Consider the following 60,948-nt stretch of genomic DNA (forward strand, 5'->3'; position numbering starts at 1 on the left):
AATATCGATAATCTAGCTTTTATTTGAAAACGATTCATAAATCAAGCGACAAATGGCACGATTTCTAAGGAAATACATTTAAGCTCGATTTGCTGGAGTTTATTGAGATGAGACAGAACGCTCTAGAAATATATTGATATTCATCACGGTATAAAATGGAAATGTATGTATGAAAAAATGATCTGTTTCATGCATGTTGACTGGAAGCAACTCATTGACGATCACTGTGTTATTTAGATCTATTGCTACTATATTTGATATGTTTTAAGTACTCGCAAATAAGTCCTGTTCTCCATTGGATATAGCGTTGGCACGGAAGGGCCATCAGCAAGTCAAGTCAAGTCAAGAGTTTTATTTGTCACGGCATACAAGTATACAATGAAATGCGGGTGGTCTTGCCCGCAACGATGTGCAATACAGTAGTACAACATATAATAGAATCCAATAGACAACATTGTGCAATAAACAGGTAACATAGTGGGACATCACAGTATTTGTACATAGTTATTTACAGAGCATGAAGGACATGCTAGGTCCCTTGGTAGTGCAATACACTGTTACTATACTATTTTTAAAGTGACCTTTCTTTGTGGCCATAAGTGTGGGCGTGTGCAGCATGAGTGAGTGCTTTCTCCTGTTAAAGTGGCTGCTAGTGTGCGAGCGTGCACAGCGTGTGTGTCGTGTGTGTGCTAATGTGTGCTTGTGTGTGTAGGGTTCAGTGTTCTGTGACCCTCGGTGTTCATTGTTCAAGGCTCTGATGGCCTGGGGGAAGAAGCTGAGCCGAAGCCTCTCTGTCCTAGTAGCTGGTGTTCGCAGGCGTCTGCCTGACCTCAGCAGCTGGAACAGGCTGTTATTGGGGTGGTGAGGGTCTTTCATTATTCTGCAGGCTCTGGATTTGCACCTCTTGTTGTATAGAACCTGCAGGGGAGGTAGTGCAATACCCGTGGTACGCTCGGCAGAGCGCACCACTCTCTGTAGGGCCTTCTTGTCCTGTGCCGTGCTGTTGCCATACCAGGCAGTGATGTTTCCAGTCAAGATGCTCTCTACAGCTCCGGAGTAGAAGGACTGGAGTATCTTCCCCGATACTCTGAACTTCCTTAACTGTCTCAGGTGGTAGAGGCGCTGCTTCGCCTTTTTTACAACTGTGTCTATGTGTGTTGACCATGTCAGATCCTCTGAGATGTGGACCCCCAGGTACTTAAAGCTGCTCACCCTGTCCACGGTGGCCCGTTTATCCTCAGTGGTGTGTGTGTCTCCTGCTGTCCTCTCCTATAATCCACGATCAGCTCCTTGGTTTTACCAATGTTCAGGAGCAGGCTGTTGTCCTGGCACCAGCGTTCCAGTACCTCAACCTCCTCCCGGTAGGCCTTCTCGTCGTTGTCCGAGATCAGCCCCACCACCACCGTGTTGTCTGCGAACTTCACTATGGAGTTGGAGAGCAGAGGGCGCTGTTGGCCCGGAATGAGTTAAAGCAAAACGATAAGCGATGAAGCTTAGTTTTTTTATATGAGCACCTGAGGAACTTCATGAAGGGTTATGTGCGATAATGTGTAATTCCGTCGACAATTGTGGCCTGTGTGGCGAACGGAAGACAAGGGAAGGAACGGTGAAATCACAGATTTCAGCTAGAGTGGAGAGTCCATTAGTGTGTATGTGGAGCATTGCTGTCAAAGAAATGGCCATAAGTTGAGATAGAAATGTCCAATTCCATTTTTATCCATCCATTTATCAACCAGGGCACAGTCATGTCATCGTTTTGGTGTGTTTTTATATCTACTTCCAAAATTGAGATCAGTGTCGCAATTTACAAAAGGTGATGGTAAAACAAAAAATATTCAGCTTTTACACTCCACTTTTGAACATTCCGCCATTCATTCCTATGGACCAAAATTGCCTGTTTAGAGTCGATTTGTAGCCAAACTAGACAATTAATTTCATTCAAGATTCAAGATAAGATATTCCTTTATTGATCCCCTTGGGGAAATTTAGGCATCATAGCAGCATGGGGGAAGGGGGGGGGGGGGGGGTACAGGTAGTAAAAACAACACAAGATTCAAGATTGTTTATTGTCATGTGCACAGTTAAACAGACAGTTTGCCATACAATGAAAATCTTACTCCGCTAGTCCGCCCTTCACACAAAATCACACAATACTTAACTTAAACATATTTAAATACAAGCGAGTGCTAGAAAATAAGGTAAAAATAGATAAATATAATATACAAGGCACAGTGAGTAACATTGCATCATATTAACGTTACTGTACCTCTGCCCTTTTCACGTTGTTCCTCATCTTCTTTCCTTCTTTTACTTCCCTGAGCACCGGACTGCTTTGGTCTTTTCGACATGTTGATTGATAGCATAATGCGAGGGTCACGTCAGATAGCCACACTTTACCATTGCCCAGAGAGGGGGAGCGCAGGTAAAGTCTATTTGCCTGGCTGGAGGGGAATGGGGTGACATGAACCAAGAAATTATTATTATTTAATAGTCTATGCTATAGAGTTACGCTGGTTGTTGTGGAGTCATTTAATATTTCGAAAGAACAGTGTTAACTAGTAGTAGGCCTATTAGTAAAAAGAAATTGAAGAATTATACAAGTTTTTTGTGTGAATTATTATTATTATTGGGTTGGTTGTGCCTTTAGCATTTGCCTATACTGCCTATGCCAAAAACCGGGTCTGCATGTAAGTATGTATATGTGAGTGTGTGTGTATTTGACTCTCTGTGTGTAGGCTATGTGTGTGTGTGTGTGTGTGTGTGTGTGTGTGTGTGTGTGTGTGTGTGTGTGTGTGTGTGTGTGTGTGTGTGTGTGTGTGTGTGTGTGTGTGTGTGTGTGTGCGTGTGTGTGTGTGTGTGTGTGTGTGTGTGTGTGTGTGTACATGTGTGTGTGTGTGTGTGTGTACGTGTGTACGTGTGTGTGTGTGTGTGTGTGTGTGTGTATGTGTGTGTGTGTGTGTGTGTGTGTGTGTGTGTGTGTGTGTGTGTGTGTACGTGTGTGTGTGTGTGTGTGTGTGTGTGTGTGTGTGTGTGTACGTGTGTGTGTGTGTGTGTACGTGTGCCTGTGCAGGTACGTATGTTTGTGTAATCACACATAAGAGAGAGAGAGAGAGAGGGAGAGAGGGAGAGAGATATAGACAGAGAGGGAGAGACGTCCGGGCTACTACAGCATATGGAAAGATTTACTGGGTCCAGAATCCAAACACATATCCTCGTCCTGCACGCCCTGCTTATGTTCAAGCCTCCGTCTGCAGTGCGTTTATGAAAGCCATCAGGACTTCAAACCAATAAGCAAACTAAATAATCTGCTCCGTCCAGAGCAGCAGAACCCATTACCCATGCTGCCTCATTATACACTAGTGAAACTCTTAACCCCTGGAACAGACTGGAAGGGGGAGCAGAATGTCTGGACACCAGAGGTGTGTGTGTTGGTGCTGGAGCAAACACACTAGGCACCAAGGTATTTTAATGTACTCTGGAGTCGCTGTGAGTGAATCTCCCAGTGTGTTTCTACTGAATATTAAACTGTGTGGGTATCGAGCAGGAAGAAAGACTGTCGGGTTTTAAACTGTGTGGGTATCAAGCAGGAAGAAAGACTGTCAGGTTTTAAACTGTGTGGGTATCGAGCAGGAAGAAAGACTGTCAGGTTTTAAACTGTGTGGGTATCGAGCAGGAAGAAAGACTGTCAGGTTTTAAACTGTGTGACTATCAAAACGGGGAAGAAAGACTCAATATTTGTATTCTTATTTCCTGCATTGCTTTTACCCTTTTTCTTATTCTCATTTCTCTGCATTGCTTTTTCTATTTTATGCTCGTTTTATGTCTATTTTACTGATGTAAAGCACATTGGGCTGCAATTCTTGTATGAAAGGTGCTATATACAAATAAAGATTATTAGAGCTGCGTGCCGGGTCCGTCCGGTGAGGACAGCAGTGCCTAACATGACAGCTGAAGCATGGCAGGTGCCTTTCGGCGTCCATTTCGCTTCCAGTCTGTTTCGGTGGTTATCTACGACAGTCAATTATGAAGGCACCAAATAGGTGTGCCGCTGAAATGCCCAATTAATTTGGATCATTGATTAATGTTTAATTGAATTGCCTTTATTGTTAACTGGTACTTACCCCTGTTTACCATTTGCACATGTTTCCCACGTTGAATTGTTTTCCTAATAGATAGGAGCAGATGGAAATTCAGGGATTGGAATCAGCTTTTTCCTGTGGTGGTCTGCAGACTACAGTCTCAGTGGAATAGCTCTGTAGATGGGAACTGAATAATGGATATTACTGACATCTGTGGTTATTACAGACATCGCTGCTGTGTTTTAGCATATGTAGAAGGGTGGATTATCCCTACTTTATGAGAGTAGATGTACACTGTCACCAGGTAGTGGGAACGCAGCAGATCTGGGTCCGGCTGAGTCCCCGACTGGAGTATTAGAGTTGGGATCTAGCAGAGGGAGTGGATGGGGCCTAGGGTTTACTAACCTAGGGGTGATGCGCTGGTCCTTCTTGCCCTCCAGGGCGACTCGCAGTAATTCCCCACACACCCACACTTCCCCTAATACTTCCCACACCCTCCCACACCCGGTGGCAGTAGTGATAGATGATATACTTTCTCCCCAAAGCAGTACCTTTCCTTGTTGACGAGCAGAGACCTGTCCCAATGACGCATAAACAGGGGGTGGGAAAGGGTTAAACAATAATGAGCATTACCCGGAATGGAAGGGGTTAAACAAGACAACACATTAACGGACACGCACACAGTGATCCCATTTGTACGCCTCCCTTTTATATATCTTAGGCATATATTTACACAAGGCACAATGAATAAAGCTCTTCCCACTTATACAAGGCACAATGAATAAAGCTCTTCCCACTTACACAAGGCACAATGAATAAAGCTCTTCCCACTTACACAAGGCACAATGAATAAAGCTCTTCCCACTTACACAACACATTTAACCTGTGAGGTTTGGTCCGTTCCTCGCCACACGCTCCGTTCCTTTAAGGTACTATGTTGATTGATGCATTCCCCGCCACGCGCTCCGTTCCTTTAAGGTGCCGTGTTGATTGGTGCATTCCCCGCCACACGCTTTTGGAGCAAGTATCGGTCTCATCACGCAGCTGTCACAGTTTGTAATTAGCGCCCCTGAAGGCTTTATATACACAGACCTTCTTGCTATCGTTGTCGGGTCGTTCTGGAATACAACTGCTTTGCCTGCTTTTTTCCCGTTGCTGTTTCCTTAACTATATTCTCTCCAGGACCTTTCTGTGGAGAACTGTTTGGAGCTGCACCTTGTTACCCGTTACGCGTTGCACTTGGGTGAGTGGAATCAAACCCCTCTGGATAATTTGGATTGTGTGTTATTGAAGAAACACAGAAGATATCCTTTTGTTTGCTCTGGATAAGTTCTGATTGTGTGTTATTGAAGAAACACTGAAGAGATCATTTTGTTTGCTCTGGATAATTCTGATTGTGTGTTATTGAAGAAGCACTGAAGATATAATTTTGTTTGCACTGGACTCAGCCGGATTGTGTGTTATAGAAGAAGCACTGAAGACATCTTTTGTTTGCACTGACTCTGCTAATTGTGTGTTGGGGAAAACACTGATACCTATCTCTTTCTCCGTTTCCCACCTCGAGGAAGAGCTGGGAGTATCTGCAGAGCCGCTACAACATCATATGCCAAATTCCCACCACTGTCGCCAGGAGGATTCTGCAGAGCGGCTGATGACTCTGCCGGAGGCAGTCTCCCCGTTTGTTTGATTACTGTACCTATTCCATCTTTTGACTCTGTAAATAAATACGCCCTAGCATTTGGCTAACTCTGAACTTCCTGTCTGTGCCGTTGCGTTTGAGGTCGGTTACAAACCATAACATTACGACCCGACCATGACGACCTCAGCCGACACAGACAGGGTCAGAACAGCGTTGGCGGTCCAGATTGAGTTAACCAACGACCACAGCCTACAGCTAGGTGCGGCTGCGGCTGCTGTACAGGAGCTCCGAGACCAGGTCCTGCCTATTCAGGAGTCCCTTGGCTCTCTGGCTAGCCAGCAGACAGCCCAGGGTAATCAGCAGACTAATATTCTCCTCCAATTACAAGCGCTGAGTGAAGCCGTTAACACCTTGCTTGTAACCCCACCTACTTCAGGAGCCTCGGCCGGAGCATCACCCGCAGCCCTGGCAGGCCCCGCGCCTCCCGATCCCGCACCTCGGGAGCCCCGTCTCTCCGAACCACGGTTGTTCGATGGTAACTTCGAGGATTGTGCCACATTCATCATGCAATGTGAGTTGGTTTTTCGTCATCAACCCAGCCGATTCACTTCAAGGGGAGCCCGAGTGGCTTACATGAATAACTTGCTCTCAGGCCGGGCAGCCGAGTGGGTCACTGCCTCCTGGGCAATGGGGGCTGATTTCTGTTTTTCCTACCCAGACTTCGTGGCTGAGCTCCGCAGGGTTTTCCACCACCCAGCCCGTGGCCAGGACCCTGGAGCCCGGTTGGGCACCTTCCGGCCGGGCAGTGGCGGGGTCACCGACTACGTGCTGGAGTTCAGACTGGCAGCAACGGAGAGCGGTTGGAACGATCAAGCGCTTCGTCTCACCTTCATGAGGGGGCTCAACGACGCTGTCAGGGACCAGCTCGCGACCCGTGAGGAACCTGAGTCCCTCGAGGACCTATTCAGCCTCGCCATTCGCATCGACGGACGCCTCCAGGAGAGAAGACGTGAGAGAACCCGACAGGGACCTCCAGAGGTTCCCCAGACCCCCCGTACTCGTGACGGTACTGTGGTCCGCCCTGCTCCCAACACGACTGGTGGTTCCTTCCCCTCCCGTTCGGTGCCCGGGGAGGAACCCATGCAGCTGGGACGTTCACATCTTAGCCAAGCTGAACGGGAGGCGAGGTTCAGGTCCGGCCTTTGCCTCTACTGCGGTCGGGATGGACACCGTATCGCCAACTGCCCCACCCGGCCAAAAGACCAGGCTCGCCGGGACCCCGGGAGATCCTGGTGAGCCGTTTTTCTCGTTCCCAGAGCCGTGCACCACCTAGCCGTCTGATGAGCGTCACCCTGGCCTGGGCGGACCAACGGGCCACGGTGGAGGCACTCATTGACTCGGGTGCTGACGAGAGTTTCCTAGACTTCGAGTTTGCTACCCGGGCCAACATTCCACTAGAGGACCTCGTGAGGCCATTGGAGGTGTTCGCATTGGACCAACACCGCCTGGCTGACATCACTCAACGCACCTGTCCTGTCCTGCTCACCATTGCTGGTAACCACGTTGAGAGACTCCAGTTTTTTATCACCAGATCCCCTCTTGTCCCAGTAGTCCTGGCCCGGCCCTGGCTCGCGCTGCACGAGCCCCACATCGCCTGGTCCTCCGGTACCATCAGGGGGTGGAGCTCCTCCTGTCATGCCCAGTGTCTTCAGGCAGCGTCCTGTCCCTCGCCCCGGAGATCCGTTTGTGAGCCGCCTCCGGACCTCTCGACCATACCCCCCGAGTACCACGACCTCGAGGAGGTTTTCAGTAAGTCCAGGGCTCAGGCCCTTCCGCCTCACCGGCCTTACGACTGTGCCATCGACCTCCGCTCAGGGGCTCCCCTTCCCGGCAGCCGCCTCTACAGTCTGACCGTCCCTGAGAAGGCAGCGATGGATCAATATATCTCTGAGTCCTTGGAAGCAGGACTCATTCGGCCTTCCTCCTCTCCTGTGGCGGCCGGTTTCTTCTTTGTTGGGAAGAAGGACAGAGACCTTCGACCCTGCATCGACTATCGCCAGCTCAACGAGATCACCATTAAGAACAAGTACCCTCTTCCTCTCATGAACTCCACCTTCGAGCCTCTCACCCAGGCTACCGTCTTTACCAAGCTGGACCTCCGGAGTGCCTACCATCTAGTCCGTATCCGAGAGGGCGATGAGTGGAAGACCGCCTTCAAGACTCCCAGGGGCCACTACGAGTACCTGGTAATGCCGTTCGGCCTCACCAACGCCCCGGCGGTATTCCAGGCGCTCATGAACGACGTCCTTCGTGACATGCTGGAGGAGTTTGTGGTAGTATACCTAGACGACATCCTCATTTTCTCCAAGACCCTCGAGGAACACATCCAGCATGTCCACCGTGTGCTGGAGCGCCTCCTCCACAATCGGCTCTTCGTCAACGCAGAGAAGTGCCGATTCCACTCCGACTCCGTCGATTACCTGGGCTTCATCGTGGAGAGAGGCTTGACCCGAGCTGACCCTCGCAAGATCCGGGCCGTGGAGGAGTGGCCGGAACCCACCTCTCGGAAGGAGTTACAGAGCTTCCTCGGGTTCGCCAACTTCTACCGAAGGTTCATCCGGAACTACAGTCAAGTGGCGGAACCGCTTACCAGGCTGACCTCTCCCGCCCTGCCGTTTGACTGGTCCCCAGCGGCATGTGCTGCGTTCCGCTCCCTCAAGAAGAGGTTCACTTCTGCCCCGATCTTGCTCCATCCAGACCCCAAGAGACAGTTCATCGTAGAGGTGGACGCCTCGGATACTGGACTAGGAGCTATCTTATCCCAGCGGTCAGCAACGGACCAGAAGGTACATCCGTGCGCCTTCTACTCGCGTCGTTTCCTCCCTGCTGAGAGGAACTATGACATCGGCAATCGGGAGCTGCTGGCGGTTGTGGCTGCCTTGGAGGAGTGGCGTCATTGGCTAGAGGGGGCCGAGGAGCCATTTACCATTTGGACGGACCACAAGAACCTGATGTACATCCGTGCTTCCAAGCGCCTCAATGGTCCGCAGGCAAGATGGGCCAGCTTCCTCAGTCGGTTCGACTTCTCGCTGACGTTTCGCCCTGGTTCCCGCAACATGAAGGCCGACTCCCTGTCCCGGTTACACTCCAAGGGGGCTCCAACCACTGAGGACCCAACTCCCATCCTCCCAGAGGCCAGGGTGGTAGGAGTAGTCACCTTGGGCATCGAGGGGGTGGTAAGGCGTGCCCTACGCTTCCATCGCGCTCCAGGCAATGTACCGGTTCATCGTCTCTTCGTCCCCGACTCGGTCCGGTCCCGGGTCCTCCAGTGGGGCCATACCAGCCGGTTCGCCTGCCACCCGGGCGTTCATCGCACGTTCTCCTTCCTGGCTCGTCGATTCTGGTGGCCCACCATGAGGAACGACGTCAAGGAGTTCGTACTGGCCTGCGCAGTCTGCGCCCGCAGCAAGGCCTCCCACCAGGCACCCTCCGGGCTATTGCAGCCGCTTCCCATTCCGAGCCGTCCTTGGTCCCATGTGGCGTTGGACTTCGTCACGGGTCTTCCTTCTTCCCAGGGGAACACGTGCCTACTGACCGTGGTGGATCGGTTCAGCAAGGGGGTTCACCTCGTGGCCCTTCCCAAGCTTCCCTCGGCGGCCGAGATGGCGGACCTCCTGACACGCCACGTGTTTCGCCTCCATGGTTTTCCCCAGGACGTCGTCTCGGACCGGGGGCCCCAGTTCACTTCCCAGGTATGGCGGGCTTTTTGCAAGGGATTGGGGGCAACGGTCAGTCTTTCCTCTGGTTATCATCCCCAGACTAACGGACAAACGGAGAGGATGAACCAGAGTGTGGAGTCTGCTCTTCGGTGTGTGGCTGCCGAGAGACCCGCTTCTTGGAGCCGTTTCCTTCCCTGGGTAGAGTACTCCATCAACTCCATGGTCAGTTCCGCCACCGGCCTCTCACCCTTTGAGGTATCCCTGGGCTACCAACCCCCTCTTTTCCCTGCACAGGAGTCGGAGGTGGCAATTCCCTCCGTACAGGACCACCTCAACCGGTGCCGTCGGGTCTGGGAGATCACCAGGACTGCGCTGCTCCGGTCATCGGAGCGCGCCAGTCGTGGGGCTGACCGGCGCCGGGTCCCTGCGCCGACGTACCACCCTGGGCAGAGGGTGTGGCTTTCCGCAAGGGACCTTCCACTTCGGTCCTCGGCCAAGAAGCTTAACCCCCGGTTCGTCGGTCCTTTTGAGGTTCTGAAGGTACTCAGTCCGGCGGCGGTGAGTCTTAAGCTTCCTGCGTCCATGCACATTCACCCCGTTTTCCATGTGTCCCGCGTTAAGCCTGTCTCTCTCAGACCCCTGATGCCTCCTGCTCCGCAACCACCTCCTCCCGAGATGGTGGACGGTCACCCCCAGTGGCAGGTCCGCCGGTTGATGGGCGTTCGACGGCGGGGTCGGGGGTTCCAGTACCTGGTGGACTGGGAGGGGTACGGCCCGGAGGAACGGAGCTGGGTCTCCCGCCAGCTCATCGTGGATCCAGGCCTGATCACCGACTTCCATCATGCCCATCCGGGCGAGCCGGGTCGGGCTGGTCGCCGGGTGGCTCCCGTGGAGGGGGGGGTACTGTGAGGTTTGGTCCATTCCTCGCCACACGCTCCGTTCCTTTAAGGTACTATGTTGATTGATGCATTCCCCGCCACGCGCTCCGTTCCTTTAAGGTGGCGTGTTGATTGGTGCATTCCCCGCCACACGCTTTTGGAGCAAGTATCGATCTCATCACGCAGCTGTCACAGTTTGTAATTAGCGCCCCTGAAGGCTTTATATACACAGACCTTCTTGCTATCGTTGTCGGGTCGTTCTGGAATACAACTGCTTTGCCTGCTTTTTTCCCGTTGCTGTTTCCTGGTCTATATTCTCTCCAGGACCTTTCTGTGGAGAACTGTTTGGAGCTGCGCCTTGTTACCCGTTACGCGTTGCACTTGGGTGAGTGGAATCAAACCCCTCTGGATAATTTGGATTGTGTGTTATTGAAGAAACACAGAAGATATCCTTTTGTTTGCTCTGGATAAGTTCTGATTGTGTGTTATTGAAGAAACACTGAAGAGATCATTTTGTTTGCTCTGGATAATTCTGATTGTGTGTTATTGAAGAAGCACTGAAGATATAATTTTGTTTGCACTGGACTCAGCCGGATTGTGTGTTATAGAAGAAGCACTGAAGACATCTTTTGTTTGCACTGACTCTGCTAATTGTGTGTTGGGGAAAACACTGATACCTATCTCTTTCTCCGTTTCCCACCTCGAGGAAGAGCTGGGAGTATCTGCAGAGCCGCTACAACATCATATGCCAAATTCCCACCACTGTCGCCAGGAGGATTCTGCAGAGCGGCTGATGACTCTGCCGGAGGCAGTCTCCCCGTTTGTTTGATTACTGTACCTATTCCATCTTTTGACTCTGTAAATAAATACGCCCTAGCATTTGGCTAACTCTGAACTTCCTGTCTGTGCCGTTGCGTTTGAGGTCGGTTACAAACCATAACATAACCAATAGACAGTGGGCCCACACTCGAAACAAAAGTCCTATCTAAGCCGGCATTCCCCAAGTCACTGGTACCTATTCTCTTCGCCCTTAACACTTTCCGTGCCACACACGAGAATACTCTGGTTTATTTATAGGTGGTTGAAAGCCACTCACGAGATTTCTCTGAATTATTATATATTTTTTTTTTAGCGATCTGAAATCATATTGCATCACCCGAGCCTACCCGAGTATAGCCGAGCGGCGCCGGCGATCATTGTGGAAAAAAGCGCCCCCTGTCGTCTCCCAGATGACATAAGGGATTTTGGAATGGACTCAATGAAAATGAATGGGGGAAAAAATCCGGTACTCCACATTTTCCAGTCCACTGATGCAGCCGGGGTTACCACAGTTCATTCTGGATCCTCTGAGCCCTGCGGATCATGGAGTTCTACTGTATCGCGTTGGATCCACACTTATCGATTTTTTCGAATGGTGATCAGGAATTGGAATATACCAGTTGGATACCATCTGATGTCAGGTAAGGACTCTATGTTATCAGTGTTAGGATAATCAGACTAATTTTGATGAAGTTATAAGCTGTTTTGTGAAATGTCCTCTTTCGGTTTCACTGTAAAAGTCAGAGAGGAAATCAACGGGGCGATTATCCGTGCGCGGCTCGAATGTGCTTGCGTGCACGTATAATATTGATCATCTAGCGTTTATTTGAAAACGATTCATAAAAAGGCAGACGAATATCAACGTTGTGGAATATTCCAGTAAAAGACGATTTTCATAGAATGCTCCAGAATGGGCTGTTTTTTTATCTGAAAACGGGTGCTTTTCTAAATGCTCTGAAACGGAAACGACGCAATAAAAAAACAATCTGCCTTGACAGCACTGACTGGAAAATAGTCTTTGATAATGCGATGGGCAGATTAGACACATAGCCATAATTTAAAACATAGATTAGGCGATATTAACGTTAACATTGGCACCGATGGTGGCATTCAGCGGGTAAAAAGGAAAACCCGGCGTGGCGCTCAAAGTGTTAAAGGGCACGCTCTCGACAAAGAGAATGTTCGCCGATAAAGTTCCAGCGCTCGGAGCGCTAACTGTACCTGGCTTGAGTGTACCAACCAAGTGCCGGCCTGCTCTCACACAGAACGTCCGTGTGGTGAGATGGCCGTCAAACGGTCCCGTGTTTGTCACCTGTGACAGCAAGAGGCGGGCTGGGTTGACGTTAGGCAGGTGACGGCTGGAGGTGGGTGTAGTCCGGCGACGTCTGTTGCTGTGTCCTCTGCGGGGCTGGAAGACGGTGGAGCGACGTGCGAGCTAACTGTGCTCCTAGGCCTATACTGAAGCTAAGCTGTGGGTCTGCTCGACCCCCTAGCCTTCCGCCTATACTTTAGCTAAAACGCAGCGCGTGCAATATCCACAGCATTCTCCGGCAGTAGAACGTCTTCTTCTTGGTTCACACGTACCCTAAGCACTAACTGGAAGCTAAACTATCGCATACTACATTATTAACCCGCCTCTCGTGACTGGGTTTATATTCCGCATACTTAATGTCTAGAGCTCCAGCTCTATGCAACGCTTGCTTCTGTGGAAAAACGATGAAGAGGTAGTTCCGCTACAGGAGCCCCACCTTCAGCCAGTCCTTCACCTGTTGTCCCCCCTGCCCAACGTCGCACCAGCTCCCCCTGGCAGCAGTCCAGTGCATGCTCCACTATTAAATGTCAATATTAGGAGGTGAGTTTACACAACGTTATCCTGAACACAGTAGAGTACAAGGAATTAGGTTAGACACATTGAATTATTGTTAGACATATTCAGGTGTCTACACATAGCATTACTGTACACACGCTGTATACACGATATCTATATACATCCCATACCTACTCTAATTAGTTTACCACTGGCTTACTACCACAGTGTAATACCTGTATCACTGTATATGAATTGTTACATAATACCACTGTACACATCAGATTAGCATATTTAGTCAGTAGCTTCATTGTAGATATTCAATTTAGTCACTTGTTAAACTGTGTATTGTTATGGGGATCATCCCTATGTTCCCCGGGTCCTATGTTCCCAGATTGATTGATTAATTGATTGACATTTTTATAAATTTTTATTATTTTATTAATTATTAATGTCCGCCTTGTCTCTAACTGGTTAAGCTTAGGCCCTCTTTCGAAGTTGGTTAAGGTTAGAGTATGGAATCAGGGCTTTGGTATGCACTTTACTGTTACCTTGCACTGGTTAGATGTCAACTTATTTTCATTACACTGTACTTTTGCTGTATGATGACCATACATTTTAACCTAATCTAATATTTTTTCATGTCTATTTTAGGTCAGGGTGAGGCATGAGGTCACCTGTGATGTGGTTTATAATAAACAACATTATGACAAGGTCCATTCTCTACAGTGGACTCTCCCAGAATACCCAACACAGCATGGGATATGTAGACTGGCTAGTTAACAGCTGAGCGTAATGATTGATTGATTGATTGATTGATTGATTGATTGATTGATTGATTGATTGATTGATTGAAAATTGTATTAACAGATTGCAGAATGGGTACAATACAGTACAGCTGGGTTCCATCCTAGAGGCTAATCTTTCCTGTGACAAAATGGCATCCAATGTAATAAAAAAAAGTCAACCAACGAACGCGATTCTTGTACCGGATCTCCTCTCTGGTAAACAAGAATACCCTGAAGACTCTAGCAGGAGCACTCATTCAAGGGTACTACGACTATGCTTGCACCTCATGGTACCAAAGCACCTCAAAGGCACTAAAAAACAAATTACAAACATCTCAAAACAAGCTAGTCAGACTACTGCTTGACCTGACTCCTAGAACCCACCTCACCCCTGCCCACTTTGACAACCTAGGATGGCTTAGAGTAGACGACAGAGTACAGCAACTTGCAATGGGCCTGGTCTACAAGATACACTACGCGACCAAGGTACCCATGTACATGTCAAAATACTTCCCAAAGGTCAGTGAATACCACGATCACAACACCAGAGGGAGCTCCACAAATCATGTAAAACCCAGATTCGGCTCAAACAAGGGACTAAACACGTTTCGCAATTATGCCACATCAATGTGGAACGCCCTACCTAAAGCTGTAAAGGAATGTGAATCACTACCCACTTTCAAAAACACTCTCAAAAAACACCTACGTGAGACTGCAATTCAAAACTGGCCCCTACAAATGTCCTAACCTAGTTGTACAGTAAATGACCAAGTAAGGCTTTGTCAGTATTCCAATGTACAGTGTAAAATGTGTGTGTGTCCCCTACCCAACCCCCCCCCCACCTCCAATGTACAGACCTCACCCACCCACCCAACCCCACCCACCCAACCTCCTCCAATGTACAGTTTCTACGCCAAATGTATATACACTCTTTTTCTGGACACTTTTGTATCACAAACAGTACTGTATTTGCAAATCTGATATGTCATAAATGTATAGATGTAGCAGTACTGTCTATCTGTATGTCATGTATGTCATATATGTTATGATGAATTGAAAATGGGGGACCCTGATATAAACAAGACGAAAGTCTTTCTCCGGTCTGCATCCCCTTAACAATTGTATGTATTGAGCTGTACTGTACTGTACCCATTCTGCAATCTGTTAATAAACTTTTCAATCAATCAATCAAAGCTCAATACACACAATTGTTAAGGGGATGCAGACCAGAGAAAGACTTTCATCTTGTTTACATCAGGGTCCCCCATTTTCAATTCATCATCATACATGATGCCTAGTCACTGGGGGAAATCACCCTCCTGTCACTATAACTTCAAGTACAGATGTACAAACGCGACGTTCATAGTAACATTGGACACGAAAAGGTAACATAAGCCTATCTGTACTAAAATTGGCAGGCTACATACATACTCCTCTCTGAGATGGCCTTGTGTTTTAGCGCCATCTAGTGGTGGAAGTGGTACAGAGAGGAAGTGACGTGAGGCTACGGCGTTACCACCAATCAACGCTCGCAGCACACATTTCGAATATCAACTCGCAACGACAAACAAGTCGTGTTAAAATCTGTTATTTTCTTACCCAGCCACGTCATGGCCGCCTTATACTGAAGTCACATTTTGCGAACCAATTCGTTTTTATTATCTGAATAACGTTTTCTAGCCAGGTGGGTTTAAATTCAACAAGCTGTTTTGAAACGACTGAATGTGTTAACTAGTTAACTGTTAGCGTGATCAGCTAATGCCAGATGCCTTGTTGCACTGTTTGGCTAACGTTCGTTTTCAGAACAACACATACTAGCGAGTTGTACGCTGCTAATGCTTCCGTTTATTTTGTTTCCAACGGCTAATGCGTTCTTGTGTTGTAAAGTGACTTTCAGCCATGGCGAGGGAACGGGGGCGTAAGTCCTTCGAGCAGAGCTTGGAGGACATCAAGCAGAAGATGAAGGAGAAGAGGAACAAGCGGCTGGCCAGTGCCGCAGCGCCCAGCAGGGGGCGCTTCAAAACAATAAACAACACCAGTGGTACGAGCTTTAAAACCTATATATCTGCACTGTCAAAAAGCCTTTTGCCTTTGTAGGGTAGTAGTACTAGTACTGATATAGTGGTGGTACATACACATGTAGAGAGATACATCATGTATGTCCCTATGCCATAAATGGCATGATGTTGTGTATGTCATAAATGTCACTATGAATTGAAAATGGGGGACCCTGATGTAAACAAGACAACCGTCTTTCTCTGGTCTGCATCCCCTTAACAATTGTGTGTATTGAGCCGTACTGTATTGTACCCATTCTGCAATCTGTTAAAAAGTTTTCATTCATTCATACAGATGTAGTCGTATATGTGTAGAGGGGTTTGGTTGAATTGATTGAAAATGTTATTAACAGATTGCAGAATGGGTACAATACAGTACGGCTCAATACACACAATTGTTAAGGGGATGCAGACCAGAGAAAGACTTTCGTCTTGTTTACATCAGGGTCCCCCATTTTCAATTCATCACAGTACTGTTACATCCAGACATTTATACCGTCTGGCAAACAGTACATGGAGCATCCGCACAAGAACCAGCAGCCCGATTTTAAAAACTCTTGAACCTTAATATGCACATACACTTATACACAAGACACTTATTTTATCTTACCTCCTTTTATTTTATCTTACTGCTACTACTTATTGTTACCATTCTTGTATTCATTGTTGTTTCTTATTTGTGCACGGTTGAGTCTGAGCTGGAAACACAAACATGTCATTACCTACAACCCCTGTATTGTTGTGTATTTGACGAATAAAGAACTTGAACTCTGTGATGCAGAGTTTTCCTCAGAAAAAAATGTCAGCCGCACGTTGATGGCGTCTGCCCAAGGGAACATTTAGCAATTCCACTGGGTTCTACGTTAGATTAGAAGTAACTGAGCCAGAAGGACTTGTGATACATATAGCCTACTGTAATCGTTTTTGTTACCTAATCAAAGCCGCGTGGTTCTGTCTTGTCAGCGGGCAATGCGAAGCCCGTCATCTTGCAGGAGGTGCAGGTGAACAACAAGGCCCTGGCGGTGGCGCTGCAGGAGGAGAAGGAGAAGCTGAGGCAGGCCTATAACATCATCCTGCAGCTGAAGAGGGAGCAGCAAGCCCTCTTCCTCCACCTGCTGCTGCTCAAGAGGAAGCTCAAGGAACAGGAGGCCCGCTCTCCAAAGGTGAGGGTCTGTTTTTTTTTTTATATATATATATATATAAACATAGAACAAAAAGTTCCAGGTATGGTTCTTCCACACGCTACTGAGGCTTCTGACTGTTTGTTAAATTAATTAATTGTAAAATTGCCAATATGTCTAACCCTAACCCTTCCTTGTTACTGATGGACTTCAGTCATCCAATCCACCAAACAACACTAAACAAGAGTCCGTAGCAACTGCAGAATAAGCTGTATGAATAAGATTTGGCAAGTTTTTCATGGGCGCAACCCACATACTCTGCGCTGCTCATCCCACAAATGCATGTTCCTTACAAATGGGGCACCATTTAAAAGGTAAATAAACAAGCGAGCACAGAAAGACTCAGAAGAAGCTTCTATCCCCAGGCCATCAGGCTGCTAAACGAACAATGAATGAACACTACACAACAACAACCACCAAACGCACATAGCACACACATCCACACGCACACACTCACTTTAAACAAACACACTGTAGCACCCACTCCACACACTTATAGCACACACCCACTTTAAACAAACACACTGTAGCACCCACTCCCCACACTTCATATTTATGGATGAAGGATTGCACTACAACTCGTACACCTTACTGTAAATTGTACCTAAAATTGTACCTCATCCCATTTCTGCTTTGCACTAGACAGTACTGTACATTAGTACACTGCATAGTATTGTGTATTGTATATTATATGGTAACTCAGAACATTGTACATATGTCTATACCGAACACTGTGACCTCATTTTCTTCTTCTAAATTCATGCTATATTATGTTATTATGTTATTTGATACTATCTTGTCTAGCACAGTCTCTGGAGCGTAACAGTAAGAAGCATTTTGTATGAAAGTATTCTGTACTTCTGTATGACAACTATTAAAGAACTTGAACTTGAAGCTTTCCAACGGTGTAAAATGTATTGCCAAGAAGCATTGTTACAACAGAGAAATAATCTACCAAACACACATTTCCGAACTTTTTGTTAAATGCGAAGCACGTCTACGACCAATGATTTCCCGAATGGGGCTTTTCCACGGACCATCAGGTACGCTACAGGATGGATAGTCTTGCCGTCTTGTATCTTGCCCTGTTGCCTGTATTGTTTTTCCAGTACACAACACACCCTTGTAGGTAGGAGTTGAGACGAAGGGGAGCCCTCTTTGGGAGGAGTTACTCCGCTTGCTGCTGTACATTTCACATTTTGTGAGAGACGCAACTACACAACACAATGGAGAACATTGAGGCTATGCTGTACTTTTCCTGTGGGTGTTTCGTTTTGGATTAATCATAGCTTTTTTTGTAAAATGCTAAAAGAGAGTGGAAGCGATTGCCACTGTGTTGCCTGCCTCTCCTGTTCATCCGGTTACATAAAGAAATTAAATAAGTAACAAACAATATAGACTGGTTTCTTCTTGTTTATAAACATACCGCGTTCAAGCCAATCAGCAATACCCACTGAATCACAAGGCTCAGTTGCTCTCTACTTTTTAGCTGATGTGCTAAACATTTACAACATGGCTCAATGGAGAAACCATGACACTCCCCTGACTAAAAGTAGAATGGGGCTCAATGGAGAAACCATGACACTCCCCTGACTAAAAGTAGAATGGGGCTCAATGGAGAAACCATGACACTCTCCTGACTAAAAGTATAATGGGGCTCAATGGAGAAACCATGGCACTCCCATGACTAAACAACTAAAAGTTGCTTCAAACGAGAACAGCCGGATGTCATTTAGCCAAATCAGCATGAGTGTGAGTCTTTCACCTTTTACGTATATCTAGCTTTGGCATGGATTGATAATTTCGATCGCTAGCATGGCTACACATCACCTTCACTGACTCCATCAAATCCTGCATCACCTACAAAACCCTCATCACTTACAAGTCCCTCCATGCTCTGGCACCTCAGTACCTCACTGACCTCCTCCACCCCCACACTCAGTCACGGTCCCTGCGATCCTCGGACACTGGTCAGCTCTCCATTCCCCGAACCAGACTGCAGACCTTTTGGGGACAGAGCTTTCAGTGTGGCAGCCAGGGTTTCCGTTAGAAAAAATTGTTGTCGGTCTCAGGGTCCAATGAGAGAAATTCCGGTCAGAGTTTATTGAGCTTAAAACAATTGATAGGCTAGGCAGGCTATATAAAGAATGACATCCTCAAGGCATGTAGATTTATAATATTTTAACTTAAAACTAGGCTACTTTTGCGTATACAGTCATTATATTCCAAATAAAATAAGTCCAGAGACTCCGTGCTGCTGCTGACTTTAAATCAAATAGGTGTCTGTGGGCAGTCGGCTCGACATTAATAAACAGCAGTCTGTTTAAGCAGTCTGTTATAATCACATTTTTATGAGCTAACGAATTCCGTTTTATTGGACATTTGTATTAATTATATCAAGTGAAGAACTGAGAAATTTGGCAGAGAGAGACGGCAACATTATCGTGGGTTTGCGTGATGACTCTCCACCTCCCAACGACTTATATGCGAGAGTATGCCGCTGCAGAGCCGCAGATTCAGCTGTTTTCAGGTCCTATCTGGGGACCGCTCAGCAGCGCCCCCCACCCAACAGCTGAATTGCCAATGGCTGAATTGGAGTATTGCACTGTGCCGGCACAGCTGGTGGGTTCTGTGGCTCTGCAGCTGCATGCACTCGCAAACCCAGCACTAAGCTCCCGCTGACAACATTATTATACCTGCTTGGTGAAGCAACGATGAAACAAATGTAATGATTGTTTCGTTCATCGCATAGACTATTTAATTTTAGCCTATTTTAATACAATTCAAATAATCAAATTGTGCTTAGAGTGAATTATTTTCACCGGACATTAAGACCGGAGAGATTAAATATGACGGACTTCAGCAGATTTTGCCGGTCAAATACCGGTAATTACCGGCTAACGGAAACCCTGGTGGCAGCTCCCACCCTCTGGAACTCCCTCCCTGCAGAACTCTGCAACGCCCCAACTCTGGACTCCTTAAAAAAAAGAAAAATCCTTAAAACTCGCCTCTTCAACATGCCATTTGACCCCTAACTTCCCACATTTAATGTGTGTCTGTCTACAGTGTTTGTTATTGTTGTTATCACCCTATGTAAAGCGACCTTGGGTTTTATGAAAGGCGCAAACTAAGTTATTATTATTAGGGGTGCACGATATAGATTTTTTTGACCCACCGATATCGATACCGACTTTCTGCTCCTCAAGGTCGATACCGATAACCGATATATATTAGTGCTGTCAAACGATTAAAATATTTAACTCGATTAATTGCATGATTGTCCATAGTTAACTCGCGATTAATCGCAAATTAATCGCATTTTTTTTTTTTTTTTTTTTTTTACCTTAAACAGATCTTTTTCAAGTTCCAAGTTTTAATACTCTTATCAACATGCGAGTCAACAAATGCTTGCTTTGTGCAGCCATTTAACACAAAAGGATGACCCTCATGCATTGCAAATTTGCATCAAATTCAAAACAGAGTGATGCACAAAATAACTTAAAAGAAAATAATAATTTAAAACAATGAATAAAATGTGCATGAAATAATAGGGGAAAGAAAACGTTAGGAACTTGTTACATGCACACACACAAGGGCTGATTAATTACACACCCCCCTCTCTCCCTCACACACACACTCTCCCAGCTCTTTTTCTCTTTTGCCCCTTCCTCATCTCTCTCACCCCCCTCTCTCTCTATATCTCACTCACACACACACACACACACACACACACACACACACACACACACACACACACACACACACACACACACACACACACTTCAGAAACAAACATAGTATCAATGAGAGCATCAATAATACACCTGAGTGAAGTCTAGTAAAAAAAAAAAAATCTTTTTTTTTAGTTAATCTTGAGTTAAAAAAATTAGTGGCATTAATAGAATCGGGAGTTAACGCGATATTAACGCGATATATTTGACAGCCTTAATATATATATATATATATATATATATATATATATATATTTTTATGTATATTCCTGTAGTTTTGACCTAACCAGATTTATCATGGCATGAGCGTTACTACTATGAACAAAACAAAACCAAGAGAACAGTTTTGACTCTTCAAATAAAGTGACTATTTATTTTTCCAAATAAATATAATTTGAGTCAATCACAAAATTCACAATCCGTCAATGTCATTAACAATGTGTTTCCCTGAACAATGAGTGAACTAAAAACCAACAGGTATTGTGCTTTGTCAGTAGGGATGGGTACCGGTACCTGTGAATTGATACCGGTACCCAACGGTACCTTTTTTCGGTACTTTAGTCTCTAAAAAATCGACCTACCTCAGTTGTAAAAAAATAAAAATAATCCAAACTTCAAATAACCACATTTTTGACCGTTTTCGGCTTGCCATTGCCCCGACTGAAAGTGTAAAAAAAACGGGATGCTGTCATAATAGCTGTTATCGGCCCGATAATTATCGACCCAACCCCTAATTATCGTGCATCCCTAATTATTATGGCTAACAAATGTAAATATATTTTAGTCTTCTCCCCAGGCGCACATGGGTACCTTAGTCGTATTTATAGTCAGGGCCGCCTCAGGGGGTGTGCGAGCAGTGCGGTCGCACAGGGCCTCGCGGGAAGGGGGGCCTCTCAAAAAAAAAAAAAAAAAAAAAATATATATATTTTTTTTGCGAGGCCCCCCTTCCCGCGAGGCCCTTTTTCATCAAAGACCCAAAATCTAGTTTTGCTTATATGCTTATATATTTCACATCAGACACGTTTGTAGAATGTGTCTGACTTGTTCCTGGGTCTGCAGACATACTCACTATTGGAGCTCAGCCTCTGGGGCTCTGCAGCAGACATACTATTGGTTTCAACGAAGGGAGTGGTTACTTACATCATGTGTAGTACGCCGGCGTGAGTCAGCTGCGTTTGACTATTTCGCGCGTGCAGCTTTTGACTATTATGCTTAGTTATGCCAGCCAAGACGAAGAAAGAGGTCGGTCATTATCAGTCGGTCGGTCACCAAGGAACGTTGACGAAAGGCCTCTCGCTGGCGGGACAAATGGCCGGAGCCTTGTCATGGTATAGCCATGATGATGTCGGCTAGTAGCTAGCTTAGCTAAAGGCTAACTAGCGTTAGCTAACCTAGAGACAGCGCATACAGCCAAGATGAAGAGGATGGTCGTTTGGCAGATGAACTTCGTCAACTCCACGCGGTTGTCTCCATCCTCTTGGACGTTTGGTGAGTTTTTAACCTATTCTATAACTCTATTCTATTCCCGCCGTGGACATCTTTCTCTCTCTCTCTCTGGAGCTAAACTGGCCGACTAGCTGTTGTAGTACTACTAGTAGCTAACGGTGTGTGGCCTGGTGTCAGCACCTGTATGCGTGGAGACCTGTGTTGCGGCCTTTCGCCCTGCGTTCCTTGGTGCAGGTAAGATTAATGAAAATCATGACATTACCCCACTCTTCCTTCCTTCCCCTCCCGAATGTTTTGTTAATAACGATGTTTTTTTCCAGGCAAAACATATGTTACTTCACAACATTTGGAGATACGACATGTGCTGTGTGTGAATTCATTGTCTTGGTCGTTTGTGTAGCTTGGGTAGCGTTGGGCCGTTGGCCAAAGCTGTGTGTGGCCTGGTGTCAGTAGCCTACCTGGCTAGCCTTTAGCTGTCGGCCATTGGCTCCTTGCTGCTTTGTTTTCTCTGGTATAGACCCTCTTCTCTTTGGATTTAAGTGTTGATCTTTGTCCTTTTGGATCTATGTATATTCATGTTGCCTTTGTGAAGTTATCTTTTCCTTCTGTTTTGTTCTTTCATTAAAAGTTGAATATCCTTTAGGGCAGGGGTGGCCAACCAGTCAGAGACTAAGAGCCACAAAAAAATGACTGTGGTACCACAAAGAGCCACACCATATACCAGCGTTTCTCAACTTTTTTTTCAGTCACGGCACCCTTCATGTGTTTATAGGTCTCACCCTCTGGCCTCTGAAGTTGCTAATGTCTTTTTTATTTGGGCCTCACAGGGTTAAAAGTACCCTGTGAGACCCACGGTTTCAAAATTACAAAATCACTTTTAGCCATTTAAAAAAATAATGTTTATTTAAAAAATGTTAAAGGGGAACTATTTTACTATTTCTTTCACTATTTGGGCACTTTTACACAATTCCTGTGAGTCTATGGAACACCTAGGTTTTTTTCAAAAAAAAATGCATTGTTTTGTATTTCTAATCAAGTACTAAAAACCGCATTTTTCTACCTTAAGATCTTAAGCCGTTTTGAGGCTGGGCTCCAACCACTGTGTGGCCTGGTGCCAACTGCCACATCAACTGCCACATTATTATGCAGCTGAGAAATCTCTGACATCACAGATATGCACATTTTCAGATGACTCAGTTCAGTGAGGGTGAATATTGTGAGAGGAGAATTGGAAGAATTCGCCAATATGAGAATTAGAGACATATATCCTATTAATATAAGTCCACATAGCTAAGAAACAATGGTAAACACTGAAAAAAGCCATTTATAAGATAGTTCCCCTTTAAGCACATGTATAGTCAATTGGTCCTGTTGTTCAGCCTCACAATGCTATTTGATAGTAAATGTGTTTATATGTCCCACCCTCTGGCCTCTGAAGTTGCTAATTTCTTTTTAATTTGGGCCTCACAGGGTTAACCTCTTAAGCCCGAGATATACAGTAAAAGTGTATATTTTCAGCATTATGTTTGTTTACCAATTATTTGAACTGTTATTAGTGAAATATAAGATTATAGAAATCTCAGGGCATTGAGTCTGAAACCGGCGCATATTGACAGGAGGAAGTGGCACAGCCAAAAGTGAGTGTAGTCTTTTGAAGGAAGAGACTCAGGGCTTTCAAATTTCGAAAAACTACCCTACCCAGCTCACACCAGCCCCTGTCAATCATCTGACTTCTGGATTTACTTTTTAATTTCTCTTATTTTTTGGGATTATCTCCCACAAACCTGAACGTTATTGCCATAAAACAGAACGCAGTTAGTTTCTCTACCTTTCTGTGAACGTCTTGCAAAAAACGGTGTTGCAATATGATGAAAAATGGTGGAGAAATTTACATTATAAAAAAGATGGCAGAATTCAGTACTGTATCTACAAAACCTTCTGTTTAATCATCTTCCCTTTATTCATTTGCTTAGATTTTTCAGGTCTGGTCAATTTTAGCATGGTGTTATTTACAGTCAAAGATAATATTTTTTTTAAATAGAATTGATATTCTCCTTTGGTTCATTACAATTTACTCAAGCCTAGTAACAGACACACTATTTCTGACACTGATCCATATATGTCCCTAGATTCAGATACCAAGAACATGCAAATGGACCATTTAAAAAAAAGTTGTAAATGTTTATTCTACGTCCTTATGGAATGAGTGACATAAAAAAATGAAAAAGTAAATTTTTTTTTTTTTTTTTTTTTTTTTTTTTTTTTTTTTTAAATTTTTTTAAATTTTTTTTATGGATGGAAGAGCCGCACATTGACGGGCAAAGAGCCGCATGCGGCTCGCGAGCCGCGGGTTGGCCACCCCTGCTTTAGGGGGTCATCTTTGCTTATCTCTCTCATACATGCTCTCTCTCTAACACACATGCTCTCTCTCTCTCTCTCTCTTTCTAACACACACAGTCTGCCTATGGCGGCCTTTCTCGATGGCTAGGCTGTGCTCGCTGAGTCTGTACCTAGTCAAGGATCTTCAGTCACAGTGCTCAGGTATTCTGCCACTGTGTACTCTCTGTTTAGGGCCAAATAGCATTTCAATTTCTTTCCAATGTGTCTCTCTCTCTGTACACTGTATATTGACTGTAGAACGGGAGCTCTCTCTCGCTCTCTCTCTTGCTATATGTTGACTGTATCATGCCCAGCCTCGGGCAGCGCTATTATTTACGAATATGTTGACTGTATAAATTTTTTTTCTTTTTCTTTTTTTTTACCTTTTGGGGGGGGGGGGGGGGGGGGGCCTCGCGTTTAAATCTCGCACAGGGCCTCGCATTTCTCCCAGGCGGCCCTGCGTATAGTGTATCTTGTAGACCAGGCCGCGTGTAGTCTTTTACCAACAAACTTGCAGTTCGGGTTCTGCGATCTGATTGGCCACTGACGTACGCTCTCTCTACGCCCAAACAGTGCGTTACGCTAGTTCTACCTCTAACAGCCTGCAGCCTGCTAGCATTATCCAATTCATATCAATCGAAATAACGTATTGTTTTCATCTCTCTATATTAACGTGATTCCATCAACACAACATAAATGTTCACACAACCTCATTATTGTGCGATCTTGCAGTGTTGGACGGATATCGCACCATTCAAAAACGTCCTGTCGTTCTCGCCTCGGCCTCGCAACTCAACACAGTTTGCATCACTTCCCACGGTTCTCGGCACTTATTCTACCGGTAGTGCGGTAGTTGTTGCCACGGTATTGGGTCTTTGGGTGAATACTTCATTGGCGGGGAAGAAGAACACTGATAGCGGTGTGTGGACCGTCCTGCGAGCCCCAGACCACCGCCCCGCGAGGCCCACGGAACGCGACCAGGTTGAATTTTAGGCACACAGGTAACAAGTCTCGCGGGACGTGGCCTGGGGCTCGCGGGACGGTGGCCTGGGGCTCGCAGGGCGGTGGTCTGGTGTAGGGCTGGGCGATATGGCCAAAAACGTTATCGTGATAAAATTATAAAATTATTTTCATATAACTATATCGATAATTATCGTCGATATAATGTCTGTCAAGTTTAATTAACTTCTTATGCCCTGCGCCGATGGACGGGCTATTAATAGACTTGTTTTGCTGCTGCGAATGTCTCGAGTTGATGTCGTCATCAGTCCGCGCACGTTAGCAGTTAATCAGAGCAAGCGGTGTATCCCATGACAATGTACTAAATATGACCCTAAAATACTCCGTTCCGCCCCAATACATTGCAACGACGTCCACCGTATACCCCACACTACTATAACCGTGGCCTCAGAATTCACGCCACACACCTACTCGGCACGTAAACTATAAAATAGCGCCGTGCAAGCTAATTATCCTAGCCAGCCTTGTTTACTACTTGAGTCCTACCTCTCTACCCAGAGGTGCAGCGTGGGTCTCCTTCCGCTGTCTGCCATCTCCTTCACTGATTGGTTGTTAGTGCGTGTGCTCATATCCAAGCTTGGAAAATCGATATCGAAACTGTTGTTTATTTCGAGGAAATTTATCGCGATAGTTATTGTTATCGTTTTATCGCCCAGCCCTAGTCTGGTGCTCACGGGGCGGTGGCCTGGGGCTCGCGGGGCGGTGGCCTGGGGACGGTGGCCTGGGGCTCGCGGGGTGGTGGCCTGGGGCTCGCAGGACGGTCCACACACCGCTATCAGTGTTCTTCTTCCCCGCCAATGAAGTATTCACCCAAAGACCCAATAACGTGGCAACAACTACCGCACTACCGGTAGAATAAATGCCGAGAACCGTGGGAAGTGATGCAAACTGTCTTGTCGTGTTTTGAACATTTATGTTGTGTTGATGGAATCACGTTAACCCTTTATCTGCCGGAGATTATTCTCATCTTAATCCCCTCTCTGCCAGTACTGTAAGTCTATGGAGTTGTTCCCCTTCTTTGCAGGGCTATAACTTTTTAAATTGTATTGTTAAATTGACATTACTATGGCCCATTCAACATCGATTAGCTATTGTTCAGGGTGTAGGACCGTTTTACTTTTTCATTCATATAGAAATACTGTCTAGAGTATAAATATGTTTTTATCGTTTTCTGCAGTAATTCCTAGAACGTGATATAGCCATTTATGCATATATTACATCATCAAATGCAGTTTGCTAGCGATTGACGTCAGATTAAAATGTTCAATTGTCCAAGGTCCTAAACGTCATGACTCATCATCTGATGTTGACCGGAGGGGGGGGGGGGGTCGTTTATAATGCAATGACCGACATTAAATGAATCATGTAGTATGGGTGATATATTGATCATAGCAGTTTGTATCGAAAATGGTAAACAAACAGGCTGAAACTCACCCCAGTCTCCTCGTAGCGTTGGGTGATGAGCGTGGAGCAAAAAGATTGCTATTATGGGTTGTTGATATATGCAATCCATTTCCAGGTTGTATAATACTATATACACGTCCAAATAACGTTGTTTATCGAATTATGGCAACCGATCGATTATCCAGTGTGTCGAGATGGAGCGAGCACCACTTCCTCACTTCCGGTTTTGGCAATTTGCCGATCGGCCACCAGATGGCGGTCTTGAACCGTTGAGAGGTGATCTACAGCACCCGTCAAGTCTCCGTGGGTGAAATATGATTCCCATGACAGATATTTGAAATATTGATCTCAAAGACGCTGTACGACGTCATTGGCAGATTACGCATGGCGGAGAATGACGTCATAACACGTCATTGGCGATTAAAGGGTTAATATAGAGAGATGAAAACAATACATTCTTTCGATTGATATGAATTGGATAATGCTAGCAGGCTGCAGGCTGTTAGCAGAACTAGCGTAACGCGCTGTTTGGGCGTAGAGAGAGCGTACGTCAGTGGCCAATCAGATCGCAGAACTCGAACGCGGAACTGCAAGTTTGTTGGTAAAAGACTACACGCGACCATGCCCATTGCAAGTTGCTGTACTCTGTCGTCTACTCTAAGCCATCCTAGGTTGTGAAAGTGGGCAGGGGTGAGGTGGGTTCTAGGGGTAAGGTCAAGTAGAAGTCTGACCAGTTTGTTTTGTGATGTTTGTAATCTTGTTTTTAGCGCCTTTGAGGTGCTTTGGTACCATGAGGTGCAAGCATAGTTGTAGTACCCTTGAATGAGTGCTCCTGCCAGAGTCTTCAGGGTATTCTTGTTTACCAGAGAGGAGATCCGGTACAAGAATCTAGTTCGTTGGTTGACTTTTTTTATTACCTTGGATGCCATTTTGTCACAGGAAATATTTGCCTCTAGGATGGAACCTAGGTATGTAATTTCATCTTTCCTTGTGACAATAATTGTCACCCACTGTAACTGAGAAGCCATCGGTCTTGCTGAGTTTGTTATTTGATCCGAAGATAATGGACTCTGTTTTACCCAGGTGTAAAATGATAGTTTATCAGCGAGCCAGGTGCAGATTCTGCCGAGTTCAGAGCTGAGGGTTTTTTCAACCTGTAACTTGTTCTTGTCAGAGACCAGCAGGGCTGAGTCGTCCGCGAACAAGAACAAGTTGCAGTCACAAGCTGACGACATGTCATTTGCATAAATTAGGAACAGTAGCGGTCCTACTTAGGGCTGCAACGATTAGTCGACATAATCGACGACGTCGATTATAAAAAAATCGTAGACGAGAAATTGTTGCGTCGATTAGTCATTAAAAAAAAAAAAAAAAAATTTATTTAATTATTATTATTATTATTATTTTTTTGTGCACTACTTATCTTTGTGAGAGTGGCTTCTCAGGGTTCCAGACAACATCATAACATGCTGATCCCATAGCAAATTTTGGACATTGAAAACATTGTTCCCCTGCAGGAGATGATGATCAGACTAGACACACAATACATTACACACGCACTCCTCTCACTCACACACAGCGATCAGAGTAAGACACACACATACACACTCCTCTCACTCACACACAGCGATCAGAGTAAGACATACACACTCCTCTCACTCACACACAGCGATCAGAGTAAGACACACACACATTCACACTCCTCTCTCTCACACACAGCGATCAGAGTAAGACATACACACATTCACACTCCTCTCACTCACACACAGCGATCAGAGTAAGACACACACACATACACAAATTACACAGTACACACCTCTCACTCACACAGCGATCAGAGTAAGACACACACACAAATTACAGTTTTTTTTTTTTTTTTTTTTCTTTTTTAACTTTTTTTTTATGTTCGAAGCTTGTGCCATCGAATCGAACGTTCGAAGCATTTAAGACAGCCCTAGTACACACACTCCTCTCACTCACACAGCGATCAGAGTAAGACACACACACATACACACACACACGGACTCCTCTCACACACAGCAAACAAAAGTTATTTAAAGTACACTTCCACTTTAATTTGTATTATTTAATTTATTTATCTTGTTATGAGTGATTGCTGTATTGTTCTTCAAATACATTTTCATTTAAAGTGGCTTAAAGATCCAAATTCAAATGTTTCATGAGTCATTATTTTAATTTGCTATGGGATCATCATGTTATGATGTTGTTGTTTGGTCCTGACAAGAGTCTCAAAGTCTGGGGTGATGGTAGACAAGCAACTCTGAGGTCATGCTCAATGTCCAATCTGTTCCTCTGCTCTGTCTTCAGCTGGACCAGAGCTGAGAAGCCACTTTCACAAAGATAGGTAATTTAAAAAAAAAAGAAAAAAAATCATTATTTTTTTTTTTTTTTTACATTGGTTTTCGATTAGTCGACTAATCGAAAAAATAATCGGCAGATTAGTCGACTACCAAATTAGTCATTAGTTGCAGCCCTAGTCCTACTATGCTTCCTTGTGGAACACTACAGCTCACTGTGAGGGGGGGGGGGTAGAGTACCGTTTACCTCCACCATCTGTTCTCTCCCCTCCAGGTAGGATTGCATCAAAACCAATTGCTTTTAGCTTGTCAATCAGAATGGAGTGATTGACAGTGTCGAAGGCCTTCTGTAGGTCCAGCATGACCATGCCGCAGTATTTGCCCGTGTCCACCTCTTGTTTGATGTGGTCGTTCAAATAGAGAAGGATGTGTCGGTGGAGTGGGATGTTCTGAAGCCAGATTGGAATTCGTAAATTTGATTTTTTTCCGCCAGGTACTTTTCGACCTGTTCGTAGACTATTTTCTCCATGACTTTCGAGATGGAGGTAAGAATAGAAACAGGGCGGTAGTTGCGTGGGTCTAATTTGCTGCCCTTTTTGTGCAGAGGGGTCACTCACAATTTTGAAGTCCTTGGGGACGTGTCCCTGTTTTATGGAGAGGTTTATTATGTGTCTGATGACTGGGGTGATGGCGGCTGCTGAGTCTCTGAGGAATTTGGAGGGGATGTTGTCATGGCCAGTGGCCTTGTTAGGTTGGAGGGCGCTCAGTTTTTTTAGTACCTCATCGGTTGTTACCATTTCTAGTTTGAAGATGTCTTTGCAGATCCCTAGGTTTTTGTAGTATGCTACTATGTGTTCTACCCCATAATGCCCTGAGTGGGAGGGTAGTTTGTTTACCAGTGTTGTGGCTATGTTTGTGAAGACATTTTTTAAGTAATTGGCTACATATAGCTTGTCTGTGATGAGTGTGTTGTCCGTCTTTATGTTTGAGAATCTAGTTTTAAGTTTTTTACTGCAGCCTAGTTGATTATTGAGTAATTTCCAAAGTTCACGTGGTTTGTTTTTGTTTTCCTCAGTTTTGTCATTGATGAAATTTCTTTTGTTTACGTCATTTCTTAGGCCCCGTTTAGACGAGCGTTTTGTGAACAGAAACCGCAAAAGTCATCTTGCGGTTTCACTTTTAATTTTACGTTTAGACGAGCGTTTTGGGGTGGAATTCTCCGTGCAGACGACGCTGTAACGACGGAGACCCGCTGTCACACGATTGGCGCATATGTCACATGACGTGCTGTGAAGACCCGCCCTACTCTGCCTCTGATTCGCAGACTGTGGATGGGGAATGTGATTGCACCAAAGCAGAGTCACTCACAGACAGTGGGTCCACTCACGCCGCGGAACAGATTCTTGTGTATTTAACCCTTTCACTGCCACACGACAGCCGGTTGTGTGATAGTAAAGGGGTAACCTTCTGTCGTGTGGCAGTGAAAGGGTTAAAAGTACTGCCAATGTAGCCTTCAGGTGATCTCCGTTGATATAAGTCAGACATACTTGCTTTGTTTACGTCTCGGCTACTGGCGCATACCTGCTACCTGTGACGTAAGCAGTACGAGCGACCAGAGCCGTGACAACCCTTTCGTCATCGTTTTAACAGATTTATACGTTTTGATAGTTTAGACGAGATCGCAAAGCTTTTGCGTTTCTAGGAATTCCACCCTGGAAGGTAGTCTCACTTTTTTGCGGTTTCACCCCGTAAAAACGCTGTTTCCGTATAAACGAAAGGCACATCCGCAAAAATATTTTTGCGGATTCACCTGCTAGCGTTTCCGTCTAAACGGGGCCTTAGTCTGTTTCTTTGAATTTTTAGTTCAACCACGTGGGCTTGGAGTTCACTGTTTGAGCTTTTGGAAAGCTTTGTCTGACTTTTATGAAATTCAGAGCATTTTTCGTCTCTAACATCCCAATAGTCCACCTTGTTTATGGATTGATTCAGTTTTAAAAATGGACAATAATAAAAAGAGTAAAATAGAATAGACAGAGTAAAATAGAATAGACAGAGTAAAATAGTGCAGTGCAATAAAATAGAATAGAATAGACAGTAAAATGATGCAGCAGTGCAATAAAATAGTTCTGGATTACTGTTTAATTTAAAGTCATCTTTACCTTCTCTGTTTGGTATCCACAGTTTAAAACCCAACAGTCTTCCCTCCTGTTTGATACCCACTTTGACCCTTCGAACCTCTCTCTCAGGGCGCAGTTCTAGGCCTGGGTCCCCTACACAGTTTTAAAGCCTGACAGTCTTTCTTCCTGCTTGATTGATACCCACACAGTTGAATACCTGACAGTTTAGAACCTTTAATAATAGCAATGTGTGGACATTGGAAATAACATTACTTCACCTACAAACAAATACAACACTGCTTTATACAATCTTTTTTTATTACATTTTTTTATATATATATCGGTATATATTTTTGCACAAATATTCAAGAGACATCTTTCAACAGCATAATATGCTAAATCCAAGATTTTTCTTTTTCGTATTGACATATAGACATATAAAACATACAAAAGACTTATACAGACATACCAAAAACAGACATGGAAATAAAAAAAGATATTTACAAAAAATAACTATATATATTATGCATAAATATAATCAACACGTTATATGAGGTCCAATTCTACCTGCGATGCAAGTACATGGTGCATTTCTATTGTAACTAAGAGATTCGCTGAGAGAGAAAAAATATTTGCGTGCATAGATTACTAGATTGACCGGTTGATGACGAGACGAGATGCAAAAATGGCCTGTAGCGAATTGTTGATACGTAACTGTTCTGACGGCACAGTATTGATGTAACTAATGAGATTTGTCCAGTTCACTCTCAGGCTTTGCATCTATGACACTGTGTGTCCTTGTAAGATATATGAAGCCACACAAAGGTATACCGGTACATTTTTTGCTGTCGTCTGTGACCTTGACCCGAAGGGTCATCAAAGAGAAGCTGCCTATTCTCGGTCCTTGCCCCACAATGGGGCAAAACAAAAAAAACCTTCTTACTGTCATCGTGCACTCGTCCTAATACTAACCCACACTGTAGCACTTTGATGAACATTGTTACTCAGTTGATATAGTTGTACCCTTCCTGCTGACTTGTCGTACAAGATTCAGGAGATTTATTTGTCACATACATATTACATACAAAAGAAATGTAGTGAAATGAAGGTGGACATGCCCGCCTTGATTGTGCAAAAAAATTTAAAAAATAGAATGGATAATAAAATAGACATGATAAAAAGTACTAAGATAAATACAATGCTAAGTAAGCTTAAGAATTAAAGGTAATGAGTCGTATATACAATATACAGTTATACTATATATAAACAGTTATGTTTTTTAAAGTGACCTTTTTTTTGTGACCTGTAGTGTGTTTGTGTGTGAGAGTGCAGGATGTGTGTGCTCATGTTTGCTTGTGTGTGTGGAGAGATCAGTGTTCAGTGTTCTGATGACCTGGGGGGAAAAGCTGAGTCGGAGTCTCTCTGTTCTTGCTGCATTTATGCGGAGACGCTTGCCTGACAGCAGCAGCTTGAACAGGCTATTGTTGGGGTGGTGAGGGTCCTTTATTATTCCTTTTATTATTCTCTGGATTTGCACCTCCTGTTTAAGTCCTGCAGGGGTGGTAGTGCAATACCCGTAGTAGCGCACCACTCTCTGTAGGGCCTTCATGTCCTGGGCAGTAGGCTTGGGCGGTATAATTTTTTTCATACAGTCATACCTTGCTGACATAATACCCCGGTATACGGTATATGATGGTATGACTTTCATTTTCATCAGCGGGGGGGGGGGGGGGGGGGGGGGGAGCTAACAATATACTCGTTATCACCATACATAACGCTTATATTGAAACACGTTGAGATTAGGGCCGTTCTTTCAACCTGAAAGTGCACTTTCTTCGACCTCGAAGTAAACAAATCACAGAACGGTAACCAGTTAGTAGGTATCAACGTGAGCTCCCGGGACGGTAGCTAGTTAGTTAGCACCATCCAGGTATCAACGTGAGCTCCCGGGACGGTAGCTAGTTGGTTAGCACCATCCAGGTATCAACCTGAGCTCCCGGGACGGTAGCTTGTTAGTTAGCACCATCCAGGTATCAACGTGAGCTCCCGGGACGGTAGCTAGTTAGTTAGCACCATCCAGGTATCAACGTGAGCTCCCAGGACGGTAGCTAGTTAGTTTTCATCGTTGTTTCTTTTATTCAATATTTCCATTCATAAAGACATGCCGGCAGCCTGTGTTATCACTGGGGATGGGTCTGAGATCTCAAAAGCTATGTTTCTAAGGTGGAAGAATTATGTTTTTGTCAACTTGTTGATTGTGATTTAAAGCTTAGGTCTGAGTCTACCATAACACCAAGACTTAACTCACTCAAATACAGTTAGCAGCTGGATAGACTACAGATGGAAATTAGCTTCTGCTACATCTGGTGCAAACATATTTTCATGTAACAATGATTAATTGTAAAAAAAAAAATTATATATATATATTTTTTAAATAGATTCAGGGCTTTTCAGAAAACATTCGGGGTTCAAGCCCAAGTAGCCACCCCCTAGCCCCGCCCCTGGTGCAGGCATAGTCGTAGTACCCTTGAATGAGTGTACTGAGAGTACCCATGATTTTTGCCATTTTGTTATCGTGAAATTGGTATTAAATTTAATTCTGAGTGGCATTAAAAAGTCTTAAAAAGCCTTAAATCTGACTGGGCTAAACCTGCAGATACCCTGTCTTAGCGGGGGATGACGTAGCTTAAGAAAGACGATTGAAAGAGGAACTGAAGCGTTGTTAGCTAGCTTAACGCTAACGTTAGTTAAGGTTTTTAACCGCAACGGGCATATAGTAATGGCGAGGATATAAAGCATGTTAAAGACGCATTTATTGGACGGGCTGCGCGCAGAGTTTACATAGAAACAGCGCGACTCCCGGGGCGGCTACATGGCGCAGTGGGCAAGGCGCTCGCAACGAATGCTGGAGACTGGGCTCGAACAGGATGCCTCCTGTTCGAGCCCCGCTCTCCACATTGCTTTCAGTTTAGCTGGCCGTCTACAGTAATACACATTGGCCGCATTACGGGGAGGGAAACTGAAGGGTGGGGATCGGGCGTTGTGGACAGCGACTCCTACAGGTCGGTTGGTGCGCCTGCACAGTAGAATCAAGAAGCGACGGGGGCGGGGCCCCTCCAAAGCCCAGACCCCCGACGCTGAAAGATCGAGCCGCGCAGGTGAAAAGATGCGACGGCTGTTACCTCGAGTATCTGAGGGGACTCGTGCTATGTATAACTTAGTCCACATTGCAGCCGGCTTGTGGGAGGCAAGAAACAACGTTCAAAGACAGGGGAGGGTTGAATTGGACGATATGAAAATTGGGATGGGAGAAAAATGGGAGAAAAAGTGGATAAAAAAAAAGAAACCGCGCGACTCCCGAGTCCCAAGAGGAGTTATCACAGGCTGCAACACCCCACACGCACAGCGTGTCTCCGCGAGTAGGGTTCAGCTGCAGCGCCGGAGAATCCTCTCAAGGGGCAAGCCTGTGGCAGCCACGAACCTACTACTTTCTATATAGCAGCTGGGAGGTGCGCTGTTTTAAGTGAGCAACGAGCGTGTGTTATTGGATTGATTGATTGATTGAACATCTGAGCTGCTTCTATAGAAAGAAGGTTCGTGGCTGCCACAGGATTGCCCAGTGAGAGGATTCTCCGGCGCTGCAGCTGGACCCTATTGGTCTCAGACCGGAGAGGAGAACTGCGCTGCAGCTCGCTACCAATCTACATACAAATTATCACAGGCTGCCAGAACGCAGGACTGAAGAGCTCACGTTGCGCATGTAATGACTGAAGCCGCGTTTTGATTAAGTCATCACAACAACACGCGTTAGGTTACAGGTTGTTTATGTTCTTTGACTTTCTGTGATATATTTTCGGTGAAAAAACTCTTTCGGCCGAAAGTTTTCGGCCACCGAAATTTCGGTGCATCCCTAAAATTAATATATTATCTTATGACACAAGTGTAAACCTGCCCATGGAAGTAATGCCAACAAAACCGTGTTCTTCTTTCCTTTTTTTTTGATAGGGTGAACCTGCCAATACCTCAGCAAACCCCACGCATCCTGTGGATGGTTGCAGGTAACAAAATGTACCACAATGTTCTATGCCATTCCAGATGTGTTTTTTTTTCTTCTTCATGATCATCAGTGTGTGTATTTCCTACATTTTCTTTGCAGGAGAATGCAGATCTCACCAAGCCTGGACGAGCCTCTTGTGTACGAAGTGCCAGCCACTTGCCATGGTATAAACATACAATCCCCATTATAACTATGTATTATGTAAGTGATAATGTATAGCTATACTCTGTCATTGTCGCAAAATAATTGACTGACACTGCGTTTAGAACACCTCAGCGCCTCGGTGTTCTAAACGCAGTGAAGGTCAATTATTTTGCGACAATGACAAGAGTATAGCTATACATTATCCCGCTTATTACATGGCTAACTTACTAACAATATACCTAATTCATTTTACACCATCGACAAGACGAGATCAAATGCAGACTAGGCTTGGGCGGTATAATTTTTTTGATACCGTCATACCTCAATGACCTAATACCCCGGTATACGGTATATGACGGTATTACTTTCATTTTCATCAGCGGGGGGGGGTTATTATTTATCACCATACATAACGCTTGCTTATATTGAAACACGTTGAGATTAGGGCCGTTCTTTCAACCTGAAAGTGCACTTTCTTCAACCTCGAGGTAAACAAATCACAGAAGGTAGCCACTGCCGCCTGCCGGCACCATCCAGGTAACGACGTGAGCTAACGGTAGCTAGTTAGCCCGGCCGGCAGCCTGGCACCATCGTATCAACGTGAGCCAGTTGCATTAGGATTAAAAAATTTCAACACTCACTCACCCCGTTTTATATTACATTCCCAAAGAAGTGCCTCCGTCTCTCGTAGTCTCGTTGTTCTGGATGAAGTCACTGGCGACTCGTGGAGGCAAGGGTTTTGCTTAAATCCGAACAGACTCCAGTCCTTTAATTGTCCAAATGCGACAGTGTGTGCAAGTTTAGCTCTTGTTTGACAAAACGTTAGCCATCTGTGGTCAGGGAGCTCATCGTGGGCTGGAGTGATGGTGGTTAACTTTGACGCTTCATCGTTCAATGGTAAAGTATTATTATTATTGCTTAAGCTTTAGCAGTCTGTTCAGAGATAGAGGAAATGCATACAGGTTAGTGTGACGCACCTCTGTGTTCTCCTCACGTGACTCACAATAGCCAATCAATCATTAGGAAACTGCCCTCTGCTGGCCGTGCTGTGTGTGTGCAGTCCCCGTCAAAACTCTGTTTCAGTGTAAATATAAACTGAAATAACTGATTTTGACGGTATTGATTTTCAATACCGTCGGTATCTCTAAATACCCCGGTATACCGTCATACCGCCCAAGCCTAATGCAGACGCAGTTGTTCTGTGGCTCCTCTGTCATCGCCGGCAGCCGGCAGGTGTGTGGTCTGATTACCTGATGAGTGCAGCTGTGCATATGCTGAGCTTAGCTTTCGTGACTGTCTGCGACCAAAATGCTTGATTGTGATTGGTCAATAGTAGGGATGTCCGATATTATTGGCCTACCGATATTATCGGCCGATATTGGCATTAAAATGTGATATCGGAAAATATCGGTATCTGTTTTCAAATTTTTTATTTTTTTTTACATTTCTATAACTTTATTTACCGTCGGAAGCAAGAACAAATTCAGATTTTATTTATTGTCAAACGTATGCATAATGTTATGTTAATTCCACAACAAGACATATGTAATGTGAATTACCTGAAATTATTCAGTTTTTTTGGGGGGGGGAAACCCTGCATATATCGATATCGGTATCGGAAATTAACCCTTTCTCTGCCACGCTTATGTACATCCTTATACCGTCCTCTGCCAGCTCTATTTGTCTATGGAGAAGTTCCCCTTCTTTGCAGGGCTATAACTTTTTAAATTGTATTGCTAAATTGACATTACTATGGCCCATTCAACGTCAATTATCTATCGTTTAGGATGTAGCAATGTTCTACTTTTTCATTCACATATTCATACTAAAATACAGTCTAAAGTATAAATATGTTTTTATCGTTTTCTGCAGCATTCTGCAGAACGTGATTTATAGCCCTAAATACATAAATTAGATCATCAAATGTAGTTTGATACCGATTGACGTCATAATAAAACGTTCAATTGCACAAGGTCCTAAACGTCTTGCCTCATCATCTGCTGGTGACCGGGGGGGGGGGGGGGGGTTTATAAGTCCGTGGCCGACGTTAAATGAATCATGTAGTATGGGTGATATATTGATCATAGCAGTTTGTATCGAAAATGGTAAACAAACAGGCTGAAACTCACCCCAGTCTCCTCGTAGCGTTGGGTGATGAGCGTGGAGCAAAAAGATTGCTATTATGGGATGTTGATATATGCGATCCATTTCCAGGTTGTATAATAGTATATAAGTCCAAATCATGTTTATCGAGTTATTGGCAACGGATCGCGAGTGGCCGGACCGAATATGGATGAGCACTTCCTGCCACTCATTTCCTGTTGGCGCTCTTGGAGAGTTGAGAGATCAACAGGGGATCTCAAGACTCCATGGGTAAAATATGATTGCCATCACATATTTTTGAAATATTGATCTCAAAGACGCCTTACGGCGTCATTGGCAGATTACGCATGGCGGAGAATGACGTGGAAACTCGTCCTTGGCGAATAAAGGGTTAAGAGTTGGACAATATCGGTATCGGTAAAAAGGCCAATATCGAGCATCCCTAGTCAATAGCGCTGTGTTACCCGTATCAGCGGTCATTATTGCGCGTTGCCCATAGCAGCGGTCCGTTATCGAGAAATAATTGACCGCTGTCAGGGGCAACCGAGCGCTATTGACCAATCACAATCAAGCATTTTGGCGAATGTTAAAACGCCATGTAATAATATTTGATAACACTATGGTCGCCGAAAACGCCTTTGGACGTCTTTCCTAGCCATGCTCATTCTGCTGAAGATGCCGTAACTCGTCTTTGATATCAATAATTCAAAAATCTGTGATCGAAATCATATTTCTCCTCCGGGGACCTGAGATGTACAGCTGAGCTCCACTCAACTCTCTAGCGGTTCAAGAGCGCCATCTGGTGGCAGATCGGCAGATCGCCAACAGGAAGTGACTCGTCAAACAGGAAGTGCTCATCCATATTTCGTCCGGGCACTCGCGATCATTAGCAGGACTCTATCTCAACACACTGGATAATCAATCGCTCGCCCTAACTCAATAAACAACGTTATTTGGATGTATATAGTATTATACAACCTGGAAATGGTTCATCAGGATCAACATCCCATAATCGAAAACTGTCTACTCCAAGCTGATCGTCCAACGGCGCGAGGAAGATACGGTGAGTTTCAACGTTATTTTCTAACGTCTTCTATACTAACTGATCTGATAATCACATGACCCACACTAGATGAATGGTATAACGTTGCCCACGGAATTATAAACGCCCCCTCGCCCAACCGGTCAATATCAGATGATACGTAGTAACTTCTAGAAGTACCTCCAGTTGAAATTTTTCATCTGGCACCGATCGCTACCAAACTGTATTTGATCATCAATATAATGCATTTGGGGCTATAAATCAAGTTCTGGAGAAAGCTGCAGAAAACGATAAAAACATACTTATACCTTTAGACCATATTTTAGTATGAATATGTGAATGAAAAAGTATATCGTTGCTACACCCTGAACAATGGATATAGGACATTGAATGGGCCATAATAATGGCAATTTAGCAAATGAAATTTAAAAAGTTATAGCCCTGCAAAGAAGGGGAACTTCTCCATAGACAAATAGAGCTGGCTAGGGATGGTAAATTATGAATTTAACCATGGCGATCAAAGTGATAACATACATTTATCACATAATCTCATACATGCCCAAAAACTCAGTTTTGCACACATTCATTTAGTCTGACAGTTATTGAGAGTGAGTTAGAATATGATGTCACCAGGGAGTCGGGACATCCAATCACACTGAACAAATTATACGGTAGCAGTCCATCTAAGACAAGGTATTCGTATTGCACATTTTTCATCTACATCATTTTGTGGAGTTGTAATTAACACAAGGATTCAATGTTCCCAATGACATCACTGGTGGCCATATTCAAACTAATTTACTCTCTAACTGTCAAACTAAATGAATGTGTGCAAAACTGTTAGGGTTTTTGCATGTGAGAGATTATGTGCAAAATAAGGCGCCATTGTTTTTTGGTGAAGTGAAGTCCCTTTTAAATACCAAACAAATGTAGGTGAGCTACGTGAAACTGTGCCATTAAGTAATAATATTCATAAAAATTCCTCTTTTCCTTTATATCCCAGACCAGGCCCCGGAGGAGGCGGGACCAGAGGAGTTTGACAGACAGGCGTCCTTGCCGCGCTCGGTGAGCGTGAGGCGCCGGCAGGTCAAGAGCAGCACCAGGAGACGGCTGGACGGCGTGGGCTCCAGCGAGGGGGACCGCAGTGCGCTTCCGGCGGAGGTTCTGGACGAGACCGTGGCGCTCGGACTCAGTCCTATTCACCCTCCTCACTGCGACGATGCCGCCCGGAGTCGAGCGCGGCAGGAAGTAGAACCGGAGCCGGCCGCTCTCGTCGACTCGGGGGAGGTCCCGACCCCGGAGCCCGTCCCGGCCAAATCCGCCGACCAGCGGCAGACCCGTGGGAAACGAGCCCAGCAGCCCCGCCCCAAACCGGAGCAGCGTGCCCCGCGGAAACCCGAGAGGGGCCGCAAACCGGACCGAGCCCCGCTGAAGAAACCCTGGGAGAACCCCAAGCCCAGGGCCCGCTCCAAGAGCCGCGACCGCTCCGCCACGCGGGGGGCCAAGGCGCCCCCTGCCTCATTCGTGCAGGGAGACAAGCTCAACGCCTCCCTTGGCTTCAACGACACTTTTGACTTCGACTGCGAGGAGGCCGTCCATCTCACCCCCTTTAAGACCAACGCCGAGGACAACCAGACGGCCCCCCCGCGGGAGGGACGCACCCAGGCGCGGTTACCGCCCGCGGCGGAGATGGACTCCACCAAGACGGAGTCCAGCGCGTCATCGTCCGAGTCGGACGACAGCCTTTACATTCCCCAGATGACGGGAAGGAGAGAGAGTCCGCCCGAGAGGACCATCCGCCCCCGCAGAGGCCGTCAGCTCTACAAGCCGAGTCCAAAGAAGATGACTGGTGAGAGACTCGTCCTTGTTGTTGGGGTTCTTTTAGGTTCATGGACAAACATCAATCATTTTATGTCGCAGAATTGGAACAGTCCTCATCCAGACATCTTTTTCTAGTTCGCCCAATAACGTTAACCAAATGAAACCAATGGAAAGAAACACACATGCGTCGCTGACACACACACACGCGCGCCAACAAACGCATCAACATTCTCCCCCGCCGGACTCACAGGCACAATCGAATAAGAAAAAGAAACACACAGTTTATTAATTGAACAATGGGTATTTACATTTAGTCATTTAGCTGACGCTTTTATCCAAAGCGACTTACAAGTTCTGTACGACAGGTCATCAGGAAGGGTACAACTCAGCTGAGTAACAATGTTCATCAAAGTGTTGAGTGCTACAGTGACAGTTTAGGTTAGTATATTAGTACAAGTGATGACAGTAAGGTTAGTTAGAGACAGAGTTAAAGATTTCCTTAATTTTTATTTTTAATTTCAGATAATGGTATGGGTATCGGATCGGTGCATCCCTAATTTAGCATATAGTCTGAGGAATGATCACTGTATTGAAATTATTATCTGGTCATTAATTTTGCAACATTATAGAGGAGATAAAACAAACATTTTATAGTAATTCTTTTTTTTCTAAAATTATTAGAACAACTGGGCCCAGTTTTAGGCTAAATGTGATTTGGGGGGGGGGGTATATATATATACCGGTAGAATAATAGCTGAGTTTGGTTGTAAGAAAAAAAATTAAAAGGCAATAATATCATAGAATACACAGGGCCGTACTGTACACTGCAACGAGGTTATCGCAAATTGCTCCTTAATTTGGCCCGTGCGAGTGGTAAATTATATTTGGGGGCAACCTTGCGAGTAGTGATTTCAACCCTTCATTCGCATTTCACTCCTAAATTAATCCATACAAATTGGATAAAAAAAAATAGTAAAACATTAGCCTACAACCAGGGCTGTACAGTGCGACATAATGTCACGCCGGAGCTATGAAAAAATCTGTCGGCGATGAATGAATTGTGTGAGAAAAAAAGATTCGCGTGTGAAGTGAATCTGGGCCACGCTATTATACTTGGTAGTTGTAGTCTATCGTGCGATTAAATACCATGTCCCCGTCTGCGTAGAGTCCATACATCCAACACCAAATTCCATAATTCCTAGCGAACAATCGAATCGAAACTGAATGTGGGCTATTGCATCGCCAAAGAAGAACTTCCTTTCAATAAGTTTAAGCCGCTAATTTTGCTCTGCAAGAAGAACAGAGCGGATATCAGTCCATCTTATGACAACCACGTCCGATGTGGAGAGAAAAGAGACCATAGCCGATTAAATTAAGTCGGATCTGGCAGTGATGATTGACGGGGACACACTTCTAACGTTTAGCCATGCATTAGGTGAGTAGCCCACTATTAGGATGTTTTTCAATACTTAAATACTGTCTACTTAAATTTCCCTCCGGGGATCAATAATGTATCAACCTATATCTATCTATCTAATAATGAGACAATATGCAAATAAGATAATACTAATAATTGTCACGGTTCCCCCTATGAAAGTGGCTTGCAACTTACTACTTGTAAAATCACTGTTTATTTCTCGTTTTGCATAGTATTACATTCCTCTTCTATAAACAATCAAAGTCCTACCGTAAGAGCCTCATACGGGTCAATTAAACCTTTTTGATTAGAGTCTTTCCTTCGAGCTAAGTTTAACTGAACATTTCACTGTCAAAAGCGCAAACTTAACACTTTGGATGCCACGGACGACATAACACTTGTTATCAGCCCGCCCCCTGAATGCCCACGACGACAAATATAGTTTTATTTTTTTATTAGCGATCTGAATTCATATTTCATCAACCTACCTACCGAGTCTACCGTTGGGAAACCAGCCCCATCAGGAGCTCAGATGTGAAAAAAGCGCCCCCTATCGTCTCCCAGATGGTAATGCACCCTTTTGGAATGGACTCAATGAAAATGAATGAAAAAAATTATAATATCCGGAATCCACATTTTACTTCTCACGCATGTACCCCGAGCCGATCGGATTCATTGTGGAGCATCAGAACAGCGTGGAATATGTGTTTACAGTATGTAGCATTGGATCAATAAAAGGATAAATTTTTGGAATGGCGATCAGGAATTGGAATAATCTTTTTGGATACCATCTGATCTCAGGTAAGGAATCTATTTTTACCAGTCTTAGGATAATCAGACCTGTTTTCACGGAAATATAAGCTTTTCCCCTATATGTGATTTGGCTGTGCGAGCGATCAGGAAATATATCCGATCAGATATCAGATCGCCTATATAGCGTGCATACGTACACATATACTATCGATAATCTAGCATTTATTTGAAAACGATTCATAAATAGGCCGAGAAAATTTTAACGTTTTTTGTGTATTCTAGAATATTCCGTTTATTATGGAATATTTTTATTTTCCTTGAAAACGAGGGCTTTTCAAGATGCTATAAAACGGAAATGAACCGATATAAAAAACAATCCGCTTCGACAATGTTGACTGGAAAGTGAGTCATTGATAAGCGACGGGCAGATTAGACACATAGCCATAATTTAAAATAGGGATGTCCCGATCACGTGATCGGGATCGGCGCCGATCACGTGCTTTTCAGAGGATCGGGGATCGGGAAAAAATAATAATAAAAATCGGCAGTCAAAAAAATAAATGTATTCAACAAACATGACCATGTCCACGTCTTAAACTCATACAGAGGCCTTAGTTTTGGTTTTAAATTACATATAATATATCATCATTAATGTATTTATTGTCACACAGAGCAGAATAATTGTCCACAACAAACACATTCCCTTTAATTTAGACCGGTGTTCTGCCACAACAACACGTCGCTCCCGAAACACGGTTAATATCCACTGACTTGAGCAGCTAGACTTAATGTCAGAGGTTTGGAACTAAGAATTTTCAAATAGAAAGTCAAGCCAGTTGCAATGTTTGCAAGGAGGACAGGCTGGAGGCGAAGTTTTCAGACTAACTTTTCACCTGGAGGATAACGTGACTGAGGATTATCGTCGGCGTTTCAGACCAGAATGGACCATTACGTAAGTCGAACACTGAATGTATACTAATGTGCAAACATATATTGAAACTTTTAATATTTCTCATATGAAGCAGAAGCACATTTCTCGGGGTGAATGTAATAACAAAAGCCTCCGCGCTCGCGCCCCGGACTATAGGCAACAGAGGGGCTTGTCTCGCTCTGCCAGTTTCTGACAAAAATGCGTCAAAATTGATTACTAATGTGAAAGATCGGATCGGAAACGATCGAATCGATAGATATTTAAAATCACATGATCGAGATCGGATCGGGAGCAAAAAAAAGGCGATCGGGACATCCCTAATTTAAAACATAGATTAGGCGATATTAACGTTAACATTGAAGTGGTGCTGGGCATTCAAGGAGGTAAAAAGGAATTAAGCTTGGGCAGTGAAAGTGTTAAGGCTATATCTGTACTTGATGTTTGTTTGTTGTTCAAGGGGGTAAAAAGGAAAACACGGCCGGCTCTGAAAGTGTTAAACAAGGTTGCGTCGCAACAGGGTTTTCAAAATAAAGGTCACATATACAAATACGATTGATTGATTGATTGAAAAGTTTATTAACAGATTGCAGAATGGGTACAGTACAGCTCAATACACACAATTGTTAAGGGGATGCAGACCAGAGAAAGACTTTCGTCTTTCCTACCTAGTAGGCCTCTCAATTCTTATAAAAAAAAGTCCCGGATATACATAAACATTAATTGGCATAGATCTCCAACACATTGATCACTTTAGGCACACCCTGAAACCAGTAACATCACAAATATGAAGCGGGTAATTACCCATAAAAATAATAAACCTTTCATGGGGTTATTTACAATAATAATAATTCATTTTATTTATAAAGCACTTTTCATTGTGAAACAAAGGTATGCAGAGTTTCTTGTCCTTCTGATTAATGCAATGGTGTGTGTGTTGTGGTGATCTCATTCAAGGAGCACTACAAGCGCGCACACACACACAGTTTATTGTTTTTGTTCCATTAGTGATTTACACACTCTGTTATACAAACCTGAAAACAAAAGCACTTAAATGTTAAATAAAAGGTACACAGTAATGAGGCAGGAGGAACATATTTATTTGCACTATAATGGTAAAATTGTTATTAAAAAATTTGACCCTAAAAAATATTCTGTGCCCCTAAATTTCTCATTGCCCCTAGTGAAAAAGCTTAGCGTACAGCCTTGATACAGTGGAGGACTGTGGACATAGATACTGTAGCTTCTAATGTATAATCTTTATGACTAATGATGACTACTTGTCTTCTTTCTGTAGTCTTCAGAGACGAGGAGCCAAGCGCCAAGGCTGTTGCCCGTGAGAAGGATGAACTGCGTCTCCCACAATCCCCAGACGGCGTGTTTGCGGACAGTCCAGGCCTAATGATGGACCTCGGGCAGGAGAACCGGCCAGCAGCAGGTAAAGACGCCCCGGAGAGTGTTATAGCAGCCTCTGTTTTTCAGTACAAAGTCCATGTTACCACCACTCTCACACTGAGATACTGGGGAGCAATGCAAGCAAATATCACATGAACATGAGACACTGTATTGCCTGCCTCCCCTGTTCATTCAGTTACATAAAGAAATGTACCTCTTCACACATCCGGTGCCGTTAACGTAGAACTACGTTTCTGTCGCCCGATCGTTAAGTGCCGGAAACGTAGATCTACGTTTTTCTCACAGTATTTCTTTTATTCGCTATTGCCATTCATAATTCAGCGGGGCACCTTGTGCATGCTGTACTGAATGTGTCTGAGCTGGCAGACGGTCTTATACCGCCCTCTAACGCCTTCGGCCAGTATTGCACCCCGTTAGGAACGGGTTGGTTTCTTTTCTCTACCGAGCTGTGGCGTGGGGGCGGGTCCTAAACACTCCGGCAAAACGCATGCTTGTAGGGATGGTTTTGACTACTGAAAGCTTGCGTTGATCTGATATTTATTTCTACCCCGATCAACGCTGTCTCTGTGTCTGTATGTGTGGCTGTTTGCCGTTGGGTTGCAGGATGGGGGGGGGGGGGGGGGGGGTGCCGGTCTAAACAACATTGCATGCGTGCACGAGGAAGGATAATAATTATGATCTAGCGTTGATTTCAGGAAGATCCGATAATCAGGCGAAAAATTACAACGTGTTTATTGAATCACACAAAAACACAGTTTTTGCGTCTTTTCCCTGGAATGACTCAGAAGCACCCAAACTATATTCATATTCAAAACGGTATAAAAACGGAAATGTACGGATGAAAAAAGAATCAGTTTTTTGCACGTTGACCAGAAGCAAGTCACTGAGACTCGACGGCGTTATTAGACCCATAGCTATACTATAAAATATAGGTTTAGCTCTACAAACTACAACTACGTTTACATGGGTTTAATGGACGGCAAGGAAGGGGTCACTTCCCGGAAGGGGCGTGGCACTCAATGTGTTAAGCCCTAGCCATATTTTCAGAAAATTCGCCTAAAAGTACTTACCTTGTAGAGCTGGAGCAATCTTCCACTTACTTGGGTATGTACTTTTAGGCAGATTTTCTGAAAATATGGCTAGGGCAGGTTAAATTAGTGGATTCAAATATTCAACGTGTGTGTGTTCTAGAGTCTCCCAGAGAGGAGGAGGAGGATGATCTGCCCCCCGTCACCCCCGGTGTGGAGGCGGAGATGAAGAGGATAGACACGGTCCTGTCCAGTTTTGGAGATTCCTCCAGCGACACCCCCCCTCTCCTGCCCAGCAAGACGCCCCAGAGAGCCGCCTGCAGGAAAGGTGAGGTCTTCTACCAGTTCCCCTATTCAAAGTGGCACGGCTGGCTGCACCAATGGTGGTACCTGATATTGGGTAGATGTTTTGTTAAAGGAACACGCCAACATTTTCGGAAATTAGCTTATCGTTTTCTCCAGAGAGAGACAAGATAGATTCCAGTTTCCTCTCTGTGCGTTCAATAGAAAGCTATCTGGCTGCATGTTAGCCTAGCTTAGCTCAATGAATGGAAGCGGACATGACCGGTTAGCCTTCGGGAGAGGTGTTAGTTGGACAATGTCTAGGCTAACCAGGTCATGTCCTCTTCCAGGCCCTGGGGAACAGTAGAGAAGGGACTCACGTCAACGGGACAAAGACGAGTGATAGTTCTTGAAACTGAAACGTGGGTCAGATCGGTATTTCTTGTAGCGTCTCTCTTCCTCTGGTTTCTTTGCACTCCCTCTTCTAGCTGTTCACCGGTGTCTACTCATCTTAACGCTCACTTTCTCTGACCTCTCGCCCCTCCCTCACGTCTTTCCTCAGGTGGGCTTGTTGTCAGGGGTGCAGGGCGGGGCTTGAGTCTGTGTGATGTGAGCAATCTGTCCCTCGCAGCCTACCGCAAGTTCCCCTCCGCCGGCCCCCGCGCCTCCTCGGACGCCCGGTGCTCCACCCCGGCTCCCGCTCGGAAGCGGCGCTGCACCATGACGGTGGACTACAAGGAGCCCTCTCTGAACGGGTGAGTTCTCCACACACTGCTGTCTCTGCGGCTTCTTTTGAAAGGATCGCGGCAACGTTATGGGAAACACGCTTTACCGTCTTCTCCAGAGTCAGACAAGGAGATGGATGCCAATTTCCTCTCTGCGTTCAGTAGAAAGATATCCGGCTGCAAGCTAGCTTAGCACAAATTAATGAATGGAAGCGAAGGCTAGCTGGTCCATATCAATAATAATTGATTATTTCTTATTTTTATAACCATATTTCAAGATATTAGTACTTGGTTCAAGAAAATGTCCTGATGTTCAGTTGGATGGGAACAAGAGGACATCCTCTCACCCTGTTTCTGGAAATAATAATTATTGAATAATAATAATAATAATAATAATAATAATAATAATAATAATAATAATAATAATAATAATAATAATAATAATAATAATAATAATAGATTGAATTTGTAATGCACTTTTTGTTCGCTGGGATCCCAAAGTGCTACACTACAGGGTTAAAACATTGTTTAAAAAAATAAAATAGTTATTAGTAAAACAAATAAAATAAAATACAGAATAAAAATAAGATAAAAATAGAACATAGTTAATTAAAAACATAGTATAAACGGACAATTTTAAAACAACAGCACAAGAAAATTTAAATAAAAAGCTAACGGTCAAAGGCCTTTTTGAACAGGTAGGTTTTCAGGCCTGCTTTAAAAGAGTCCAGGCTCTGTGGTGCCCTCAGCTGGATGGGGAGGCTGTTCCACAGGCGTGGTGCAGCCGTGCAGAAGGTTCGGTCACCCATGGTGCAGAGCCGGGTATTGGGGACCTGAAGGAGCAGGCTACCTGCGGATCTGAGGGTGCGGGTGGAGGATTGTGGAGTGATGATTTCCTGAAGGTAGAGGGGTGTGTGTCCATTTATTCAGTTATGGGTGAGCATCAGGATTTTGTAATTGATCCGGGATGAGACGGGGAGCCAGTGTAGTGAGTGGAGGATGGGGGTTATGTGATCGTGTTTACGGACTCTCATCAGGATCCTGGCAGCGCTGTTCTGGATGTATTGCAGCTTTTGGATGCTCTTGCCAGGAATCCCGATGAAGAGTCCGTTACAGTAGTCCTAGTAGATTAACTTAAACACTTGTCAAGAGGGGACCTTAACACATCCACCGCCGGAAACGCTTTAAAACGTTATTGCCCGCCATGCTTTGACCACCAGACCACACTTTACAATCAATTTAGATCAATATTTAATTTTTTCGCCATGACATTCATAATTCATATATACACCTCCGGCGCTGCAGCTGGACCCTACGGCTCAATACAACGACGGCTCAATACCGCCGCCTGGTGGATGGTCGGGCGAGTTACACTGGTAAACAGGATATGGCTGCTGTGCGTCGATTAAATTCATCTGGCCGTCGGATATTGTCGCAAGGCTCCCGACAGACACTATGTACATAATGGATCGCTTTATAAACTTAATAATCGATATGATTTCGGCGTTTATTTGCGACATACAAACCGGAAATGGACCTAGGCGATCGACGTCCTATACCTGGGATCTTTCACCGCCAGTCTCATTGACGCACGGTAAGAGGACGCTGACGCTATTTTCAGCCCAATTGTTTATTAATTTCACTGCAAACCGATCTGATCAATATATCACCCATACTACATAAAGCATTTACTGACGATAACGGAATTATAAACGACCCTTTCATCCGCGCATGACGACGCATAACGTATAGGATCATATACAGTTGTATTTTTTAATATAGCGTGTATCGGGAATAAACGGCAATTGATAATCTATATATGCGTTTATGCCTATAACTCATGTTCTATGAATTACTGCAGAAAACGATAAAAACTTATATTCTAGAAGGTATTTTTGTATGAATCTATGAATGAAAAAGTATAACGTTCCCACATCCTGAACGATAGATAATCGATGTTGAATGGGCCATAGTAATGTCAATTTAGCAATACAATTTAAAAAGTTATAGCCCTGCAAAGAAGGTGAACATCTCCATAGGCTTAGAGTGGTGGCAGACTGGCTATTAGGGCTGACCTTCGAATTTCTTTTGGCAATCGAAGCTTCGGGGCCGAGCTTCGATTTTAATTCAAAGCTTTTTTTATATATATATATATATATATATATATTTTTTTTTTATCTTATGTTGTGGGACTTGTACAGCACTTTGGTAAACTTTGTTGTTTTTAAATGTGCTCTATAAATAAAGTGGATTGGATTAATGAATTAAGTAGCCCCTTTCGTGACTGTGACACAGCCAACACGGCTGTGTGATTTAATTCAAGGTGGATCGCTGTTGTCGTTTGAACAACTTCAGATTTCATGGGAACTACCAATCCCCCAAATCAAGAATGTTTAAGATGAATGAAGTAAGATTTTGATTATTTGAAATATGGCCTGTGTAGACCAAACTATGCACAGAATTATGTCAGTCTACAAGGTCCGGCAATGTAGACCTTGTAGACTCCACTACAGACCAATTATCAGTGAATGTTCATGCATTTTTAAGAAGGGCTACTTCCACAAAAAAACAAAGAACTCACCAAAACATCTCAGTAGCACCTTATCTAAATGTTCTATTTCATATATGGAGATTCATATTTATTTATGTATTGCATGCATTTCTACATTTTATTTCCTATTTTGTTTATTCATCCCAGTATCTTTCTTTCTTATGTGTGGAATTCTACAAGGCATTTACATTCACATTTACATTTAGTCATTTAGCTGACGCTTTTATCCAAAGCGACTTATAAGTTCTGTACGACAGGTCATCAGGAAGGATACAACTCTATCAGCTGAGTAACAATATTCATCAAAGTGTTGCATGTTACAGTGTAGGTTAGTTTATTAGGACAAGTGCATGACAGTAAGGTTAGTTAGGGTTAGATTTTTTTTAATTTTATTTCAGATAATGGTTGAAGAAGTGCGTCTTTAGTCGACGGCGAAAGATTGGACGGGATTCGGCTGTCCTAACTGGGGTGGGTACACTGGGTAGTTCATGATATCCTTCAAACAGGCAATAGTGATGATATAATTTGGGCAGTGCTGAGCTGGGTTACTTTCCTCCAGTGTATTTGTCCCCCGGCCACACCCAATGGCCCCATGCACACACACACACACACACACACTGAAGTAAAAAAAAAAAAAAAATTGAGAAATTAATTTTTTGAAAAAAATATTAATATATATATATATATATTTTTTTAAACTTCGATTTTTTTTTTAAATGTTCGAAGCTTGTGCCATCGAACGAAGCTTCGAAGTATTTAAGACAGCCCTACTGGCTATATTGATGGATATAACCAGTGGCAGCGAATGTGTTAATGGCCAATAGATCTGTCACCGAAGCCTCTTTTTAGGATGGGAGCAGGATTTTTCGAACGGACCATCGAACCATTGTTTTTAATCATGCAAAAAATAGCGGGAGAGAGACTCACTCACACTAACCCTCACTGTAGGAGAAATAAACCCAGTTAACATTAGCAGGTAACATTAGTCTAGGTCATCAAACTGTCACATGTGCTCCTAAATATTTTTTCCGGTTCAGTACTGTCGAGTCTTGACTTTATGCATATAACGTAGAACATATGCGCATATTGCTGTGGTAAAAAATGTTTAGTAAAAGTAGTAGTACCTACTTACTGGTCACAGGAGTCTTCAATAACGTTTGGATGGTAATCCATTTTGTGAATCCATTTGTTGAAACAACATATTTGTTGGCAGACGGCTCCTGCTATCTTAACGTTAGCATAGCTTAATTAACGTGCATAACATACCTGTGTAACTTGTATTCTGCTGGGAAAGTTCAGCATCACTGCATAAAATGTATCCAACGTCCATTCGGAAACTTTGTATTATGAAATAAGACTGGTGAGTGAGTCTCTTTTCTTTTGCATGATTGATTCAGTTCCTGATAATGTATGACAGTGACCCCTCCTCACCTGGATTCGTTGACTGTGTTGTGTCTGTGTGTTCATACGTGACTTACGTATGATTGTAAACACAACATAGTACCGTACTATGATATTCTGATGTAGATCACATTCTCATATATATTTTTTGTGTAAAATGAATACCGTACTTTTCAGACTATAAGCCGTGGCTTTTCCCCCCATTTTTCGACCCTGCGGCTTATATAACGGTGCGGCTAATCTATGGATTTTTACAGCTAACTGGGCTCGCTCCCTCAGCTCTGTGACCGTCAGATCAGACTCGTAAATCTGCTGCAGCAGTACACGCCTTGCCCCTCCGCCTCACAGTCGAGCCCTCCTCCCCCTCACAGTCGAGTGCATAGCCAGCAACCAGCCAGACGTTAGCTCCCGGGACGATTAGCCACGTTAGTTTGCCAGCAACCAGCCAGGCAGCGCCGTTTGCTCCCGGGACGAGTAGCTACGTTAGTTAGCCAGCAACCAGCCAGGCAGCGCCGTTTGCTCCCGGGACGAATAGCCACGGTAGTTAGCCAGCAACCACCCAGACAGAGACGTTAGCTCCCGGGACGAGTAGCCACGTTAGTTAGCCAGCAACCAGCCAGGCAGCGGCGTTTGCTCCCGGGACGAATAGCCACGTTAGTTAGCCAGCAACCAGCCAGGCAGAGACGTTAGCTCCCGGGACGAGTAGCCACGTTAGTTAGCCAGCAACCAGCCAGGCAGAGACGTTAGCTCCCGGGACGAGTAGCCACGTTAGTTAGCCAGCAACCAGCCAGGCAGAGACGTTAGCTCCCAGGACGAGTAGCCACGTTAGTTAGCCAGCAACCAGCCAGGCAGAGACGTTAGCTCCCAGGACGAGTAGCCACGTTAGTTAGCCAGCAACCAGCCAGGCAGCGCCGTTTGCTCCCGGGACGAATAGCCACGGTAGTTAGCCAGCAACCAGCCAGGCAGAGACGTTAGCTCCCGGGACGAGTAGCCACGTTAGTTAGCCAGCAACCAGCCAGGCAGCGGCGTTTGCTCCCGGGACGAATAGCCACGGTAGTTAGCCAGCAACCAGCCAGGCAGAGACGTTAGCTCCCGGGACGAGTAGCCACGTTAGTTAGCCAGCAACCAGCCAGGCAGCGCCGTTTGCTCCCGGGACGAATAGCCACGGTAGTTAGCCAGCAACCAGCCAGGCAGAGACGTTAGCTCCCGGGACGAGTAGCCACGTTAGTTAGCCAGCAACCAGCCAGGCAGCGGCGTTTGCTCCCGGGACGAATAGCCATGGTAGTTAGCCAGCAACCAGCCAGGCAGAGACGTTAGCTCCCGGGACAAGTAGCCACGTTAGTTAGCCAGCAACCAGCCAGGCAGCGCCGTTTGCTCCCGGGACGATTAGCCACGTTAGTTAGCCAGCAACCAGCCAGGCAGCGCCGTTTGCTCCCGGGACGAATAGCCACGGTAGTTAGCCAGCAACCATCCAGGCAGAGACGTTAGCTCCCGGGACAAGTAGCCACGTTAGTTAGCCAGCAACCAGCCAGGTACAGCTCCCGGGATGATTGCTACCTAGTGTTGGCTCTATCGTTCCTTGAGCTAACGTTAGTAGCTACCTAGTGTTGGCTAAGTAGCTATCGTTAGTAGCTAGCTACCGTTACTGTTTAAACAAATGTTAATAAATGGGAGCTTCCTCAAACAGCCATCTCTTTCCCGTCAATCCCCTCTGTGCACGAACCTTTACATTATGGTAATTAAACATTAAAACACCTGCGGCTTATAGTCCAGTGCGGCTTATATATGTACACATCATTCAATTTAGCTGCTGCGGCTTATATTCAGGTGCGGCTTATAGTGCGAAAAGTACGGTAAATAAATGAAAAATTTAAGAAAAGAAGAAAAAGTGAAGGGTCATTATCATTCATTAAGATTTGAGTGCCAATGTAACGAACAAAGGTCCAAACCTTCGAACATTTGGGCTCAGCCCTAATAGCCAACAGTTCACAGAATGATCTGCAGTCATAAAATCACCTCACCTCATCTCATCTCTCCCACCTCCTCCTGATGGTTGTTTCTTGTTTGTCATGACAGGAAACTCCGCCGGGGCGACAAGTTCACGGACCTGCAGTTCCTCCGCTCTCCCGTCTTCAAGCAGAGCAGGAGGTCCGCGCAGAACTCCAGGAAGTCCCTGAAGTCCCAGCAGCCATTTCAGAAATACAACGAGTCGTTTGTCGGATGCCGCTGATGGCGACCGACCCCTTCACCCTCGACCCTTTCACCCTCGCTGTACATATAGACTATAGATACATTTTTTGTTCCCCTGATGTTTTCTTCAAAGCATGGGTTTTTAAATGTTATGATCCAGAACGATTGTGATTGTTTTCTCGTCCCTTTTTGAAGTGCTTTATCTGTTTTTTTTATCTGCAGTGTTCAGTATTGTTGTATCTTGTATCAACTTCTTACTTCGATGTTGATGCCCTTTTCCTTATTTCCCCTCTGTCTCTTGTCACTTCTATGAATGAATAATATTATTGCAATAGCCAACTAATAATCTGTAGAAGCTTAAAGGGCCACTTCACCAACAAACTATGCTGATTTATTTTGCACATAATCTCTCATACATCTAAAAACTCTAAGCCGTTTTGCACACATTAATTTAGTTTGACAGTTATTGAGAGTAAATAAGTTTGAATATGGCCACCAGTGATGTCATCAGGGACATTGGATCCTTGTGTTGTTTTAACCCATTGAAACCGGGAAACACATTTGTGTGTGTATGCAGGCTATATAATGCATTATTAGCAGGCATTTTAGGTCTAAAAATGAGTTAATTACAGCTCAATTAAATTATAGGCTAGTCCCTATAACGACAAGTATTGCAATTTTTTTCATCTGCATCCTTTCATAGTGCTGTAATTAACAATGCAATGACTAATTTACTCTCAATAACTGTTAAACTAATGAATGTGTGCAAAACTGCTTAAAGTTTTTGGATGTGTGAGATGTGCAAAATAAATAGCATTGTTTTTTGGTGAAGTGGCCCTTTAATAGAAACATGTCAACTACTGTACATTTCTATTATCATACGAAGTCAGAAGGGTATGCCTGCCCCCATAAGTGAAGTTGTCAAAAATCATCTCATCTATCCCACAATGCAAATAGTCTAGGTTCCTCTTTGGCCCTTAGTGAGCATCAGCGCTAACATTAGTGTGCAAATAGTCTAGGTTCCTCTTTGGCCCTTAGTGAGCATCAGCGCTAACATTAGTGTGCAAATAGTCTAGGTTCCTCTTTGGCCCTTAGTGAGCATCAGCGCTAACATTAGTGTGCAAATAGTCTAGGTTCCTCTTTGGCCCTTAGTGAGCATCAGTGCGCTAACATTAATGAGCATCAGCACTAACATTAGCTACCAAACATTAGAGCTGCTACCTCTCGGCCACCAAATGTTGCCGCTAGTGCTAGTCAAGAGTTCAAATCAAAGATGGTTGTCGATTAGTCTCTTGTTCAAGTTGTTTGTATTTCTCAAACCAATCACAATCGTGTGGGGTGGGGCTGAGCCAGAAATGCACCTCGCAAAATGGCGGAAGAAATGTTCTTCAACGTGTTCCATGATGTGAATGTAGTTTGCTAGCTTTAAGATCCTAGTGATGGTGGATTTTGAAAAGGGTCAAACATTTTTATAAATAAAAACCATGAGTGGAAGGAGAGAATGCAGAGTGATATAATTGCCACCATGGGGAGGCCTGTATGTGCTGAGAGCCAGTCAGATCTGACCGGTAATGTTAGTAGCTAATGGTGAAAGAGGATGTGTTCAATGCTTTACATGCTTTGCATTGTGGGGTAGATTAGGGAGACTGGGTGACATTAATGTCCCCCATTGGTTAAAAAAAAAAGCAAGGTCATCGTTTTTAATGCAACAAATTAAAAAGGTTTTGAGTTCAACTTGATTTTGAAATTGTTTCAAAATACTTGCTCAATTCTGTGATAATTATTTTTATATATATATATAATTCTTCGTCCTTGGAAAATAAATCTGCAAAGTAATTTGCAAATTACTTTGCAAATACTCTTGGTTTTTAAGGTAACTTTATACAATTCATTTTAATTATTTGATGAAATGTAATGTAATGTAAATACATTAAAGCCGTCCTGTTAAGCAGCCATATTTTCATAAGATTCGCCTAAAAGTACATAGCCAAGTAAATGGAAGATTGCTCCATTTCTACAAGGTTCATTTGCATGTTCTTGGTATCTAGGGACATCTATATGGACCAGGGAATGTATTCCCAGTGTCAGAAATATTGTGTCTGTTACTATGCTTGAGTAAATTGTAATGAACCAAAGGAGAATATAATTGATGATTATTCAGGTTTTTTTTCTCCATCTTTGACTGAATAACACCATGCTAACATTGACTAATCAAACTGAGCTCATTCATCACCTTCTTGAGAAGTGTATTAAAAAGTAAGCAAATTAACAAAGGGCAGATCATTTACAGTTTTTTTGTAGATACAGTACAGAATTTTGCCATATGAATATAGAATATCAGGCATATAAATTACCTTATTATGGCCAAGTGATAAGTGTATGGATTGGCACAGATTTCCTCTTTCCAATGGCGGAGTTAAATCTGGTTAAAACTTTAGAACTACTTCCTGGTGGTTCCTGTTCTACCATCTAAATCATCCGATTTCCGATATCTTTACAAGCTCATATTTAGCTAATAGCACTTATAATCATTTCTAAACAAACGTAGTGCTGAAAATATACACTTTGACTGCTGTTTTGATAGGGTTAGGTCTTTACTCTTGGCTACATTTGAAACAAACACAACATAACTTAATTTATCTATTTGTGCGACGTTAAATAAATCTCGGCCCGGGGTTAAAGGGTTTGATAGAATTATTATTTTTACTTGTGAGGTTTGTTCTTCCATAGAAATTAAAATGTATTTTGTCTAATTTAGAAGATGATACACTTGGGGACATCTAGCGATGAAAAAACATTAGAGGCTCTGGATAACCCTTCAGCTTTGCTCAAGAGAAACTCCCATAAAGGGGCAAGTCTCTTGCCAACCAGCTATTGAACCCTTTGACTGCAGCAATCATTGGAGAATTATTCATTAGTCAATCTTTCAGTATATTTATTTAGTTATTTTAATTCCAAGATAATGAGCTATGGTTGAGCTCCATCTGAGCTGATGTCACTGTCCACAGTGACAACTGAAAAGTAAAATAATTTCTCTCTTGAACATTCACGTATACAAACACAAAGACTGAAACTAATATCTAATGGAAAATGAATTCACATATCGTTAGCCTCATAGCATAATTGCCTAAGTAATTTTTTGGCCAAATTGATATTTCTGCCTAACTACTCTCCTCACACTGCTGCACCACCCTGGCTTAGTGGCTGTGTCCTCAGCCAATCAGAACCTTGTTATGTTAAACATCCCTTTCTGCCTAACTCACTCGTGTGACTTGTGCGGGACAGTATCTGACTGTCTGAAGATAAGATGGATGGCCTCCCCCCTCCCCATCCTCACGAAAACCTCCCCCCCACGAGCACGACTGGCGACGTGCACGGAAGGAGGGATGGATCCCTCGACTGCCTCACACGCCCAAAACCCTAAGCCACTACCCTCTCCTTAACTCCCACCCCCCACTCTCCGCCCTCCCTCCCATCCCCCAAATTCCCTCCCCCGAGGGTGCTTCCTGAAGCTCACTGACTTTCGACATAAATGAACATTGTATCAACTTTGTGCTTTGTTTTGTATTAATTTAGGGTTGTGCCATTATTATTATGCAAAGATAATAATTGTGATTAATTCTGTAATGAGTTGTGTGTTTCTAGCATCCTTGACACCCAAGGACAACGATGGAAATAAGTCAAGAGGCTTTTACGTTACTATCCTTGACAGCAATGTAAGCTGGATTAATGATCTGTTTATGTTGTGGAGTCTAAATAAAAACCTGAAACCTGAAACCTGCGAACAAAATTTTTTTCTTCTTTTCCGAAAGTCTTGAAAAATGACTTAGGCAATTATGCTATGAGGCTAACGATATGATAGAATTGTTGTGCATTTTACTCTGCCAATTGGCGCCTCAATAAAAACAGGTCCAACGAAGTTTGGGAAACGTTGCTCTGTATAGACCTATTCGCTGTTTAGTGTTTACAAACATACCATGTTCGAGCCAATCAACAATAACAATTGAGTCATGTGACTTAGTTACCCCGGACGCCTGTAACTGTTCCGCAACAGTAAGTGACTTCCGGGGTAGGCCTGATTGGCCCCGACAGGCACGTGACGCGGCAAACTCAGGACGCGCAACGAGGCTGCTGAGAGCTGTCGCGCGGAAATAGGCTGTCTATTGCCATTCTCTAACACAAACTCTAACCTTAACCAGCTCCTTAACAGCGCCTAAACTTAACCGTTCTAACCTTAACCAACTCCGAAACAATGCCTAACCTTAACCATGCCTAACCTTAACCATAGAAAGAATATTGCCATTCTCTAAGACAAACTCTAACCTTAACCAGCTCCTTAACAGCGCCTAAACTTAACCGTTCTAACCTTAACCAACTCCGAAACAATGCCTAACCTTAACCTTAACCATGCCTAACCTTAACCGGCGAAAGAATACACGTTAAAAAAAAAATCACGTTAAAAAAAAAGATTTGATGGGATTCGAACTCGTCAACAACGGACCGCATGATCGCAGGACCGCTGCTCTGCCAGGTGAGCTGAAGCGCCGAATGAAAGTCATGGCGTATTTGGACGGTTACGTAATTCCGCAAGCTCTGCCGCTCGGCTCCGCGGAGCGTGCCGCGCGGCAGAGAAAGTTGCGCGTCACGTGCCTGTCGGGGCCAATCAGGCCTACCCCGGAAGTAACTTACTGTTGCGGATAAGCTATAAGCACCCCGGACCTGCACAAGCTGCTGTGCGAAAAGAAGTAAAACAGGGCTCTTGAGAATTCATGGCATTCCCCTGACTAAAATGAGTTTCAAACGAAAATGGCAAAATGTCATTTTGCCAAATCAGCATGCTGTGAGTGTGAGTCTTTCACCTTTTACATATCTATAGCTTTGGCATGGATTGATTGTTTAGATCGCTAGCATCATAGATATATATATAACTAGATGGTGCAAGGCGGAGTCTCCAGCGTGGTTCACCGGTGGCCATCTTGTCACAGGCAGCACGCCCACTCATAACATGAATGTCTATAGTGCATGTACTATTGAAATAACCATAGCTTGCAAAATTCTCAACCAATTTACAAACGGTTTGGTTTATTACAAACGTTATTAACGTGGCTATGATTCAGGATGCTTGGACATGTTGAAATTATTTTCATATGAAAGTCTATTATAAGTATGCAGTATGATAACTACATCTGATGTTTATAACAAAAAAACATTTGAAAATTGAGCAAGCTATGGTTTTTTTTTTTTTTCCATTTTTCCCCCCGTTTTTCTCCCATCCCCAATTTAGTATTGTCCAATTCTACCCTCCCCTGTCTCGAACGTTGTTAGGCCATGCCTCCCACAAGCCGGCTGCAATGTGGACGAAGCCTTGCATCACGTGTCCCCTCCGGTACACGAGGAGGCAGCCATCGCATCTTTTCACCTGCACAGCGCAATCTCTCAGCGGTGAGGGTCTGCGTGGGAGGGACACGCCGCCCCCGTTGCTTCCTGATTCTGCTGCGCAGGCGCACCAACCGACCTGTAGGAGTCGCTGTCCACAACGTCCGATCCCCACCCCACCAGCTTCCGACCCATAACACTGCCAATTGTGTTAGTATGAACGACCAGCCAAGCTGGTAGCAATGCCGAGAGCTGGGCTCGAACCCAGCATCTCCTGCATTAGTGGCGAGCGCCTTGCCCACTGTGCCACTTAGCCGCCCAAGCTATGGTTATTTCAATAGTACATGCACCATAGACATTCATGTTATGAGTGGGCGTGCTGCCTGTGGCAAGATGGCCACCATGTGGCAACGTCGGTCTCCATTGGCCAGCAGTGCGGGTGAGTCATCTAGCCTTTATATATGTCTATGGCTAGCATGGCTAACAAATGCAAATATATTGTAGTCTTCCCCGTTGTTCTGACCACAGTGGCGTCGTTTCAGTAAAAGCCAAGGTATAGCAATTAGGGAGGGTGGTGGATTTTTTTTTGTCAAATCAGTTGCGCAAGTCACTTTTGGTGAGTTGTTTCTATACAATTCACTTATATGACATTTAGGTATGACACAGGACTACACAAGCATTTTTAGTATAGAAATGTGTCAACAGACTAAAGCAGGGAACCACAATATTTTGCATACAAATTATGCAGAATGTAATATCATAACTGTCTATTATTTTTCTTGCAATTGAGCCAATTTTCCTTAGGTACGGTTTTGAGGTGTAGTATCAAAAACACGTTCACAAAAAGTATGGGTTACTGAATGCTGAACTGCACTGTTATAATCACTAAGCCATTGTAAGACCTTACCTGTGTCCCTGTAATTGTCTCTGCTGCCCTTTGATTAAAAAACGTCTGTCCATTTTCCTTTTTTTGTGGCATATTTGAGTTAGTCACCTATAGTAAAAGTCACCTAGTAAAAGTGAGATAATTGACAATATCAAAACATGCTAGGGCTGTACCGAATAGTTCGAAGCTTCGTTCATAATGTTGACATTCGAATTCTAAATCAACATAATTTTTTATTTTTTTTTGCCAAGGTATGGCGAGTGCCATACCTTGCCATACCAAAACGACGCCCCTGTCTGACCAGGATACGTTCCTTTATGCTTGGGTCTGCGCGCGCATATTTGTCATAACGTCATCGGCGAACCGGTCTATGGTTACACCTGTGTTTACCCAACTATCACAAAATGTCTGCTGTGAAAGGGGACAACATCTTTGTCCAGCAGACGCCAAACGTATCCTCTGAGTGGACGATTCTGTAAAATTAACAGACCAGATCAATACTCAGTATCAGACGATACTATAAATTGGTATCGCCACATTCCTGGTACAAAAGCAACATTTTCATTGAATTAAATCACTACGAAAAGGACATGAGTGAAATACGTTAGTTTCACTTCTATTTTATTCAGTCTATAAAAGAAGCTAATACTACAGTATGTCATTAAAACAAATAGTACAAAGAGCATGAAATAAGTTCTCCAGACATCTTACAAAAATCCAGATTTCTTTCCTAAAGTTTTTAAAAGTACAAACATCTTTTTACAAAACAGCAAAACTACATAGTATTGCACAATCTTTTTTTCATTTATCTCCAAAATACAAAGGTATCAATCTCCATCTGCTGGACACAAAATAAGACAGAATAAATTAAGACCTTAAGCATTATTCCTTTAAATTACAGCTCATAAATAAAGAATAAACTCTACACAATTAAATTAGCCATTAGTCAACAGTGATAGCTTGTTTTTAAAGGACCCATACCAGTCATTTTGACATTTTCCAAGGTATTCTTGATACCAAAATCAAGATGCACTTATTTTTTCACAATCTTTTGCCATAACTGAAGAATATGGTTATTTTCTGCGGATTCACCACTGTCATATGTTTTAAATATTTCATATTGTATCTGAAAATGTGTCTTAAACACCACATAAAGTCACCACATTTGCCTAAAATGCCATGCTAACATCTTATGTGTCACTTTGCCAGTGATATAATACAGTATCCGAGGAAGAATTCATCTTCCTTTTTAGACACTGTATTAAGGCACAATCGAGCAACAAAAAATAAAAATGATTTCAGGAAAATAAATGCACCTCAGATGTTATCATTTTAGTCAGATGTGACATTCATGGGTTTATGTGGTGTTTAAGATACAATGGCAGTGGTGAATCGTAAAGGATTCAGTAAAAGATTATGGAAAAATACTTTTTTTTATCAAAAAAT

At 44.1% G+C, this 60,948-nt stretch overlaps 1 protein-coding gene across 2 annotated transcripts; it reads left to right on the forward strand.

The window, feature by feature from the left end:
- Positions 1-15,280: 15,280 nt before the first annotated feature.
- Positions 15,281-56,747, forward strand: sgo1 (shugoshin 1). 2 transcript variants are annotated; one of them, XM_084312421.1, is made up of 10 exons: positions 15,281-15,413; positions 15,617-15,770; positions 16,750-16,949; positions 35,388-35,440; positions 35,539-35,603; positions 39,732-40,577; positions 44,945-45,085; positions 46,255-46,419; positions 46,936-47,128; positions 53,127-56,747. In XM_084312421.1, the coding sequence occupies exons 2-10, from the start codon at positions 15,629-15,631 to the stop codon at positions 53,278-53,280; spliced, it is 1,959 nt and encodes a 652-aa protein (XP_084168547.1). In that variant the 5' UTR covers positions 15,281-15,413; positions 15,617-15,628; the 3' UTR covers positions 53,281-56,747. The 2 variants fall into 2 exon arrangements, with proteins under 2 accessions (XP_084168547.1, XP_084168548.1); XM_084312422.1 differs by having other exon boundaries at positions 47,005-47,128.
- The last annotated feature ends 4,201 nt before the right edge of the window (positions 56,748-60,948 follow it).

The sequence above is a fragment of the Notolepis coatsorum genome (assembly GCF_963971535.1).
Source record: "Notolepis coatsorum genome assembly, chromosome: 4".
Lineage (NCBI taxonomy): Eukaryota > Metazoa > Chordata > Actinopteri > Aulopiformes > Paralepididae > Notolepis > Notolepis coatsorum.

Coding starts and splice junctions, on each gene's coding strand:
- sgo1 (XM_084312421.1), top strand. CDS start 15,629: ATGGCGAGGGAACGGGGGCGTAAGTCCTTCGAGCAGAGCTTGGAGGAC. Junction 35,441..35,538: donor CATCCTGTGGATGGTTGCAG/GTAACAAAATGT, acceptor TTTTCTTTGCAG/GAGAATGCAGATCTCACCAA. Junction 45,086..46,254: donor GGAGAACCGGCCAGCAGCAG/GTAAAGACGCCC, acceptor TGTGTGTTCTAG/AGTCTCCCAGAGAGGAGGAG.